The 72,089-nt window shown below is 36.9% G+C and overlaps 1 protein-coding gene across 1 annotated transcript; it reads right to left on the reverse strand.

Annotated features, from left to right (window-relative positions):
* Window positions 1-21,320: 21,320 nt before the first annotated feature.
* On the reverse strand, window positions 21,321-39,931 carry SPESP1 (sperm equatorial segment protein 1). Its single transcript, XM_014848194.3, has 2 exons — window positions 39,545-39,931; window positions 21,321-23,145 (listed from the first exon to the last, which is right to left on the reverse strand). Exons 1-2 carry the CDS (start codon window positions 39,612-39,614, stop codon window positions 22,118-22,120), a joined length of 1,098 nt encoding a protein of 365 aa, XP_014703680.1. The 5' UTR covers window positions 39,615-39,931; the 3' UTR covers window positions 21,321-22,117.
* Window positions 39,932-72,089: the final 32,158 nt, after the last annotated feature.

Here is a 72,089-nt window from a genome sequence, read left to right on the forward strand (position 1 = left end):
TTGGGTGAGCATAGCAGCATCCCATTACAAAATGGAGATCGTTTACATGAGATCCAGCCCACGCAGGTCTAAAACGCATTAGTAAACTGAGTGAGCAGGTGCTCAGGCCTCCCTATGGAACCTGCTTCTGCCTTTGATGGGAAATTCCCTAAGGTCAATTAACAAAGGAAGAAAAACATGGGCCTGTTTTATAACCCTGTGTGCTGGCACCAGCCAGAAGTAGAGAGCCACTGCCCTGCTATGGGTTGAATTGTGTCCTCAAAAAAGATACACTGGAGTCCTAACCCTCAGCACCTCAGAATGTGTCCTTGTTTGGAGATAGGGTCTTTACAGGTAACCAAGTTAAAATGAGGTCATTAGGGTGGGCCCTAACCCAATACGACTGGTGTCCTTATAAAAAGGGGAAATTTGGACACAGACCCATACACAGGGAGAGCATCATGTGAAAATGAAGACACAGATTGGGGTGATGCTTCTATAAGCCAAGGAAGGCCAAAGATTGCCAGCAAACTATCAGAAGCTAGGAGACAGGAATGGAACAGACTCTCCCTCACAGCCCTCGGAAGGAACCAGCCCAGCTGACACCTTAGTTTCAGATTTCTAGCCTCCAGATCTGAGAGACAAATTTCTGTTGTTGAAGCCACCCAGTTTGTGGTACTTTGTTACGACAGCCCTAGCAGAATAATACAAATCCCCTTCAGCATGGTCTTGAAAAGTAGTGGTGAGGGGAAATCCTCTCAGTGGGCAGAACAGTGAGCGGTACACATGCTAATCCACTTTGTGCAGAACAAGAGTGGCCTGAGGTTTGGACCTACAACTAATCATGGGCAGTGACCAGATAGGGATGATTTTTCAAAAAGTGTTTTAATAAGACACGACCAAACATAGAATCCTTTTGCTTTTATTTTCATACATAATTCTAACTCACTCTGTTATCTGGGTTTCCTAGACCAGCCCAGCCAACAGAGGGGTGGTTGGAGATATGCAGTGCATGATGTGGAGGGAGAAAATAAACAAAAAAAATATTAACAAGGACTCTCAAAAAGTAAAGCACACAGGAGCCACTTAGCATGGTGATAAACAGCCTTTATACCTTATTAGCTCCAGATACTATTAGCTCTATAAGCCGACCTAATACATTGTTCAAAATAATGACTGAGTTCTGAGCCAGGAAAAGATCAACATCATCTCAGCATACTTTCTTTTTGAGGAAGATTAGCCCTGGGCTAACATCTGCCACCAATCTTCCTCTTTTTGCTGAGGAAGACTGGCCCTGAGCTAAGATACTAGCCCAACTTCCTCTACTTTATATGTGGGATGCCTGCCACAGCATGGCTTAACAAGCAATACGTAGGTCAGCACCCGGGATCCAAACCGGCAAACCTCAGGCCACCGAAGCGGAACATGTGAACTTAACTGCTGTGCCACCGGGCCAGCCCCTCAGCATAGTTTTTTTTTAAGGCAGAGGAGTGTTTAATATACTTTGCTCAAGAGAAAAATGCCTTTAAAATGGTCAAAATAAAAGAAAAATAATACGTGCTTAAGGTATAAATTTCAGTTATCTGGAAAATTAAATTTTGATGAGACAGTCCAAAAAGCTTAACAAATAAGGCATAACTTCGTATAGTTTTGTCACAAATCTCTAAATAAATTTAGCTATTAAATTACAGGATAAGTTGAGAGATAGGTGAATTAACATTTCATCTTAATTACATGTTCTTTTAAATTCTCTTACTATTCCAATCTTGAAATTGCTATCTTAACCAAGAAATTTTAAATTTAAAACAGAGTACTATGAGTGTTTTAACGATATTCTTTTAACTCTATTTGGGATAGCTTTTTCTATTATACACACTAATATGTTTATGAAACCAACTACAGTTATCCATCTAAAAGAATTACTCAGGCTGGCCCGGTGGTGCAGCAGTTAAGTTCACACTCTCTGCTCCAGCAGCCCGGAGTTCGCCAGTTTGGATCCTGGGGGCAGACCTATGCACCACTTATCAAGCCATGCTGTGGCAGGTGTCCCACATATAAAGTAGGGGAAGGTGGGCACAGATGTTAGCTCAGGGCTAATCTTCCTCAAAAAAAAAAAAAAAAAAAGAATTACTCACATGTGAAGAAACATACCTTGCCTTTCACTTGTCAAAATTCTTGCTCTTCATTGAATTAAGAAAAATTCTAGATTGCTTTCTTCTCCAAGCAACTTCACTAAGTTTTAAATAATGCATAATAAAGCCCATTTGCTTCAGTTAGCTAGTTCTATCTTACATAGATTTTGTTTTCTGAACAAAAAGAGAACCACAGCAGAACACCAGTTCCTGACATTTTAACAATGGTCTATGATCTATGTATCTATCTATATTCCTTCCTTTCTTTTTAAAATATGACACATGTGCATGTTTCCAGGAAGTGTAAATTTACTTTGCTTTACATGTTATCCATGAACGAAAGTTTGAAAAGGGTTATCATAGTAAACAGATCAACAGTGAAAATGTAAAAATTAAATGGGTTATTTTCCCTGTATTTAAAAAATATTTTGTACTCTCCTATATTGTTGTTGTTATAAAAAAGGAAAATATGATTAGGAGATCTTAAACCTTATTATGGGCAGAGATGGTAGATTTTTGCTAGTGGAAATGTTATTATATAATCTAAGTGGAAAATAACTTGGAAAAGCATATTAAAAGTCATGATTTAATCCTTCTCCAGAGATCTGATCATAAGAAATTATTTGTAAAAATTAAGAACTCAAACTATTAAAATTACTCAATATAGCTCTATCCATTTTTTTAAATTATAAAAAACCTAAATTTTTAATAATTAGGGATTTGTTAAGTATATAATGTATAAACCCAATGGAGTATATGCAAACATTAAAAATGATTATGAATGTCTAGGTAGCAACATAAAAATTTGTACTTGATAGAAAAAACAGCATTGCAATAACATAAACAATGTAATTTGGTTTTGCAATAATGTACACATATAAGCAAGGACTAGAAGAAACTAAAAAAAAATTGTATTGAGGTGGCAGGATTATTGTGAATCTTTCCTTATTAAATTAATTTTAATGTTATCTTTATACTATCAATAGAAATTGAGGAATAGGAAACCTATTTTAGGAAAATAAGGGACTTTAAAGGATTTTAAATCTAGATAGCAGAAAGAATGCTAGGCTGGAAGTCAGGACCTTCAGATCATCATCTTATCTCTACCATCACTTAGATTTGTGCCTTTGGACAAGTCATTTTAACTCCTTGAACCTAAGTTTTCCCTAACTACAAAATAAGGAGTTGGATTAGATCATTTCTCAACTCCTTTTCTGTTTTCATATTCTCTGAACTTTTTATTTTAATCTATCTAAAGAGTATTGATCATTAACATTTACAAAATCTTTAAAAATCCTTAAGTGCATGTAATTCCAGAAAGATAAATACCTTGATCTTCTTAACATTAAAAATGAACATGTTTGGGGCCAGTCCTGTGGCCAAGTGGTTAAGGTCACGTGCTCTGCTTTGGCGGCCCAGGGTTTCACGAGTTCGGATCCTGAGCATGGACCTAGCACTGCTCATCAGGCCATGCTGAGGCAGCGTCCCACATAGCAGAATCAGAAGGACCTACAACTAGAACATACAACTATGTACTGGGAGGCTTTGGGGAGAAGAAGAAGAAGAAGAAGAAGAAAAAAAAAAGATTGGCAACACATGTTTATCTCAGGTGCCAATCTTTAAAAAAAAAAGTTCTTAGTCAATATTAACTTAAAAAAAAAAGAATATGTTCAATGTCAGCAAAATGGTGGAGTAGGCACGTCCAAACTCCCATCACTTCATAAAAATATCAAAAAACAAGCAAAATGAACTTTTTCAGAACTCTGGAAAATAGTCAAAGATTTACAGCAATGAAGCAAGTGTTGAAGCCAAAAAAAGGCAACTTTAAAATGGTAGGAAAGCTTTATGATGTTTTTATTTGATCCTGCCCCACCCCTTCCCCAGCTCAGCCATGGTCTTGAAGACAGCAGCCCACATTCCCAGTGAGGGACCCCCGTCCCCGATTCCAGAGGGAACAGAACAGATCTCATTTGCAAATTATTGTGTTTGTTCTAATCTGTTTGGGGACTACCTGAAGGACTGCTCTGCTCTACCTGAAGAAAGCTCTTCTCTGCTTTGTTTAACTTAAAACTCATTCAGGGAAGAAAAGTGGTAAGCACTGCTCAAAAACATTATAAGATCAATTAAAAATCTGAAACCACCTGGGTCAAACAACATAAAATAGGTCATCTAAAGCCTAAGAGGAAAAGATGAGAAGACTTTCTTTGGGAAATTAGGATATTCAAAAGTTTCTGCGTGTGTTTGGGAATTTAGAAAACCACACACATGCTCAGAAAAGACCTGAGAAGATCCTAAGCCTTCATTTCTGGCTGATCTCTGGGCTTGGTACAAGCAAGAATTGAAGGCTAAGGCAGAGCTGTAAACTGCTTGGCTAAGTGTTGAAGGAATGCCCCAGAACAGAGCTAATCTGCAAAGACTAGGAGAGGTGGTTTTTGCTTGTTTTTAGCTCCTGACATTCAAGGAAATCTCTGTCAAAACACTAGTTGAACATAAGCTAAAGGAACACAGACTTCAATGAGCAAAGATAACAAGGAATACAATCATCGTAAAATAATTTGGAGAAGTCACCAAACAACAGATGACTGAAGCCTCCAACAATCAAAAATGGCAAATCCTGGGGAAGGGGAGATCTTATGTCCAGAGTTACCATGTTATAACATTCAAGTGTCCAGTTTCCAACAAAAATCAGAAAATGTATAAAGAAATAGTAAATCCAGGCATTGGACATAAAGACAGACTTTATATCAATCATCTTAAATATGCTCAAAAAGCTAAAGGAAAACATGGACAAACAACTAGGAAAATAAAGTAAGAACAAAATGAGAATACCAATGAAGAGAGACAAATTATGAAAAGGAACCAAATAGTAAGTTCTGTAGCTGGAAAGTACAATAACGTAAATGAAAATTAATTAGAGGAGTTCAACAGCAGATCTGAGCAAACAGAAGAAAGAATTAGTGAACTTGAAAACAGGATTATTAAAATTATGAAAGTCTGAGAATAAAGAAAAAGAATGAAGGAAAGTGAACAGATTCAAAGGGACATTGTCAAGTGTACCAACATATGCATTTTGGGAGCTCTAGCAGGAGATGAGAGAGAGAAAGGAGTAGAATGAATATTTGAAGAAATAATGGCTGAACACACTCCAAATTTGATTAAAGACATGAATCTTCATATCCAAGAAGCTAAATGACCTCCAAGTAGGATAAACTGAAAGAGTGCTATAGACAGAATATTTGTGTCTCCCCAAATTCATATGTTGAAATCCTAACCTCCAATGTGATGGTATTAGGAGGCAGGGCCTGTGGTGGGTGATTAGGTCATGAGGGCAGAGCCCTCATGAATGAGATAAATGCCCTTGTAAAAGAGACTCCTGAGAGCTCCCTTACCTCTTCCACCACGTGAGGACACAGTTAGATGATGGCTATCTATGAAACACGAAGCAGGCCCTCATCAGACACCAAATCTGCCAGTACCTTGATCTTGGACTTCCCAGCCTCCAGAACTGTGAGAATAAATTTCTGTTGTTTATAAGCCATGCAATCTATGGTATTCAGCTACAGCAGCCCAAACAGACTAAGACACTGAGATACATTATAATGAAACTGTTCAAAGATTAAGACAAAGAGAGAATCTTAAGAGCAGCAAGAGAGAAGTGACTTGTTATGTACAAGGGATCCTTGATAAGATTAGCACCCTATTTCTCATAAGAAACCATGGAGCCAAAGGCAGTGGGATGACATTTAAATGTCGAAAGAAAAAACTGTCAACCAAGAATTCTAAATGTGGCAAAACTATTCTTCAAAAATGAGGGAGAAATTAAGAAATTCACAGATAAATAAAAGCTGAGGGAGTTCATTATCAGTAGATGTGGGCAACAAGAAATGCTAAAGAGAGTTTTTCAGGGTGAAACAAAAGGATACTAGGTAGTTACATAAAGCTGTATGAAAAAATATGTCTCCAGTAAAGGTAACTACATAGATAAACATAAAAGCCAATGTTATTTTTAGTTTCTAGCTCCACTTTTTATTCTTACATGATTAAAAGATAATGCATTAAAAAAATTCTAAATCTGTTACTGGGCATACAACATATAAAGGTGCAATGTGTAACAGCAACAACATAAAGGGGTGGGGACAGAGCTATATACAGGCAGAGGTTTTTTGCATGTTATTGAAGTTAAGTTGGTATCAATTCAAATTAGATCATTATAAATTTAAGATGTTATATGTAATCCCAGTTGTAACTACTAAGAAAATATCTTAGAAGTGTACACAAAGGGAAATAAGAAATCAAAATGGTTCACTACAAAAAATCAACTAAACACAAAAGGAGAAAGCAAGAGAGGAAATGAGAGACAAAAAAGGTATTAGACATACAGAAAACAGCAAAATGGCAGAAGTCAGTCTTCCCTAATCAGTAATTACTTTAAATGTAAGATTAAATTCTCCAACCAAAAGGTAGAGATTGGTAAAATGAATAAAAATGCACAAACAAACATGATCCAATTATATCCTGTCAAAAAGATTCATTTTAGATCTAAAGACACAAATAGGTCAAAGTAAAGAATATAAAAAGATATTCCATGCAAAGAGTAACAAAAAGAGAGCTGAGTGACTGTACTAATATCAGACAAAATAGACTTTAAGTCAAAAAACTGTTACAAGAGAAAAATAAGAACATTATATATTCATAAAAGAGCCAATTAGTCAAGAAGATATAACAATTATAAATACATACATTCAAAATATCAGAGCCCAAAAATATATGAAGCAAATGTTGACAGAATAGAAGGGATAAATAGACAGTTCTATAATAACAGAGACTTCAATACTCCACCTGCAATAGTGGATTAAGCATCTAAATAGAAGACCAATAAAGAAATAGAACAAAAAGGAAATTGAATCGCACTATAAACAAACTAGACCTAACAGACATATACAAGACATTCCACCAAAAAACAGCAAAATACATATTCTTCTCAAGTGCACATAGAACATTCACCAAAATAGACTATATGTTAGGCCACAAAAAAGTCTCAGTAAATCTTAAAAGATAGAAATCATTCAAAGTATCCTCTCCAAACACAATGGAAAAAACCAGAAATCAGTAACAGAAAGAAAACTGGAAAATTCACAAATATGTAGAAATTAAACAACATGCTCTCAAACAGCCAATGGGTCAAAGAAGAAATCACAAGGGAAATTAGAAAATACTTAGAGACAAGTGAAAATGAAAACACAACATACCAAAATGTATTGGATGCAATGAAAGCAGTGCTCAGAGGGAAATTTATAGCAGTAAATGCCTACATTAAAGAAAGAGGAAATATCTTAAATAAATCACCTAACTTTACATCCTAAGGAACTAGAAAAAAGAAGAGCAAACTAAACACAAAGCTAGAAGAAGAAAGGAAATAACGAAGATTATAATGGAGGTAAATGAATTAGAGAATAGAAAGACAACAGAGAGAGTCAATGAAAACAAAATTTGGTTCTTTGAAAAGATTAACAAAATTGACAAATCTTCAGCTAGAATGAAAATGAAAAAAATGAGAAGATTCAAAGAACTAAAATCAGAAAAGAAAATGAGAACATTACTATCTACTTTACAGAAATAAGGATAAGAGAATACTATGAACCATAGTATGCCAACAAATTAGTCCTAGATGAAATAGACAAGTTCCTAGAAACATAGATACTAACACTGACTGAAGAAGAAATAAAAAATCTCCACAGACCCATAACAAAGACGTTGAATCAGTAATCAAAAACTTCCCAAGAAAGAAAAGTTTAGGACCAGAAGGCCTTACTGGTGAATTCTATGAAACATTTAAAGAAAAATTAACAACAACCCTTCATAAACCCTTCCAAAAAATAGAAGAGGAGGGAATACTTCCTAACTCATTCTATGAAGCCAGTGTTACCTTATAGCAAAGCCAGATAAGTACATTACAAGAAAAGAAAATTATAGTTCAATATCCCTTGTGAATACAGATGCAAAAATCCTCAACGAAATACTAGCAAACAAAATCCAGCAGCATATTAAAAGAATAATACACCATGACCATGTAGGATTTATCCCAGGAATGCAAGGGTGGATCAACTTAAGAAAATCAATCAGTGTAATACACAACATTAGTAGAATGAAGGGAAAAAACACAATCATCTCAACTGACACAGGAAAAGCATTTGACAAAATTCAACACGCTTTCATGACAAAACACTCAGAAAACTAGAAGCAGAAGGGAACTTTCTCAGTATGATAAAGGGAATTTATGAAAAACCCACAAGCAGCATCATTTTCAATGGTGAAAGACAGAAAGCTTTCCCCCTAAGATCAGGAACTAGATAAAGACGCTCACTTTCACCATTGCTATTAAACATTGTATTGGAAGTTCCAGCCAGAGCAAATAGGCAAGAAAAAGAAATTAAATGCATCCAAATGAAAGGAAGAAGTAAACCTATCTCTGCTTGCAGACGACACGATTCTGTACATAGAAATTCCAAATAACCCACAAAAAACCCACTAGAACTAATCAACAAATTCAGGAAAATCGCACAGTACAAGATCAATACAAAAAAATCAGTTGTGTTTCTATACAAACCAGCAATGAACAAGCTGAAAACATTTACATTTACACAATTTGCATTTACAAAAGCATCCAAAAGAATAAAGTACCTAGGGATAAATTTAACCAAGGAGGTGAAAGGCCTTTACACTGAAAAATATAAAACATTGTTGTAAGACATTAAAGACGACCTAAATAAACAGAAAAAATCCTGTGTTCATGGAATATTGCTATTTTAAGATAACAATACTAACCAAAGAAATCTACAGAGTCAGTGCAATCTCTATCAAAATTCAAACAGCCTTTTCTTTTTCAGGAATAAAAAAGCCAATTCTCAAATTGATATGGAATTACAATGGGGCATTGGATAGCAAAAAGAATCTTGAAATAGAAGAAGAAAGTTGGGAGACTCATACCTTCCTGATTTCAAAACTTACTACAAAGCTACAGTAACCCAAACAGTGTGGTAATAGCATAAGGATAAGCACATAGACCAATAGAATAGAACTGAGAGTCCAGAAATAAACCAATTTATCTATTGCCAGTTGATTTTCAACACTGGTGCAAGACCAGTCATTGGGGAGAAACAGTCTCTTCAACTAATGGTGCTGGGATAACTGGATATCCGCAAGTAAAAGAATAAAGTTGGACTCCTAACCCTACACCATCGACAAACATTAACTCAAAAAGGATCAATTACCTAAATATAAGAGCTAATCCTATAAAACTCAATAAAATATACAGTATCATATGTATCTTGGAAAGCAAGGGCTAAAGAAAGAATTTTAAAATGAACAAACAAAAAGAATGAACACTATAAAATTCTTAGAAGAAAACATAGGGGTTTTTAATGGCCTTGGATTAGGCAATGGATTTTTAGATATGACATCAAAAGCACAAGCAACTCAAGAAAAAATATATAAATTGGAGTACATCAAAATTTAAAACCTCTATGCATTAAAGGTCATTATCAAGAAAGCAAAAAGATAACTCACAAATTCAGAGAAAATATTTGCAAATCACATATCTGATAAGGGTCTAGTATCAGGAATATATAAAGAACTCAACAACCAAAAGACAGCTCAATCAAAAGATAGGCAAAGAACTTGAATAGATGTTTTTCCAAAGAAGATATATAAATGGCCAATGAGCACAGAAAAAGATGATCAACATCATTAGTCATTAGGGAAACGGAAATCAAAATCATAATGAGGTGCCACTTCACATCCATTAAGATGGGTACAATCAAAAAAATGGGAAATAACTGTTGGTGAGGATGTGGAAAGACTGGAACCCTCACACATTGCTGGTGGAAATGGTCCGGCCGTCTCCAGCCACTATGGAAAACAGTTGGACATTCCTCAAAAATTTAAACACAGGAGCTGGCCCCATGGCCAAGTGGTTAAGTTTGTGCACTCCACTTCAGCGGCCTGGAAGTGGACCTAGCACTGCTCATCAAGCCATGCTGTGGTGGCATCCCACATAGAAGAACTAGAGGGACTTACAATTAGGATATACAACTATGTACTGGAGCCTTAGGAGAAAAAAAAAGGGAAGATCAGCAACAGAATTTAGCTCAGGGCCAATCTTCCTCACCAAAAAAAGAATTTTAAACACATAACTACCATGTGATCCCACAATTCCACTCCTAAGTCTATACCCCAAACAATTGGAAACAGGTAATCAAACAAGTATGTGTACACACATGTTCATAGCAGTTATTCATAACAGCCAAAAAGTAGAAACAGCCCAAATGTCCATCAACAGATGAATCAATAAACAAATTGTTGTATATACATGCAATGGTATATTATTCAGTCATCAAAAGAAAGCTTGAAAACATTATGCTAAATAAAAGAAGGTAAACACAAACGTCATATAATGTATGATTCCTATTATACGAAATATTCAGAGCAGATAAATCCACAGAGACAGAGCACAGACTGGTGGTTGCCAGGGGTTGAGGGGAGTAGGGAATGGGGAGAAACTGCGTAATGGGTGAGGAGTTTTACTCTGGAGTGATGGAAATGTTTTGGAACTAGACAGAGGTTGTGGTTGCACAACATTGTGAATGCACTAAATGCTATTGAATTCTTCACTTTAAAACAGTTAATTCTATGTTATGTGAATCTCACCTCAATAAATAATATAATCAAAAGGACACATTTTATTAAATATTGTTTCAATTTACCCTTGTTTCAAATGCATGTGTTGATATTTTTTCTTTCCAACAAATCTGACTGTAAATATTACCACTGCTGCAGAATTTAAAAATTGACAAATAAAAAAACAATTTCAATAATTGTTTAAAAATTCAACCTATAGCCCTGATGTTCGACTTATCCATAATCATTGCCAATATATGAATTATATATTACTAGGTACTGGAAATTATGTGACTATCAGTATAATAACATTTTTATAGGCCAAAATGTTCATAGGTCAGTTAAGTGAGATGTGTCCAGTTCATTAGAGTTCTCTGATAGATATCATTCAATGATATTAGTATGGTAAGGGTGGGGTTGCAAGAGGTTTTGTAAGTTATTTTTTCCCAAATTTTAAAATTTATATTTACTTCAACTATTTTATTTGCTCAATAGAAATAAGAATATCAAAAATATATACTATCTATAAGAAATATGTATTACTATGCATGTTAATAATTCAAAACAATCCTGCTGGTTTTTATTTTTTTCACTTATTTACAGTTTAAGTTTCCAATAATTAGTATGTATTTTTCATGTAATAAGAAAACAAAGTCAAAGTTATTTTAAACCCCACAATTTTTATTGAAAAGATGCTAATAAAGAAGCTTCTTTTAATACTTTGCTTGAGAAAGTTATTTTGAATAACATTTCTGCCTTTATCTACATTAAAATATCTGATTAGTAAAATTTCAATTATTTGGTCTTACTCTGTGTATTTTGGAACACTTTCTTTTAAAGACAGTCTAAGAGAGAAGTTATAGCAATAAACACCTCCATTAAGAATTAAGCACAATCTAAAATAAATAACTCTAACTTTACACCTCAAGGAGCTAGAAAAAGAACAAACTGATTCCAAAGATAGTAGAAGGAAGGAAATAACAAAGATCAGAATGGAAATAAATGAAACAGAGATTAGAAAGACAATAGAAAAGATCAACAAAACTAAGAACTGTTTTTTTGAAAAAATAACCTCAACATGATAAAGGCCATATATGACAAGACAACAGCTAATATCATACTCAATGGTGAAAAGCTGAAAGCTTTATCTTGAAGATCAGGAACAAGACAGGGGTTCCCATTCTCACCACTTATATTCAACATAGTGCTGGAAGTCCTAGCCAGAGTAATCAGGCAAGAAAAAGAAATAAAAGGCATCCACATCAGAAAGGAAGAAGCAAAATTATCTCTGTTTGCAGATGACATGATCTTTATATAGAAAACCCTAAAGACTCCACTAATAAAAAACTATTAGAACTAATAAACAAATTCAGTAAAGTTGAAGAATACAAAATCAATACACAAAAATCTTTTGTCTTTCTATACAATAATAACTAACAGGAAAATAAATTAAGAAAACAATCCTGTTCTCAATGGCATCAAAAAGAATAAAATACTAGGAATAAATATAGGCAAAGAGGTGAAAGAAATGTATACTGTAATTTATAAAACACTGATGAAAGAAATTGGAGAAGACACAAATAAATGGAAAGATATCCCATGTTCATGGATTAGAAGAATTAATATTGTTAAAATGTCCATACTCCCCAAAACAATCTCCAGATTCAATGCAATCCCTATCAAAATTCCAATGGCATTTTTCACAGAAATAGAAAAAACAATTCTAAAATTCATGTGGAACCACAAAAAGACCCTGAAAAGGTAAAGCAATCTTGAGCAAGAAGAGCAAAGCTGAAAGCATCACACTTCCTGATTTCAAACTATATCACAAAGCTAGAGTAATCAAAACAGTGTGGTATTGACATAAAAACACATAGATCAATGGAACAGAATAGAGAGCCCAGAAATAAACTCATGTATATATGGTCAATTAATTTTTTACAAAGTCACCAAAAATACACAATGGGGAAAGGACAGGGCCTTCAACAAATGGTGTTGGGAAAACTGGACAGTCACATGCAAAAGAATGAAGTTTGAACCTTATCTTACACCATACATGAAAATCAACTCAAAATGATTAAAGACTTGTGGGGCCAACCTGGTGGTGTAGTGGTTAAGTTTGCATGCTCCGCTTTGGTGGCCCAGGGTTGCAGGTTTGGATCCCAGGTGCAGACCTAGAATTGGTTGTGCAGCCATGCTGTGGCAGCATCCCACATAAAATGGAGGAGGATTGGCACAGATGTTAGCTCAGGGCCAATATTCCTCACACACACACACACACACACACACACACACACACACACAAAATGATTAAAGACTTGATCCTAAGAACCAAAACTGTAAAACTCCTAAAAGAAAATATAGAGGATAAGTTCCTCAACATTGGTCTTGGCAATGATTTTTGATTTGACACCAAAAGCAAACACAACAAAAGCAAAAATAAATAAACAGGACTATGTCAAACTAAAAAGCTTCTGTACAGCACCGGAAACCATCAACAAACTGAAAAGGCAATCTATGGAATGGGTGAAAATATTTGCAAGCCACATATCTGATAAGTGGTTAATATCCAAAATATATGAAGAACTCATATAACTCAATAGAAAACAAAAATAACCCAATTTAAAAATGGTCAAAGGGGGCCAGCTGGGCAGCATAGTGGTTAAGTTCTCACACTCCACTTCGGCAGCCCAGGGTTCAGATCCCAAACACGGACCTACACACCACTCATCAAGCCATGCTGTGGCAGCGTCCTGCACACAAAATAGAAGAAGATTGGCACAGATGTTAGGTGAGCAACAATCTTCTTCGTCAAAAAAAAAGGGGGGGGAGTAAAGGACTTGACTAGACATTTTTCCAAAGAAGACATACAAATGGACAATAGGTATATAAAAAGGTACTCAACACCACTAAGCATCAGGGAAATGCAAATCAAAACCACAATGAAATATCACCTCACACCTGTTAGGATGTCTATTAACAAGAGGAAAAGAGATAACATACGCTAGCAAGGATGTGGAGAAAACGGAATCCTTGTACACTGTTGGTGGGAATGTAAACTGGTACAGCCATTATGGAAAACAGTATGGAGGTTCCTCAAAAAATTAAAAGTAGAACCACCATATGATTCTACAATCCTACTTCTGGATATCTATCCAAAGGAAACAAAATCATGATCTTGAAGAGATTCTGTACTTGCATGTTCACTATAGCATTATTCACTATAGCCAAAATATGGAAACAACTTGTGTCTGTCAATGGATGAATGGATAAAGAAAATGTGATGTATATATATACAATGGAGTATGATTCAGCCTTTAAAAAGAAGGAAATCCTGCCATTTGCAAAACATGAATGAATCTAGGGGTATTATGCTATGCTATGTGTATTTCACAAGGACAAATACAGCATGGTACAGCTTATAGGTGGAATTTAAAAGAAGTCAAACTCATAGAAACAGAGAGGGTTGGTTGCCAGGGGATGGAGGAGATGGGAAGAGGTTGGTTAAAGTGTACAAACTTTCTGTTATCAGATGTACAAGCTGTGAGGATCTAATATATAGCATGGTTACTACAACTGATAATACTGCATTGTATAATTGAAATTTGTGAAGAAAGTAGATCTTAAGTGTTCTTACCAAAAAAAAAAGGGTAACATGTGAGGTGATGGATGTGTTAATTAACTTGACTTGGGAATCCTATCACAATGTATATGTATCTCAAATCATCATGTTGTATACTTTAAATATCTTACAATTTTATTTGTCAACTATACCTTAACAAAGCTGGAAAAAAATTAAAAACAAGGAATATGACAACATAAATAATATGAAACATAATTTATAGAAAACAAACTTCCATTTTGTAAAAGAAATGCTAGCAAATTCTCACAGAAAATGTTACCAAAGTCATTAGTGTATTTTTTCTACAGAACATATTTCATTGTTTTTATATCATTTGAATCAGAAACTATCATTTTTATTGCAAGTGTCCATGACAATGCAAAATACTAAGTACTATTGGATGCATTTCTTTAAAAAACAATTAACATGTTGGATTATTAATATAATGGGATTTACATATGCTAATCTGTGACTTTATTCTCTGAGTAGAATTAAGACATAGGTAGATTTTTGTCTATCAAACCTCTGACTACATTTCCTAATTCTACATGAGAGCAAATAGGATTGAGTAGGCTGGGAGGAACAAATACTAGACTCAATTCACAGAGATGTGGTGGGCAGTGAGGGTCAGATGCAACTATCCACACTGAAAATGTAGTCTATCAGGAAGAGCATGTGGAAAATAGAAAATAGATGTGCTGTCAGTGATTCAGCCTAGTCTAATTGGATGCCCTAGAAAGAAGCAGGTGGTTGTGGTGTAGCGATTCGCAGACAAGCATGCATCAGAATCACCTGGAGGGCTCATTATAACACACATTGCTGGGCTCCACTTCCAGAACCACTGAAACAGAAACTCTGCGTTTAGGGCCCAATAATGTGAATTTCTAACAACTTCCTAGGTGATGTTCATCCTGCTGGTTTGAGGAGCACAGTTTGAGAACCAGTAACGTAGAAGAAGAGAATTTCATGGAGGCTCAGGTAAACTTGTTAGGTAGTGCCAACCCTCTGGGCTAGGACACAGAAGAGTTCTACTCCCCTAGCAGGGATTGATCTAGAGCAGGACAAAGGGAACGACAGATTACTAAATCATGGATTCAGGCACAAGGTCCTTGTTATTAAAACAGAAGCATGAGGTGGGTATGAAGTCTAAGGAATAACGAAGAAATATGGATCTCAGAACTAGTGCACAAGATCAAGGCTAGTCTAGTAGTCAAGGTGACTTGATGCTAAGTCTCAAAGTGTTGAGTTGGTGCATCTTATATTCTTCCTGCTTAAAGTCAGAGGTGGTCTAGGGTCAAGGCCCAGTCTACAAGATGCATCAAAGGAGATTTAAGTAGGAATTAATAACAGTTTGAAATCAAGTAGAAGTCGGCTTTAATTTAAGATAATGTATCCCACCAAAACATGCACATAAAAAAGTTAAAGCAGTATCTTAAAATGCTTTAATCCAATGTAAACATTTTCTCAAAGTATAGTTTCCAGTACTATAGAAGAGATACTTTGAATGTTCTCAAATCACATTATATTACACTGGTCTTACATAATTATACAAACCTCTCTAAAGCTAACGAAGTAACACAAAGCCACCATTTATTAAGCACCTCCTATGTACTAGGCCCTTCACATGTGCTATCCCTTTTAAACCTTTTGACTCACTCAGTCTCAACAGATAACCTCAATTTCTACATCACTGAAAAAAAAATAGAAGCTACAATCTGGAATCCCCTTAATTTTTGCTACCAAACCTACAAGTTTACCTTTATCTGAGTCCCTTCTTTCTCCTTCTCTACTGTTGCAATAAAGGAGATGACAATCTTTTTATCTAAAAATCTTCTACCAGTGCTCTGGATCTCATTTGCTCCACTGACTATTCCACCCTCCCACCCCATCTTCAGCCTCTCCTTTTCTACTGGTTCCTTCTCATCAGCTGCTAAGCATAGTCTAGTCTCACCTACCTGAAAATAACAAACAGACTAATATTTTCCCTGGGCTTTACTTTCCCTTCCAGATACCATCTTTTTCTCTCATTCTAGTCAGTTAAATATTTCAAGAATTGTCTATATTTTCTGTTTCCATTTTCCATCTCAACTTATTCTTTCAATAAGCCTTCCTCACCAAAACCTCTACCAAAATCCTTTTTGCACTAACTTCAGTGGATGATTTTCAGTTTTTATCTTGTTTGATTTCTAAGTTACAAGAGTGTTAACTCTCCCTCTTTCTTTAAACACTTTTCCTTTGGTTTCTATTTAACTACACTTTTCCTGGTATACCTCCTACTTCTCTGACTAGTCTTACCCAGTTGCTTTAGGAGCTCCTTTTCCTTACTTATCTCTTTAAATTGAAGTTCCTTAAGTCTTAGTTCTAGGCCTTTTTCTCTTGTCTATATACTCTACCTCAATGGCGTAAACTTCCATTTATACGCAGATGGCTCTCGAATCTCTACTTACAGCTATCTCTCAAGCTCTAGACCAACTGTCTAATTGGAACAAGTCTCCTAGACACCTTAAATTTAATATATTCAAAAGTAACATTTCCAAAATCATCTTCCCAACAAACATGCTTCCTCTTTTAAACATACTGTAAGGTATCAATATTTACTGAGTATACAATTACAGGGCACACATTGTGTGAGGTGCTAGGATTACAGCAGTGAACAAAACTCTCAAGGCCCCTGCTCTCCAACACTTAGTCTGGTAATGGGAGACAAATATTAAACAAATAATTATACAAATAACTATAAAATTATAATTGTGATAAATACTATCAGAAAACAAGGTACACTACCACCCACCCAGTGGCTCAAGTCAGAAACATAGATGTCATTCCTGACTCCTTTCCTTGTCTTGGACATCAAACAATCACCAAGTTATATGATTTTTAATTCCTAAATCTCTCTCAAATTCAACTACTTATTTCCACTTCCTCTGTTACCAACCAAGTCCAGGACATCATCTTTCACCAGATTCCTATAAGTCTTCTAACTGGCCTCTGTCTCCATTCCTGCTCCCTCCTATCCTTCATTTACACTGCAGTAAACCAGAATGACTTATAAAAAGTACTTAACATCTTTCAAAATATTCTCACTGTCTTTAGGATAAAGTACAAACTCCTAAATGCAAATAAAACCCCTGGACATTATTTATAGAACAAACATAAGCAGACTATAAAAGGTGGAAAAAAAGAAGGCATAGATCTCTGGACCTGGCTAGAGATCTCTAGACCCAAGAAACGACATAGTGGTGCATTCTCCAGATGTTTTTTGCCACATATATGCCACACTTAGAGCTAAAGAAGCTGAAAACCCAGAAACATGAGCATGCATGAACATGAAACCCCCCAAAAAAGCCATTTTCTCTAGCCAAAGGATCTGGAAAAGGGTAGCCTAACAACACAGAAAACTTTTAGACAGTAACCACTCTATTCCAGCCAAATATTACAGAAAGACTGTGACCTCCAACCCAATCCCCATCCTCCCCAGTAGAAGCCAAGTAGGGACCCTCTCCTCACTAGGATGGTGTCAGAGAAGGCTGAGTAGGGGACCCAGATTTTTATCCGTGATGGGTATATTGAATTCCCCCTTCATATTAGTGAAGACCATGTGGACAGCCTGGACTTCCACCCCTATCCAGCAGTAATGAGTCATCCCTCCTCCTCACCACTAGCATGGTGTCAGAGGAGGCCTAGTGGGGAGTCAGGACTTACACCACTACTCAACAGAAATGATAATCAAGAGATGTCAACACCAAGATAACAGAGATGTTAGAATTATATGACAAAGATATTAAAGCAGATATCATTAAAATGCTTCAATGAACATTACAACCATGCTCAATACAAATGAAAAAGTATAATCTCCTCCAAAAGAAATAGTCTTAGCAAAATACTACTGGAATACTACTCAGCTGCAAAACAGAACAAAATCATTCCATTTGCAATAACATGGATGGACCTTGAGAGAATTATGTTAAGTGAAATAAGCCAGCAAGAGAAAGATAATCTGTGTATGACTCCACTCATATGAGGAATTTAAAACTATGGACCAAGAACAGTTTAGTGGATACCAGGGGAAAGGTGGGGTGGGGGGTGGGCACAAAGGGTGAAGTGGTGCACCTACAACATGACTGACAAACATTAATGTACAATTGAAATTTCACAAGATTGTAACCTATCAATAACTCAATAAAAAAAAATGGGAAAAAAATGGGCAGAGGATATGAACAGACATTTTTCCAAAGAAGATATACAGATGGCTGATAGGCACATGAAAGGATGTTCAACATCACTAATCATCAGGGAAAAGCAAATCAAAACTACACGAAGATACCACCTTACACCCGTTAGAATGGCTATAATCATCAAGACAAAAAACAAGAAATGTTGGAGAGGATGTGGAGAAAAGGGAACCTTCATATACTACTAGTGGAAATGCAAACTGGTGCAGCCACTAAGGAAAATAGTATGGAGATTTCTCAAAAAATTAAAAACAGAAATATCATACAACCCAGCTATCCCACTACTGGGTATTTATCCAAAGAACTTGAAATGAAGAATTCAAAGAAACTTATGCACCCCTATGTTCACTGCAGCATTATTCACTATAGCCAAGAAGTGGAAGCAAGCCAAGTGCCCATCGACTGACGACCGGATAAAGAAGATGTGGTATATATTTAATACTACTCAGCCATAAAAAAAGACAAAATCGTCCCATTTGCAAGAACATGGATGGACCTTGAGGGTATTATGTTAAGTGAAACAAGCCAGACAGAGAAAGATAAACACCGTAGGATTTCACTCATACGTGGAAGATAAACTAACAAATGAATCAAGAGAACAGTTTAATGGTTACCAGAGGGGAAGGGGGTTGGAGGGTGGGCACAAGGGGTGAAGGGGCACATATATATGGTGACTGACTAAAAATAATGTACAACTGAAATTTCACAATGTTATAAACTATTAGGACCTCAATAAAATGAAATAAAATTTAAAAAATAGGTCACCATTGGTGGATTCTATGAACAAATTATTTTGAAAATTGTTAAACAAAGATTCATGCATTTGATGTCTTTTCAACACATACCAGACCTCTGGGGAATCAAATAATAGATGAGAGGAAGTTTCTCTTTATACACACATTCCAGCTAATGAAGGAAGAAATAATATCTTCATTTTGCAAGACTGATCAATTAATCTATCCAGGTAATGATCATCAAAGGCTGCTAAAAACACAAAAGGAGACACAACCAGATAGAAGAATACAACACCATTTTGACAAAAAAACCCAAAAAACAAAACCTGAGTCTGATAAAGCCTCTCTAGATCCAATTTCAATTTACAGAAAATACAGAGGACAGGAAAACACACTAAATGGCATTATGGGGATATGATCAACAAAACCCATATTGTGTAAAACCACAGGTCAAATGACTTTTTTTTTGATAAATAAATTTCCAATGAGGAAAAAATGGTGGAAAAAAATCTTTAGATTAAAAGAGACTTACAGGGCCGGACTGGTGGCACAGCAGTTAAGTTTGCTCTGTTTCAGTGGCCTGGAGTTTGCCAGCTGGGATCCAGGGCACAGACCTCCGCACTGCTTATCAAGCCATGCTGTGGCATGCATCCCACACATAACATAGAGGAAGATGGGCCCAGATGCTAGCGCACGGCCAATCTTTCTCAGCAAAAAGAGGAGGATTGGCAGCGGATGTCAGCTCAGGGCTACTCTTCCTCAAAAAAGAAAAAAAGACAAGTCAAATCAACCAATCTCAGTATGTGTACTTTATTTGGATCTTGATCCATTCAAACAAACTCTAAATTTAAAAAATTATTAGACAATTGGAAATGTGAACATTGGATATTTGATGATATTAAAGAATTATTAAATTTTTATGTGTGATGATATTGTGGTAGCGGTTTTTCAAAAAGCTTATAGAGCTTCACACTGTCATATTTGCAGATGAAATGAAAAAGTACCTGGGATTTAATTCAATATAAGACAGGAAAAAGGGAATGGGGTGGGGGTTTAGGTGAAGACTAGTAGATAATTGTTGAAACTGGATGACACGTACCTGGGTTTATTATATTAATCTGTTTAGTTTTGCACGTGTTTGAAATTTTCCATAGTAAAATTATTTGTAAAAATAAACAACAGTAAACAGTAAAGAGTGTTATTATGAAATAAAACCTATGTAGTCCTTTTTATAATATAGCTAATTGTGTGGGAATTTTTTTTGATCCCTGAAAATTCCTCAGTTCCTATATACACTCAATCATCAACTTGTGTTGTTTCTAAGTCTTCATTGCCACTGCTTTCCGCCTAGTCCAAGCTAAATTTGGCCTGTGCGCAGTGCACTTCTACTTTAGCTTATGTCCAAAACTGTAGCCAAAGTGGTTTTTTTTAAATACAAATTTGATCTTACCCATCCTTTGCTTAAAATCCACTAACGGCTCTTTGTTGATCGCAGGATAAAGGCTAAAATCTTCAATATGCACTTTAAGGCCTTGCAGGATCTATTCCAACCCTGTGTACCTCAGCAGCTCCATCTTGAGATGCTCTTCCTTGTCTTTCTAGACTCCAGCTGCTTCTTGACCTTGCCATATTCATTTTCAACTCAGAGCATTCATACATGCTGTTCTCTCTGCCTGGAATGCCCCATGCCCCCTTACACATGCCCTCATCTTTCAGATCTCATCTTAAATCCTACTTTCTCAGGGTAGCTTTCCCATTATTCTTGGTCTAGGTGAGGTCAAATTTCTTACACCTTCATAACAACTTGTCACAACTGAAATTTAAAAATTGTTGAAGTTATTTGTTTAATGTTTGTCTTTCCTGCTAAAATATAATCTTAAAGAAAGAAGGAGCTAGGTCTTATTATTGTATCCCCAAAGCCTAGCATTTTGTCCTGCACCTAGTAAAAGGTCAATAAATCTTTATTAAACTATAAATGACTGACTTGATAAATGAACAAATAAATAAATTTAAATATAATACTGGTCAAATCATGAAAGAGAATTACCTAAACCATAATTACAATAGTACACAGTTAATCTTAAAGGTGTTAGTCATACTCCCAAATAAAAGATTTGCAAAGCTTCAATGTATACGTGAATAAACAAACAGAGGAGATAAGTGAGAATGACATCATTACAAATCCAGGTTACAGCCCCCTGCTGATACTTCAAAAGTACTTAACAACAAAGGAACAGAGATATATCTTAATATATCATCCACCTTTCAAATGAGGCACATATATCTCCAAATAAAAGTTGTTCTGATACAAGCTCCAACTATGCTATTCAAACAGAAAACTCAGATTCTCTGAAAGATTACAAAGACCATATATCCTAAAATTTACATTTATATGCAATTATTTAAAACCAGCTACATATATAGACTGTACAGTCTCTTAGCTCTTATAAAATAGGTGGATTTAACTAATCTATTCAAGTAAAATCAAAGCTTAAACATTTTAAAGATTAGATCTTCGTAACTTTTTTAATTAATTAAAGAGAAAAAACTACAAACTCCTGAACCAAAATTTTATTTTAAATTATTAGGCCCTTAGTGCATATCAAAATTTTCCATAACACATGACATGTAAAGATGTTAGCATATTGAACTATAATAGAGAATATTTTTATACAACTTTTGAATCATTAAAATGGTTATTTCTCCTGTGAATAAATGCACAGTTTGCTTAAATTAACTTTGTCATGGAATATCAAGTAAATTTAAAATTTTTATATTATTGTTTAATAACTTCCTAATAAGGTTTTGAGTTTCTGCTCGACTTACACATAATATTTTTTTCAATGTATTGAATACTGTAGTAGCTCTTCTTCTCATCTCTGGTGGAACATATTTAATATCTAAATATTCAGGTAATTTAGATCTAGAATTATACAGCATGTTAATAACAGTTTCAATGTCATCAATTTCACTACTGCTTCGTCCTACTGGTGACATCTGGGATTTATACATATTTTTTAATTTATGTTCTGCTGCTGCTGCCAGAGCAAGGCTTCGTTTTAGGTGATCTCTAGAGGCTTGAATGTCCTCCCTATATTCCGGCTTGAGGCTCTCAGCAAGAGGCACCTGTTGCACCTCTGAGTTAATATCTGAAATTTTTTTCAAAATGTCATCATTATTCAAATGTTTGTCAAATGTTAGCGCTTCAGGTTTGTCCATTTCATATTCACCTGAGAGCTGAGGAACATCCTCTGTTTCTGCGCCGGTATCCCAGTCAGTGCTCCTACCTGAAGAGGTGAGAAACGGTTTGCCTGAGGTGACATCTGGACTTGGAGATAATTGAGTAACATCTGGGAATGGCTTTGGTGCCTCCTTTTCTTTTAAAACTGGCTCTGGCTCTGGCTCTTCTTTTTCAATATAAGGTTCTTCTGCATGTAAAACAACAGAAACATTGTTTGGTTTAATCGACCAGAACGCTGTACTTTCGGTATCTTTTTTCTTCCCTATTCCCAGTGTGAAGCCGCTAGTAGGGAAAGTTGTAGGTTCTTCACTGATAGGATTGATTAAAACATCATTCTCAGTTGAAGCTCCTCCATGTGTAACTGTCTCCTCAACTTGTGATACCTTCGATCCTCTAGAATAAATATCATTTGGGGACTTTGATTTTCTCCCACGAATTGGCTCCCTAGTAGGAACACTGAGTATTAGGTTCTGTAAAACTTGTACATAATGATTCAAGTTCTGTTCTTCGTCAGGTGTCACAGTCATGCCTTAAGGGAAAAAAATAATTCAAACAATAAGTAACCTTTATTATTATATACAACATTGATGGAATCTACTGACCTAAATTTACTTCATATGCTATCACTTAAAAGTTGAGACAAAGAACCAAAAAATAAAGCACATTAGACACAATTAACTCAGTTAAGTGTACAAAATTATTTTTTCAGGTGCTTGTTAAAACAGATAAGCAAGATTCGTGCAAAAGCTGCATATTAACACAATTCTGTATGCCTTTTTGCTTTTACTCTCCCATATAACTTATGATTCAGTAGGCAACTTATTAAAACAAAATTCTTGATTATGTCCTCCAACACAGTGGTGTGCTAGAGGAAGTTCATACTGGCTCACCAGAGCCAATTACTAAATTTAGAGGAATATTGTGAGCCAGATGTTAAACATAGACATCATTAAAAATTATCTGAATTTTCAGTTAAATAAATTATATTCAAAACAAAGGTAATAAATATTCATCCTAATAAACTCATCACTTTCTTATTATTTCATTTACTATTATCTATGCTCTTGAGGTTATTTACTTCTGGTGTATCTGTACAATAGAAATGCTATGTTAGTGTGCTATTGTATATCTCTTTCTACCTCCCTGTTCAGTGATGTCAAGTGGACAGCTTGAAATCAACCATGGTGGGAGTATTTACACCATGTAAATGGACAAATGCTATAAATCAGGGCTTACCCGTTTCTCCCAAAAGCCAGCTGTTAAACATTTACCAGTATACCACTGCCTTCAACCCAGCAAATCCTGTGGTTTTATTACAGCCTATGGGTCATATTCACCCAACTGTTTTTGTGGATAAAGTTTTATTGGAACCCAGTCTTGCCCATTTGTTTATGTATTGTCTATGGCTGCTTTTGCCTGTAACAACAGAGTTGAGTAGCTGCAACAGAAACCACACGGCCTACAAAGGTGAAAATACTCACTCTCTGGCCCTTTACCGAAAAAGTTTGCCGATTCCTGGTCTAGACCATAAACATTTCACTCCAACAACAAATGGTAGTTCTATTATACTGGTATTTTGCAGCATCTACATGGTGAAGCCTCTCATTTCCAATGTGGAAAATAGAAAAGATTACTGTACAAGACATTCTGAAATTCTGCTCAACTCCCCTACTCCTGAATTAGGAGTTTTTAATTTTAAGTGTGGCAATTTTGAATTACATATAATTTTGAATTGATTTTGCCATTATCATGGATACAAATTGATTTAATTCAACGAAGTAAGTCACTTTTTACTAAACTCTAATGCGTAACTCCTATCTGAACCCACCCTTGGCAGGCAGAATGAAATAAGAAACTTTCTTTTCAGGAGGCACTTTTATTCAGCTCTTTGGCAAGCACAAAATAGTAAAAAATGCTTTATATTTACATGTTTCTCCTCTCTTCCTTAACTGTTCTGTTGCACCTTAGAAAGACCAGATGGAAGTTTAATCAAAATTGAAAGCATATTTCTAAATTTTAAAAAATTCTTAGTAAGAACAGTTTATTGACACAATATGATAGTAGAAAGACACTAGACTTGTCTGGAGATCTAGATTCTAAAAGTAGATTCTGAATTTTATGTCATTCTTAGAAGAGCCTTGCATTCTCCAAGATCCATATAATGATGACCAGGGACAAAAGGAAGATACAGAACATAAGGTAGATTTTGATATTATCCTCATAATAATTTAAAAAAAAAATCACTGACACCGTATCAGACATTTTGTCTGTGAACTTTGGATTTTTTAATGGACTAGAAGGATAACATATTAAACTCATGTGGGTAGTTGCCTCTGACGAGAGGGAATGGGACTAAGCCAATTAAAGGGGACTTTAGACTTACCTATAATGTTTTACTTCCTAAAAACACATACAAACACACGAACCCCCAATCACTTAATATACTAAACCATTAAAAGTCACATTTTAAAAAGGTAAATAACTTATTTATGTATTCTCATATAGATAAAATGCAGTGTCCTGAATCTAGAGTTTTACTGAAGGAAGATATTAAGTGAAATGAATATGTAGCCTACTGTAGTGAAAGAAATCTTTGATTCTGGTCCTGGCTCTTCCACTTTCTAGCATCATGACCTTAGATAATTACTTAATTTCTCTGAACATCTACTTAACTATAAAATTAAGAGACTATATCTGTCCTTTTATCTCTTAGAACCAAATAAATCAGGTATTTGAAAACACTTTAAAAGCTACAGAGCAGTACATAAGATAACCTTATTCTCTATAAAGGTAATTGCTTACATTTCTCATTTTAAAATATAAATTTAAAACCCTAAAAAGAACATTAAAATATGCTTTGGATCCTATTTAGCAAAAAACACTAGAAGCTTTCCCACTAAAGACAGGAACAAGATCAGGATACTAATATCTCCATTACTATTTAACACTATGTTGGAGGTATTAGTCAATGTAAATAAAGAAGAGAAAATAATTGGAAGTATGTGAATTGGGAAGAAAAAGATAAAACTATCTTTATATACAGATAATATAATTATATATCTAGACAATCCAAAAGAATCAATTGAAAAGCTACTACAGAGATTAATAGAATTTAGTAAACTAGCAAGTTATAAAATCAACATACAAAAATTAATGTACAAACATAAACTAGTTAGAAGATAAAATGAGAAAGCAGCAGCTATTTTGATAAAAAATGAAAGAAAATAGCTAATCATAAATTTAAGAAGACATGTCCAAAATCTATATGAGGAATTATACTAGGCTGAATACAGACGTCCAGAGACCAGGTCCGAATGCCTGGAACCTGTCAATGTTACCTTCTAAGAGAAAAGGATTTTCGCAGACGTGATTAAATTAAGGATCTTGAGGAAGGGGATTATCAGGGATTATCTGAGTAGGGTCTAAATCCAGTCACAAATGTTTTTATAACAGAGAAAAAGAGAGAGATTTGATACACACACAGAAGAGGAGGAGATAATATGGAGGCAGAGATTAGAGTGAAGTGTCCACAAGACCAGGAATGCTGGCAGCCACCAGAAGCTGGAAGAGGCAAAGAAAATATTGACTCCTTGAGCTTCCAGAGAGAGCACAGCTCTGCTCTACACCTGGATTTTGGCTCAGGGAAACTGATTTTAGACTTCTGGCTTCTAGAACTGTGAGAGAATAAATTTCTGTTGGTTTGAGATACAAAGTTTATGGTAATTCGTTATAGTAGTCACAGAAAACTGACACAGTAATATAATAAATTCTTCTGAAAGACATAATGGAAACTTCAACAAATGGAAAGATATACCATGTTCTCAGACAAGAAGATTCAACATCATAAAGATGCTTAGATGTCAAATTCTCTGTTCATTTATATCTTTAACATGCTCCTAATAAAATATCATTAATTGTTTTCTGGAGTTAGAAAAATGGATTATAAAGTTCATTTTAAGAGAAAATGAGTAAGAATAGCCAGAAAAACAGAGGATAGCCCTACTAGATATTAAAAAATATTATAAAGCCTCTATTATAAAAATACTATAGCATTGCACATACATATACGGATGCGTGGAACAGAACAGAAAAGACAGAAATAGACCCAATTGCGTATGGAAAAATAGCCCAAGGTGAGGAAAGGTTTCATTTTATAAACTATTCCAGCTAATAAATGAAGAAGCCACTTAGACTATGATCATTTCACAATGATTATCAACATGAATGATTATTTATATCACAAAAAGATACACAACTAGACATTACGTGCTTCCTGATGAAAGAACACAATACCACCTATGAAGCAGTCTTGCAAAAAACGTCTAACTTGAATCTAACAGGTTTCTCTAGATCTAACTAACAATATACAGAAAATACATGGGACAGCAAAGGAAGATATAAACGACACCATGGGGAAGTAATAGCAAAATCTAGACTGTGGGAAACTACAGGGCATATGCTCCAATTTCTTCAACATTACATTGCAAGGGGGAAAACAGAGATGAAGGAGGAACTATAGATTAAAAGAGAATTAACAAACATATCAACAAATTACATATATGAATCTTATTTGAACTCCACTTTAATCAAATAAACTGGAAAAGAGAAAGAGAATCAGGAAAGTTTGAACACCACCAGATATTTGATAATATTAAGGAATTACTATCTTTGTTAAATTGGTAACATTGTTATTGTTTAAGTACTTACATTTTAGTGCTTCATATTTGAAATATTTACTGATAAAATTATATAATGTCTGGAATTTGCCTCTAAATAATCCAAGCCTGAGAAGTTGGGAAAACAGACCAGGGAGGTGAGGGGGACAATAATGTGGGTAGAGATATCGATGAAACAAGATTAGTTATGGCTTAATAATAGTTGGAGCTAGTTATAGATGTTTGGAGATATATTATACCATTCTTTCTACTTGTGTACATATTTAAATTTTTCCATAATAAAATGTTTTTTAAAATATGTTTTGGAAAAATTTCAATTCTGGGCAACTATTCATAAGCAAATCTAAAATCTATAACCAAGAGGGGCTTAGATGCTTTTAAAAAGACATTGCCATTAGATTATAGTCTGCTAAACATTAAATATTTAATCATTTAACTTGTCTCTTCTCGAAGTAGTAAATAGGGTACCCAGGTTGCTATTAGGTGAATTATACTGTTAAAGGACAGGAAAAGGAGATACTGCTAGTTGATTCCTAAAAAAACAGCAGTACTCATTCTCTTTATACTGTTCCTTAGGCAACACTAAAGAACCCGTTCGTCGCTGCCTAACAACAGAGCACCCTACATTCTACCTTGCTTTTCCTCTCGTTTTCATTTACCCTTTGTTTCCACATTGTTATATTGTTAAATCTATTCTCTCCCCACACACTTCCCACCTCCTGTTTTTGTCCCCACTAAAACACCTACATATTTCGTGTTGACCTCCTCAGTTCTGTTAAGCAGGACAGCTCTTGCAAATCAATTTCATCTTTATAAAAATGTTTGCAGGCAAGCTAGTAAAAGATCGTCAAGCCTCAAATATCCCTATAAACGGCAGTGGCCACAGCGAAAACCTGCTTCTCCGCATTCTTCAGGAGATGCTAGAAAGATGAACAAAATTCAAATTCTTACAAAGATCGGATTACTCTGCTAGAAATTGGGTTACTATACTTTGGATATTTGTAGTCTACACTGTTGTACTTTATCACTTCCCTTCTATTTTCACCAGGTAGTAATCCAACCAAACATAGCAATATCTTAGGATGTGGCTAACATAAGAATCTCTTCCACCTTGGGAAACCATAATGCCGCTTTCCAGTTCACCTCTGGTAAGCAGGATGGCCACCTGCTAAGCAGGCTTGAGGTTTAGCAGGAATCACCCATACGGAGGTTAGAGCCGAGTTTGAGGCTGTCTGCATTTCTCTTCTTAAAATAATACAGGGAGAATCAGTCACATGATAGAAATAATATGAAAGTAAACAAAACGGTAAAACAACTGTAGGAACAAAAGTGGAATGAAATCTGAAGAGGAAATTGGAAAATAGTGATTGAGAAAACCATAACAGCTCTGACTGATTGAGTGATTACTATGTGCCAGGCACTATACTAAGGGCTTTGAATGTAAGGACTGTTTTTAAAAAGAGGAAAAGGAGGATACTTAGAAAGGGTAAGTAATTTGCTTAAGACTATATTCAACTTGTAAGTGGTAAGAATGAGATTTGAACATAGGCTACCTTACTTCAAAGCAGGTGCACATAACAACTACACAATGTATAAAAAGATGACACAAGGATGCTGCAAAACAGGAGGAGTATGATGATAAAATTGTCCTGGAGGAATATAACTCTATTTTAAAATACATATGAATATTAAAATACAATAAGTAAATAAATAAGTAAAATATACAAAATTTTGCTCTACCGTCAACTGGACCAAAATGCATCTCTTTCATATATTAAGATGTATTTGCCAATATTAAAAATAACTGATCCAAATTTAATACATTTTATTACTACAAAGTATGGGTAGGAGCTGACAGTCAATAACTTACAAAACAATAAATTCACTTCACACAGAGGTAAAAGGCAAGTTAATTAGTTTTGAGTTTATGCTGAGGAAAATAATAAAACGATTTAAAATGAGCAATGAAATATAAAACTTCAATCAACAAACAATACATTCAAAACACATATTTCCTTCTCATAGAATGGTCAATTAAAGAAGGAAGAAGAGGATAAAAGGAATAACATAAAAGCCACTTAGCACGAAAACTTGCTAAAATTCATTGTTCATAAAAGAAATGCAAGTTAAAAACAATTTTTATTTTGCCAGTCAAGTAGGCAACTTTTCTTTTAATAATAAAACCTAGGATTGTCATGCGTATATGTTACTTCCTTAGTAAAAGAAGTAAATTCCTTATACAGCCCTTATGGTCCCCAGATCCTTCACTAGTCTCTCTCGAGCATGCTGATCTTAGGATAATTTTAACTATACATATTTGTTTAATGTTTGTTAACTGTACATATTGTGAGCTCTTTGAGAGCTGCGACCACATCTCTTTTGTTCTCTATACACTCTGTTCTAACCAGTGCCTGGAGCCATAGCAGATAGTCAAAAAGTATTTGTTAAATGAATAAGCGAATAAATGAGCCAAGCGCTGGCAAGTGTGTAAATTAATAGTACTTCCAGTAACTTATCTTCAGGAACTAATCACAGGTTAAAAAGTTTCCAGGGGCCGGCCCCATGGCTGAGTGGCTAAGTTCGCGTGCTCTGCTTCGGTGGCCCAGGGTTTTCTAATCCTGGGCACAAACATGGCACTGCTCATCAAGCCATGCTGAGGCAGCATCCCACATGCCACAACTAGAAGGACCCACAACTAAAAATACACAACTATGTACCGGGGGGCTTTGGGAGAAAAAGGAAAAAAAAAATTTCCGTAGAAGAATGTTTTAGAGGAAAACTAAACTTCACGTGACGTTTAAAATAAATCTGCTGATCTAAAGACTATTTTTGTTTGTTTTGTTTTATTTTGGGGTTCTTTTTGGCTAATAGTCCAATAATTATTAGGGACAAAATCTGGGCAATAAAAAATTCTTTTATTTTAAGCAAAATAGGCAGTTTTTTTAGAATAATAAAAGATACAGCTTTAACCATATTTTTCTCAATTTCTAAATTTGAAGTTTATCTAAAACATCATCACAAACATAGTAGTTAAACAGCTCCAATTTTCAGAAAGCCCCTGCACTTCTAACTGGCCCTTACTAAATGGCCTAATATAAGTTTAGATCACACAAATTTAACTAAATTTAAGTTCCATTAATTTTCTTTTATTGGATTTTATCAATCTCTAAAGTAATATTGCACTAACATAATTTTAAGTGAATTACAATCTTAAGCAATGTGAAAATAGCTTCCTGGTTTATCTAGCACATATCTTAAAGTATACAATTAAGTAGTTTTTAGTATGGTCACAGCTGTGCAATCATCACCACAAGCTATGTTTAAAACCATTTCATCACCCCCAAAAGAAACCCATTTCCCATAGCCCCTACCCCTCAGCCCTAGGCAAGCACTAGTCTACTTTCTGTCTCTATGGATTTGCCTATTCTAGACGTTTCACATAAATGAAATCATACAATGTGTTCTTTTGTGAGTGGCTTCTTTCACTTAGCATAATGTTTTCAAGGTTCATCCACGCTGTAACATGTATCAATATTTCATTCCTATTATGGTCAAATAATATTCCATTGTACGGATATACCACATTTTGTTTATGCATTCATCAGTTGATGGACATCTGGCTTGTTTCCACCTTTTAGTGATTATGAGTAATGCCACTATGAACATTCATGTACAAGTTTTTGTGTGGATGTATGTTTTCATTTCTGTTCAGGATTTGCCTAGGAGTGGAATTGTTAGGTCATATGGTAATAGTATGCTTAACCCTTTGAGGAACTGCCAAAGCTGCTGCATTCCCACCAGCAGTATATGAGGGTCCAATTTCTCCATCATCCCAATACTTATTATTGTCTGTCCTTTTTTTTGCTTTTTGCTGAGTAAGATTCACCTGAGCTAACATCAGTTGCCAATCTTCCTCTTTTTTGTATGTGAGCTGCCGCCACAGCATGGCCACTGATAGACAAGTGGTGTAGATCTGCACCTGGGAACCACACCCGGGTCCTTATAATTTTACAATATTGTGTAGGTTTTATAATAACCAGTTTTTAAGACATCAAGTATTTGGTTTGTAACACATTTCCAGTGAAATCCTTAATTATGGACCTATAAACTAAAACAATTTAAATTAATAATGTGTATTTATCTAAAGACTTTTAAAAGCAAAAATTTGTGGTTCAGCACCAAACAGCTTGTAAAATAAAAAAATGTTGCTAGTAAAGTAATGTATACTGGTTAATTGCCTATAAAATGAAATTTAAAGGAGAATTTTACACAAGGTCTCAAAATATTTAATTTATTTACATTCTCTCTTACTAAATTATTTAGGGTGAATTTTGAATCACTACTCGGATAAAATTCTACGTAAATAATTTAGATAGATGTCTAATAGTGAATAAAGACTTCTCTCTCCTTTCCAATAACTAGTACTTTATACACAAACTGGAAAATAATATAGACAAAAGCTAATTCCAATATATGTTGACCAAAATTAAGACTAAAAACAGGTCATTACGTAATTCCCATGTATGCTCTACCTAAGTATTGTAAAAAGTTTGCTTGTAAAACACTGTCTCTTCCATAAGCCCCAAATAACTTGTTTTAAAACAATATTATCTGGACTTCCACTGCCAAAAAGATAGAGAACATGTACTTTTTCCCTAGTCTTCCTACTAAGCAGTTAAAAACCCTGAACATTATATATAACACAAGTATGGGAAGACTCTAAAAGGTGGAGAGAAGAAGGAAGGCCAACTATGGGCTTCAGGGCCTGAGGAATGACACTGCAGTGAGTTCCCTGGATTTTCTTTTTGCCACATATACCCCAGACTGGGGGCTGGAGAAGCTGGCAACCCAGAAACACCAATGGACACAGACAAAAAAAGCTCCAAGGAAAGACTGCTCTCTTCATAGCCAAAGGACTAGGAAAGGGGTAGCCTAGCAAAACAGAAAAATTTTAGTCAATAACTGCTCTATTCCAGCCAACACCACAGAACACACTGCAGCACTACCCTTACCAGAAAAAGCTGAGTGCAGAACCAAGACTTCCACCCTCATAAGGCTTCAGTGAGGTGCCCAACCTCTCCGCCCTTATCCCACAGACGTGCTTGTCTTCCAGCAGAGAAGACTGAATGAGGAGTGGACTTTCATCTCCACCCTGTGGTAATAAGACAACATTACTCTTCCACCGCTGAAGCAGTGTCAGAGGCCTATTTAAATCTGTAATAGAAGATTTAAATAAGATCCAGACTTACAACATCATACCCTAAATGCCCAGGTTTTAATCAAAAGCCACTGGTCAAAACAAGAACTAGGAAAATCTCAATTTAAATAAGAAAAAAACAGTCGACAGATGCTAACCCTGAGATGATATAGATGTTAGAATTATCTGAGAGAGATTTAAAAGTAGCCATCATGAAAATGCTTCAACAAGCAACAATGGGTATGCTTGAAATAAATGAAAAATAGAAAGTCTCAGCAAAGAAATAGAATATCTAAAGAAGAACTGAATTGAAATTTTAGAACTGAAAAACACTAACTGAAATGAAAAAACTCACTGGTTGGTTCAACAGCAGAATGGAGGGGACAGAGAAAAGAATCAGTGAACTAGAAGACAGAACAATAGCAATCACCAATCTGAACAAGAGAAAGAAAATGGACTGGCAAAAACAATGAACGGAGCTTCAAGGACTTGTGAGAATATAACACATAAACTCTAACATTCATGTCATCTGAGTCTTAGAAGGAAAAAAGAAAGAGGATGAGTCTGAAAAAGTATTCAAAGACATAACAATGGCTGAAAATTTCCTAAATTTGGTGAAAGACATAACTTAGAAGCTGAGTGAACCTCAAGAGAATAAACCCAAAGATACCAATGCCAAGATATATCGTGACCAAACTTCAGAAAACTGAAGACAAAGAAAAAAATCTTGAAAGAAACGAGAGAAACAACATCTTATCTATAGTGGAAAAACAATCTGAATTCTCATGAGAAACCATGAGGTCCGAAGGAAATGGCATAATATTTTTCAAGTGTGGGGGAAAAAAAGAGTGTCAACTCAGAATTCTCTATCAAGGGAAAATATCCTTCAGGAATGAAAGGATAATCAAGACCTCGCAGATGAAGAAAAATTAAGAGAAGTTGTTGCTAGTAGACCTACCCTAAAAGAACGGATAAATGAAATTCATTAAACAGAAAGGAAACGATAAAAGAAGGAATCCTGGAACACTGGGGAGGGAGGAAGAATAATGGAAAGAGCAAAAATAAGAGTAAATGAAACAGACCTTCCTTCTCCTCTTGAGGTTTCCAAATTATGTTTAACAGTTGAAGCAAAAATTATAATACTGTCTGATGTCGTTCTCAATGTATATAAAGGAAATATTTAAGACAATTATATTATGAATGGGAGAGGGTAAAAGGACATAAAGGGAGGCAAGCTTTCTACATTTCACTCAAACTGGTAAAATGTTGCTATCACTAGACTGTGGTAAGTTATGAATACATAATGTAATACCTAGGTTATACAAAGAGATTCACTCAAAAAGTCTGTGTCAAGATGTAATTCTAAAAAAACCCTCTCTGTCTCAATATAAGATGGGTGCGATCTGATCAGGTGCTTAAAATACAATTTATATTTTAAAAAACTAAGGCTTTGAAAACCAATAATATTGTTAATTTAAACATGCGGTTTGGTATAAGAATAAGTACTTGGTAAGTTAAAGACAGTAGCAAGATGTTCCACATAAACCTGAGAGCCCAGTAAAGAGGGAAGGATAAATTTTAAGACTGTCACATAAAAACAAAAAGTTAAAGGTCGATGGAATATATCTGGTCTTTGTGCTTTAACAACTTATACGTTTTTACTTTCCCCTTGGCCTGTAAACTTATGGAAACTGGTGATTGCACATAAAATTTAACCAAGAATCATGGATGCTCATTTTTCAAAAGATTCTAATACAACTAGGATTTTTATTACCACAAGAGTGAAAAACAGAATGCCTGTAATCAATACAGAACTCATGTATATAAAGCTTAACATACACCCAAGTATTTAATCATTTATAGGTGGACCAGACTCTGGCTCAATGTCCTTAACTTTGGAGAACAAATTGTACTTTCCATCTATGTCATGAAGTAGGCTCAGAAAGAACAGGCTTCCCTTACTCTACAGAAGTTAAGTGATGCAAGCAAAAATTGATACCTGAAAGCTGCCATCATGTAAGAACTGCCAGCTAAAGCACCAACACCTTCAAATCAAAATGAACTTAAAAAATGAGCTGAAGTACTTTCAATTCAAATCAAAGTTGTGACAAGTGTGCTTCATTAGTGGGGTGTGCTCAAAGAATGGTCACAAAAGGAAACATTGTATCTTGTTATTCATCCAGCAGTTTCCCTATAATTTGTTAATTCAAATTTTAATTTTTGAAAACAGGTAAAACAAACAAGTAATTATGTTCATATTAATTAAATGTTCCAGTTAAAGAAATGTAACTTTAGGGTTAGGGGATGGGGGAAACAGGGAGAGAAGCTGGTAAAAGGGTACAAACTTTGTGTTTTTTTCCTAAAGATTTTCTTTTTTCTTTTTCTTCCCAAAGCCCCCTGGCACACAGTTCTATATTTTAGTTGCGGGTCCTTCTAGTTGTGGCATGTGGGATGCCATCTCAGCATGGCCTGACGAGCAGTGCCATGTCCTGGCCCAGGATTCGAACTGGCGAAACCCTGGGCCACAGAAGCAGAGCGCATGAACTTAACCACTTGGCCATGGGACCAGCCCAAAACTTTCAGTTTTAAGATGAATAAGGCCTGAGGATCTAATGCAATGGTGACTATAGTTGGTGATACACACAAAAAGGTAAATATGTGAGGTGATATGCATTAATTAACTCAATGGTGGGAATCTGTTCATAATGTATACATATATTAAATCATCACACTGTACATTTTATATATATTAGAATTTTATTTGTCAATAATATGTCAATAAAGTTGAAAAAAAAGAAATTTAACTTTATGGCTTTGCACTTCTTAGTATTTATGTTCTTGAGCAGTGATTCCCCACACTGAATATGAGCTTGCCCTATGTGATTGCCTTGGTCTATGGCACATTAGCAAGTCTGACACAGCATAGGCTTGATAAGAGCTTGCATACTGGGAGTTTGTACAGCTCTCGCTGGGAAGCAAGCTGCCACGGTATAGACACTTGAGCTAGACTACCGAAAAACGAGAAGTCATGTAGAGAAAGAACCTGGAAGATGAGAGTCCATGTTGGATGTTCTCACCCAAGTTGAGCTTCCAGTTAAATACGGCTGTATGAGTGACCCTTCAGCTCCACCATATGAAGGAGAAGAACTGCCCAGCTGAGGCTAGTCAACCCATAGAATCATGAGAAATAATAAATTTCGGGGGTGGCTTTTTATGGTGCAACAGATAACCAAAACAGCTTCATAAAATTCTATTTTCAAAAAGGAATACAAATTTAGTTTGGGTGAAGAGTTAAAAATCAAGAAGTTATCGTACGAGTAATGTTCAAATTTAACTGGAACAAAAATAACCTCATGACTTTGATATATATCTCTTCTAGTTCTGTTCAGTAAAATGATCCAAATAACAATATCACCCCAGCACATAAGTCTGATAGGTATCCCAGTTACTTTAGTCTCTAATACCATGTTCTACTATGTCTCCTTGTAAAAAGACAGTGGAGTCCATTCAGAGCAGGGAAGACACAAAGAGGTCTTGGGACAACCAGTTAATTCAGAAAACAAGAAGCCTTTAAAAACGTGGGATCCTATAAAGAAGATATGGTGTGTATATATATATATATATATATATATATATACAATGGAATACTACTCAGCCATAAAAAAGGATAAAATCATCCCATTCACAACAACATGGAGGGACCTTGAGGGTACTATTTAAGTGAAATAAGCCACATAGAGAAAGACGAACTCTGTATGACTCCCCTCATAGGTGGAAGTTAACCTATAGACAAAGAGAACTGATTGGTGGTTACCAGGGGAAAGGCGGGGTTGGGGGAGGGCACAAAGGGTGAAGTGGACCCACCTACAACATGACTAACAATAATGTACAACTGAAATTTCACAAGGTTGTAAACTATCATAATCTTAATAAAAAGCTTAAAAAAAAAAAAGGAAAAAAAACCCCAAACAAACATGAGATCCTATCAAAAGAATATAGAAGGCAGCTCAACAAAGAGAAAGATAGGACTTTCTTTCCCCCATAAAACATTAATGGACAGGCTAATAAAACTACTCCTCCTCCCCCAAAGGCCATCCTCTGGACATTCACATATTAGATGACATGCTCCTCATCCTCTGAAAGATTAATGAAGTGTGTCATGACATTCCATTCACAGGTTTGAGAGACCCTCCCAAGCGCCAATAGCCTTGGGCCTTGAAATAGTGTAAAGTGAGCTTGCAGCACCAGAACTTTACCTTTTGAATGTACTTGAAATAAAAGGAATCTGCTTTTCCTTTGAATTTATTTGCCAATAGATTTGAACAATTATTGCTGTTTGCTGCCTTACTACTTCCCTTGCCTTCTGTGGTCCATTAGGACAAAGGCCTTCCTAAGGACAAAGATGCCAAAGACTTAGATATTTAACCTTCTATTAACACCACTCTAGAGAAGCAAGTTAAGAGGTTTTGTTATTCTAGCTTAAAATAATCCTGTATCATTAACCCTGCTGTTGCTGATCTATCCAAAGAGATGACTAGGAAAAACAATTTATTCATGAAATATTTTTTTAAAAGCCCAAAAACTAATACCTCACATTCTTGCATTTGTAGCTTCAGGCCCATGAATATTTAGTGACTTAAAATTATAAAAGTCAAATTATATAATTTATTTTAATAGTATTTAAACATATAACTATTATGTTAATGTTACTTTAGAAATTATACATTTTTTTAAAAGCAAAAAGAAGTCTCATTAAGAAGAAAAGCAAGTCGTACAGTGCAAATACATTAAAGAGGCGTGATTTTAAAAGTTTGAAAATATTTAAAACTAAAACTATGGAAAAACCAGATATAAGGAAATTAAATGAATATACATAAATTTAAGTATATAGTAAAAAGGTGTTTATCCGGCACCATCAGGATGCATGTGTATGTAGAGGAGTATAGATTAAACTGGCACCAGCTAAACTTGGGTAGGGCCTATTTGAAAGGTAGAGGCAGTTACAAGAAGTGCTGAGGTTTTTAACAAATGTAATGACTTAATACAATACCCACGATGTTTATATAAGATAACCTCAAAACTGTCTTAGTATTCTAGAAAAAAATTGTCAAAGCTGCACTTTCCTTATGAAAACCTATGTGTCTTTTCTTCAGCATGAGAGAGCATTTTTTACATGACCCTCTCTCCAACAATTGTTGGAACAGCAGCCATATCAAATAAAGAATACATAGCTGATTTAAATCAAACACAATAAGCCTGGTTTCTTTTGGTATACTTATTTCAAAATAAATAAGTAAATGAACAAAATTAAAATTACTTAAACAAAAAGAATGAAAGAGACAGAGAAATCAGCCATGTTAACATCGCTCTACATATCTCTTAATCCATTTCTGTGGAAAAGAGGTAAATTACATTTTCCAAGATATCTTCTATGACCCATGACCTGCATATATTTTCCTTATGTCTTATATCATCTATGTATCTTCAACACAAAATCATTCCTTTTTCTGACAGGTATCTTTTCATTTCGTACAAGCCTTAAGAAAGCTTAGGGAAGACGGTACAAAGAAAACGAGCAGGCTATGAAATTATGGAGTTAGGCAGGAGACTGCACTGAGTTAACTGAGTATCCAGCAACTCTCTAGCAGTCTCAGAGTGTACTGTGTGACAGTATTACTGTCATGTCAACTGAAGCCTCCATGTTAGTCACTTGTGACCTACTGATCCACAACTACCAAAATGCAGGAACTGGTGTTGGTTAATAGTGACCATCAGACATGAAGAGAAGATATCATCTTCAGTACGTTCTGTTCCTTTGCAGCAAAGGAGAAAAATTTTACAAAGATTTTTGTTTAAAATAGCTAACAATCATAAGTGCTAATATTTAAAGGGCTAACTTTAGTTATCTAGGACACTTTATCCAGAACTTTTCCCACTACTATTCACGATTTAGGTTGTGTTGTATTTTCATTTTTAACCAAGACCTTTTAACAATTCTGAAATATAGCTCCACATAACTAGCGTGCACTCTAGTACTTTTTTCACACCTGTTAAATTTTATTTATTTATTTGGTTAAACCAAACCCCAACATTACTAAATGCTACAGTGAACTACAGTTAGACTAGATGGACAAGCCTCGCAGTCATATCTGGAGTATCAGATTATCAGACATTTAACTACTTAAATACTTCAAGGTGTCCACATGATGTTAATATAGCAGTCAGCCCCCCCAATTGGAACTTACTAGTTTTCATCTATTGGGGAGGCACAAGTGGTGAGTTCTAACTCTGCATAACTAAGGGTTCGACTCTGTGCACCAGAGGATGCTCTGGGGGAGCGTCAGGGGTCAGTGAGCGCCCTAGACAGCTGCCCACAATCCACACGCTCTCCCTGTCTTACCACAGGGGCAAAGTTTCTGTAAAGGGCCAGAGAGGAAATATTTTAGGCTTTGCAGGCCACACAGCCTCTGTGGCAGCTACTCAACTCTGCTGTTATAACGCGGGAAAACAGCCCTGGACAATACATACAGGAAAGAGCAGGGCTGTGACCCTGCAAAACATTATTTACGATCAATGAAATTAGAATTTCAGACTTTCCCACCTATCACGAAAGATACTTCACATTCACATCTACAAAGGTAAAAACCACTCCTAGCCAGCCAGCCGTACAAAAGCAGGCCGCCGTGGCGCTGGCCGCAGTCTGCGGACCCCACTCCATCACGCACGGTCCAGGCGGACGAGGTCAACCCCGAGGACCATCGGCCCGGGATGAGGAGGTCACGCCGCGAGCCCAGCGCGCCCAGCGCTGCGCATCCGGGTCCCGTCGGGGACCCACTGCCCGGATAAGCGCCCAGCGGCGGGAAGCGCCGGGCGGAAGAGGTCGCAGGAGGCAGGAGAGGGACACGCCTCCGCTGCGGAGGCCAGCCCCTGGACAGCGGAGTCTGAGAGATTAGGACCAGGGAAAAGGAAGAGCTGGGTCTCGGGCGGGCCCCGGAAGCCAGGAGGTTCCCCCAGGAGAGCCCCGGCGTCGCCGCCTCCTCAGGCCGGTCACTCACTCGGATACGCCGGCACGGACGAAGGCCATAGCAACAGCCCAACTAGAAGGACTAAGGACTTCATAGGCATCGTCCGTAGCACTCCGCCATGCGACGGGAACGTCCTGGGGCCACCAGGCCAGGTACCTCAGGGCCGCAAGGGGAGGGCGTCAGCGACCGACCGTCCTACCTCAGGGCCTTGGGAGCCCTGCAACGGTTGTCCCCAGCGCGCAAGCGCAGCGCGGGGGCGGGGGCGGGGGCGCGAGCGAGGCGCATGCTCGCTCGGCCTGGGAAGGTCTGAGCTCCGCGCGCCTCGGACCCTCTGGACGCCTAGGCAACGGCTGGGGCTGTGCGGGCTGCGCGGGCTGCGCGGGCTGCGCGGGCGGCGGGGCGGCGGGGCGGCGGGGCGGGCGGGGCGGCCGGGGCGGGCCGGGCGGGCGGGGCGGCCGGGTACGCTGGGCGTGGAGCCGGGCCTAGAACGCGGCCCTGGCGCTGAAGGAACTGTCTGAGGGAAGAGACGGGCAAACGCCCGACAACGACAGCGGCGTGGAGGTGCCGTGATACAGGAAGCGCTAGGCACCCGGAGTGCAGAGGGGCCCCCTATCCGGGAGGGCGGGCAGGAGGTTGCCTGGGTGGAGGAACGCTTGGAGCGCCCGAGAACTGAAAACAGCTCTGTCTGACTGAGGGGGAGGGGAGAGTGGGTGGAGGAGAGGCAGGCAGCGGCATCAAAGCCACTTTAAGGGGTTTGGGTTTGTTTTGTTTTTTCAAAGGGTTATATTCCCTTTTTTTCCCCCCGGAAAAACAAACTATAGCTATGGAGAATAGGTCGGTGGTGGTTTGGGGTTAGGACTGGGGGAAAGCTTGGCTATATGAAGGGGTAGCTTGAGGGCGTGTTTCAGAGTGATGGCTAGTTGTGGTGGCCTCAAAATCTGTACACGTGTTAAAATGCATAGAACTACACACCGCATAGAATCCGTTTTACCGTATGGTACTTTAAAAAATTTGACATACACCCATGTCTCTACCTCAGGGGGCTTGGATTTTGTTCTGACGCAATGGGGAGAGACTGCAAGGTTTTGAGCTGGGAAGGGTGTAATTAGATTTGTGTTTCAGAAAGCTTGCTCTCCTTGAAGAGTCGAGAATGGGTTGGAGGAAGGAAGCAAGACTAGAGGCAGGGAGTCAAGTTAGGAGGCTGTTCCAGTAATCCAGGCACAATCCATAGGGACTTGGACTCATAGTCGCAGAGGACATGGGACGTGTGGACAGATTTGAGAGACGTTTAGAGTTAGAATCAATAAGACTGGGAAGTTGAATGTGAGGAATGAGGGAGAAGGAGATGGCGCTCATATTTCTGGCTTGGGCATCTCGGCATGTGGTGTGAGATGGGGAATACGGGATAGAGGCGGTGGAGGAAGATAAGTTCAGTTTCAGCATTGTTCTGTTGAGATGGGCTTGGGATCTCCTACCGGAGAGGCCTGTCCAGGAGCAGATGGATGGCCCTGGAGAGAGCTGAGATGGAGATGGAGGTTTAGGGAGGCATCAGCATCTAGCAGTGGGGATGTATGAGATTGCCTGAGGAGAGTTTTTAGAGTGAGAAGGTCACTGAGCTTTGGACAGATCCCTGGGACACATGGGCAGGCTAGAAAGGGCAGGAGGGACTTGCAAAGGAGACTGAAGATGGGGTGAGGTAAACCAGGAGAACGTAGAAGTTTCACGGAAGAGGAGGAGTCCAAGACTGTCCAATGCTTCTGAGAAGTCAAACAAGAGAGGGACTCAGATTTAGCAACGAGATCCTTGGCAGAAACAGTTTCGGTGGAGTGGTTTGGGCAGAAGCCAGACCACAGTGAGTTGACGAATGTGTAGGAGGTGAGGAAGTGGTGACAGCTAGTACAGTAGCTAGTACAGACAACTTTTTCAAGGTTGGTGCAAGAGTTTAATGTGCTTTACCACTGCTTAATTCAAATATAGCAGCCTTGTAGAATCAAACCGTTAGAACTATTTGGAAAGCAATCTGGAATGTGTAACAAAAGCCTTAACATAATTAAATACTATGATATAAGTTATATAAATTCGGGGGGTAGGGGAATATGTCCTAAGATAACCATAATGGATCATCTACAATATAATAAAAAACAAAGAAAAACACAAAATAAGAGAATGGTAAATTATATTTGTTGGTTAGAATACTGGGCAACTATGAAATTGATGCTCATAAGCTATATCTAATTTGGGGAAATGTTCACCTTGTAGTGGATCACATTTGAGGTTTTAATTGAGGTCCTACCCTCCCTGAGCTTCCTGGTTCCATTACCTTTCATTTCACCATTGAGATATCAATGATCACCTTAATGCACTAATTCATGGTGGGGTTGAAAGTCAAAGCACTTTTATAGGAGCTGCTGCTTAGGTGAAAAGTTTTGTTTGCTTTGTTAATTCTTTTGTTGATGTTTTCAGTGGACGCACTTGACTTTGAATATCAAAAGCTAAGTAAACTGGAAAACAGGAGAGCATAAACCATAGATTGGGGGGGTATTCAGAAGATGTAAGGTCCGTTTGCCAGACGGAGGTTAAAGTTTCTGGAGGCAGAGGAAGCGGATTGCAGCTTGCAGACAGAACCCCCGAAAGGTTTTGGGGAATGCAAAGATGGCTTGTGTCTCCCTTTCCAGGGTAGAGTTCAAGGAAATTGAGGGGTTGTAAGTGAGAGGTTCAATTAAGATGTCTGTTAGGCCCAGAGCTGGGGTTGTTTCTTGCTTGGCTGTTTATATAAATGAGATAAGACCTTAATGGCTCTCATCTTACAGACGTTCAAAATGGACATGGCGAAATAGCCAAGATACATCCTTACTGTGGAATTCTACTTAAGAATGGGTTTTAACACTATGTACTTTACGATCTATTTACTGACATAGAAAAATCTCCAAAATATGGTATTCAGTTTTAAAAAAAAGAGTGCAGAAAAACACATCCATTTATGTAAAATCACAGCACAGTTTTATGTATAGTTCCATGAATACACTAGAAGTCATTCTGAAAGGAAACACAGCAAGCTGAAAGCAGTGCTCGCTTCTAGGAAGAGAAGAGGGAGATGGGGGAATGGGAGATTTTGAAGGGAGAGTTTTACTTTTTACTCTAAATATTTTTCTTATCCTTTGAAATTTTCCAAACATGCATTGCTCATGCAATTAAAAATAAAAATGGTAACTTTCCACAAAATCTAGAAACTTGGAGAAGGGGGCAGCAGTAGAAATATGTATTTTATGCCTCATGCTTTCTGCTACTGACTTCACTGAAGTATTTTTAAAGTGGCTAATTCACTGCCCACCCCCGCAAAAAAAAGTATTTAGCCTGCATCTCTACTTCACCTCTGGATTCTGTACAATGTTTGATACCTAATCACACAGCATCATTTAATGTTATATGGCTTTTTTCTCAGGGGTGTATTTCATCTATATTTTAACTGGTGTAAAGTAGTTCTTCTGCTTCTCTCTTTCACACAGCACCTTGTGGGCGCTCAGTGAAGACTTAATGAATAAGCACCGGCTCATGTTCTTCCACCCTAAAGGAAGAAAGCTTCTTCCCCTCCTGGTCCTGTCAAAATCCTCCCTCCTCCCTCCCATTAGAATGTCTTTCCTATCCCATGTTTCCATAATGCTATGTTATAGCCATTATTTCACTGAATTACTCTATTCTATGTTTTTCAAGTCAGTCTTCTCTAGGCCAAGGCTTTGAGATCAAGGAACCAGATCTAAGTTATCCCTCCCTGCATTGTATCCTCCCAACCCAGCCAAAGTCTTGCATTCACCAGATGTTCCATAAATGCATGTTTGAGTTCAATTGAAATTATATAAAATTATATAGGCTTTTACAGAATCCTAAAAAGAGCTAAGAATAGTAACCCAACTACAGAGGCAACTTCCAGCAACAATTTTCAGTCTTAAGAAGGAAATCCTCAGCTCTAAGTAACTGCATTATTCAAGTCCAAGTGAAACAAATGGCATGCAGTCTCTTCACTGGTTCTTTTCTCCATATACCCCTGCAAGTAATTCTGGACAATAAATTCCTAATTGTGGAATTGCTTTGTCCAATAGAATGCACCGATTTGCATACTCATCAGTAGAATATAGTAGTGACTTACTAATACTAGGTGTCATCTTTGAGGACCAGTCATGTTAAATATGGTATCTTGTTTTAATCTGTTTCACTTTGTTTTTCAGTGAAGCAAAGAGTTCTGCCTACTCTCTCTCCCTGTGCCCACCTCAGGCTTTCCCTATATTCCTTCTAGTGTAAATCTAAAGCTCACATTTGCCTGCTGGGTGTTCTTTCTCCTTCTAACCCCATGAATTTGAATTAATAGGCTATGGTTTGCCAGAAATATGTTTTTCCCCCTAGGGGAAGAGGCATATTTGGGAAGTCCTGCCCCCATCATCCCAGGTCACTTCCCCTTTCTTTGCCACTGCCTCAACTATTCTCCTGGATCCACTACACAGGTAGCTCTGGCTATAGCCCTTGCTTTCTAAATGCCAATCCAGATTTCATATCTCAGGTCTCAGATGTCACTTCCTAACAGTACTGGGCACAGTGCCTGGCAAAATAATTGAAATTTGGTATCTATTAAATGAGTAAATAAATGAATGAATCCACCCATCTGCCTCTCCACCCATCCACTCCACCATTCTAAAAATCACTATAGCGCTTATCAGCTGGAGAGCACCAGTAGTTTGTCAGAGAAGGGCTTCAGCCAGCTGGGGGCGGCAGAACCCCACCAATGGCTGGGATGGTACTTGTAATTACTTAAGAGTATCTCTCCAGCTGTGAGTCTGGGAACTGGATTCTGATTTTGTTCCACTGGAGCATGTTTTTCTGTTGTGTGCTTTGTTTTACTCTTATGTCTTGCATTCTAAATGCACAAAATAGCATGTAGTAATATTTAAAATGATTCAATAACAATAACTTTTGTTGTCCAAGTGAGATTTTCTTCAGTGCAGGCTGCCTAGAGTAATGTTGCACATCCAAACCTCCTCTGACTTATAAAGCTACTCCATATGCAGCTACATTGCAGATATACCTGGGCTGAAATCACTTTGTAAAATGAGACCTGGGAGCACACAGAAGAGGCAGGCTGACCCTTGGGAGTGCCCTCTTTCTACAGGTTCTGCCCCACTGGAGGTAGGCAAAATGCGGTTTTTTGTTCACAACTCAGGACTCTGAATTGGCTCTAAAGGATGTTTTTGTTTTGTTTTAATAAATGGATGGCAAAGAAATCCTGGAATGGGGATGGGAATAGCTGAGAAGCATGTGAGCCTTGGAGTGTTTTCAGTTTGTCCAGGAAAACCCTCCCTGTTTCCTTTTGGCTCCACCAAAGTCATTGTGCAGCCCTGTGAAAGTCTGAGAATGTAGTTGGTGACTTATAAACACATCAGAACAATGATTTATTGCCCCAAGGATCCACCTACCTAGGAGGGTCCTGGAATTCTAAAGGAGTCCTCAATACAAATTTAATTTGAATTCACTTAACTTTTGAAAATGGGATATGTTCCCACTAAATAGGAAGATTCTTAAGAACAGGGACTAGGTCTTTTTGTGTTTGTATCCTAGGGACGTTTCATAGTGCCTGGCAGAATGTGGGCTCCATATTTGTTGAATAACATATGAAACTTTCTATTTGATGCCACTGAATCAAATAGAAGGTGACCTTGGGGAAGAAGGACCTCAATGTCTCGGGATCTCATTTTCCCTATCCCTCAAATAATAACCCTTTATATTTGAATATTGGCGTTAGTCTAAACCTTATGGACTCTATATTTCCTTTTATACTCACAGCATCCTGGAAGGGTAGGCTAAACAGGTGTTAGTGTCCTAGTTCCATAGATGAGAAAACTGAGGCTCAGGCTAAAATATTAGGCCAGGTCACCCAGCCACATCCTGATGCACTAAGACTGCAAACTCAGGTCTTTTGCCTCTAAGTATATCATGCTTTTCACTGTACCTCTCTGGATTATAAGAGATAATTGTACTAGTCAGTCTCTTGGAACCTTTTTTCTAGGTCCTGCAGTGGTTCCAAATCCTCTCTGCACATTAGAATTTGTGCAGAGTTTTAAAAAAAATAACCAGTGATCAAGACTGTGTGGTACTGACAGAGAGATAGACACATAGACCAATGGAACAGAATATAAAATCCAGAAATAGACCCAGACATATATGCCCAACTGATTTTCTATAAAATGCAAAAGCAATTCAATGGAGAAAGAATAACCTTTTCAAAAAATGGTGCTGAAGCAATTGGACATCTACAAGTTTAAAAAAATGAAACTCCACCTAAACCTCACACCTTATACAAAAATTAAAATGAATCACAGATGTAAATCTATAAAACTTGAAGGAAAAAAAAAACAGGAAAAAACCTTCAGGACCTAAGACTAGGCAGGAAATTCTTAGTCTCAACACCAAAAACATCATCTATATGAGAAAAAAAATTGATAAATTGGACTTCATCAGAATTAATAACATTTGCTCCAAGAAAGCCTCTGTTAGGATGAAGAGCAAGCTACAGACTTAGAGAAAATATCTGCAAACCACAAATCTGACAAAGGACTAGTACCTAGAATATATAGTGTTCTCAAAACTCAACAGTAAAAGAAAAAATTCAATTAGAAAATGGGCAAAAGACACAAACGGACACTTCACTGAAGAAGATATACAGATGGCAAGTAATGCACATTAAAAGCTGTTCAACATCATTAGCCATTAGGGAATTGCAGAGTAAAATCACCATGAAATACCACTACACACATATCAGAATGACTAAAATTAAAATAGTGACAACGCCAAATGCTGCTGAGGATGCAGAGAAACAGTATCACTCATAAACTGCTGGTGGGATGTAAAATGGTGTAGCCATTATGGAAGAAGACAGTTTGGCATTTTCCTATAAAACTAAACATGAAACAATTATATGACCCAGCAATTGAAATCTCGGGCACTTATCCAAGAGAATTGAAAACTTGTCTTTACACAAAACCTGGACTTGGATTTTCAGTGGCTTTATTCATAATAACGAAAAAAGTTGGAAGCAGCTCAGCTGCCATTCAATAAGTAAATGGTTAAACAAACTGTGGTACATCCATACCATAGAATACTACTCAGCACTAAAAAGGAATGAGCTATTGATACCTGCAACAACTTGCATGAATCTCCAAAGAATTATGCTGAGTGAAAAAAGCCAATCCCTACTTTCTCATAAGCCTTTTCAATATGCTCTTGAGGGGCTGGCCCCGTGGCCGAGTGGTTAAGTTTGTGCGCTCCGCTGCAGGCGGCCCAGTGTTTCGTTGGTTCGAATCCTGGGCGCGGACATGGCACTGCTCATCAAACCATGCTGAGGCAGCGTCCCACATGCCACAACTAGAAGGATCCACAACAAAAAATATACAACTATGTACTGGGGGACTTTGGGGAGAAAAAGGAAGAAATAAAATCTTTAAAAAAAAGAATATGCTCTTGAATTGTTTGCTATTATTTTGCTGAGGATTTTTATAAATATATAAATATATTGGTCTGTAGTTTTCTTTCTTGAGGTGTCATTGTCTGGATTTGGTATCAAGGTAATACTGGCTTTATAGAATGAGTGAAGAAGTGTTCCCTCCTCTTCTTTTTGGAAGCGTTTGAGAAGAATGGGTATTAATTCTTCTTTAGTGTTTCATAAAATTCATCAGTAAAACTGTCTTGTTCTGGACTTTTCTTTATTGGGAGATTTTTTTTTGTTACTGATTCAATCTCTTTTACTTGTTAATAATTTGTGAGATTTTGTATTTCTTCTTGAGTCAGTTTTGGTAATTTGTATATGTCTCAGAGTTTATCCATTTCATCTAGGTTATCCTATTTGTTGGCATACAGTTGTTCATAGTATTCTCTTAGGATCTCCTTTATTTATGTGAGGTCAGTATTAATGTCCCCAGTTCCATTTCTGATTTTAGTGATATATGTCTTCTCTCTTTTTTTCTTAGTAATTCTAGCTAAAGGTTAATTTTTGTTGATCACTTTAAAGAACCAACTTTTGGTTTCAATGATAATCTCAATTGCTCTCTCTTCTCTATTTTGCTTGTCTCTGCTCTAATCTTTATTACTTCATTCTGCTTGCTTTGGGTTTAATTTTCCAGACTTTATGTTGTTCTTAAGTTGTAAATTTAGTTTGTTGATTTGAGGTCTGTCTTTTTTTTTTGATGTAAACATGTGTGACTATAGATTTTCCTCTTAGCACTGTTCTCACTGCATCTTGTAAGGGTTGGTATGTTGTGTTTTCATTTTATTTATCTCTAAGTATTTTGTAATATCCCTTGTTATTTCTTCTTTGACCCATTGGTTGTTTAATAGTATGTTGTTTAATTTCCACAAATCTTTTTAGTTTTCCAGTTTTTATTCAGTTACTTGATTCTAGCTTCATTTCATTTTGGTTGAAGATACTTTGTATGATTTCAATCTTTTAAAATTTATTAAGATTTTCCTGTGGCCTAATATAGGGTCTACTCTGGAGAATATTCCATGTGCACTTGAGTAGAATGTGTGTTCTGCTGTTTTTGGGTGGAAGTCCTATATATGTGTGTTAGGTCTGGTTGGTTTATAGTGTTGTTCTATTTCCTTACTGTTCTTCTGTTTAGATGTTCTATTCGTTATTAAAAGTGGGGTACTGAAGTCTCCAACTGTTATTGTAGAAATGTCTATTTTCCTCTTCTATTGTGTCACTGTTTGCTTCATATGTTTTGGGGCTCTGTTGTTAGGTGTGTATGGTTTGTAATTGTTATAACTTCTTGATGAATTGACCTTCTACCAATATATAATGTTCTTATACCAATATATAATGTCCTTCTTTGTCTCTTATGATAATTTTTGACTTAAAGTCTATTTTTTTCTGATTTTAGTATAGTCACTACAATTCCCTTTTGGTTACTATTTGCATGAAATGTCTTTTTACATCTTTTCACTTTCAACTTGTTCATGTCCTTAGATCCAAAGTGACTCTCTTGTAGACAACATATATTTGGATCGTGTTTTGTTAAATACATTCTGCCAATCTCTGCCCTTTTTGGGAGAATTTAATCCATTTGCATTTAAAGTGATTACTGATAAAGACTTACTTCTTCCATTTGCTATGTGTTTTCTGTATGTCTTGTACCTTTTTTCTTCCTTATTTTCTCCAATACTGCCTTCTTTTGTGCTTAATTAATTTTTTTTGTATTTTGATTTCCTTTTGTGTGTAATTCTTAGATATTTTCTTAGTGGTTACCATGGGGATTACAATTAATATCCTAAATTTATAGCAGTCTAGTTTGAATTGATTCCAACTTAACTTCAATAGCATAGAAAACTGCTCCTATACAGCTCCATTTCCTCTTTTAGGTTGTTGTTTTCACAAATTACATCTTTATATGTTGTGCACTCATTGACATAGATTCATAATGATTGTTTTATGCATTTGTCTTTTAGTCATGTAGGATATAAAAAGTGGAGTTAAAAACCAAAAATAAAATAATGCTAGCTTTTATATTTATCTGCGTAATTACTTTAACTGGAGATCTATATGTTTTCATATGACTTAGTTACTGCTCAGTGTCCTTTCATTCCAACCTAAAGAACACCCTTACCACTTCTTGTACGGCAGTTCTACTAGCAACAAATTGCCTCAGCTTTTGTCTTTCTAGGAGTGTCCTAATTTCTCCTTCATTTTTGAAGGATAATCTTGCCATATACACAATTCTCAGCTGCCAGTGTTTTCTTCCAGAACATTAAAAAATATTTCATCCCACTCCCTTCTGACCTCCATGTGTCTGATGAGAAATCTGCTGTTAATCTTATGGAAGATCCCTTTTTCATACTTAGTTACTTATCTCTTGCTGCTTTCAAGATTCTCTGTCCTTGGCTGTTGACAGTTTGATTATGTGTCTCAGTGTGAATCTCTTTGTGTTTATCCTTCTTGGAATTTGTTAAGCTGCTTGAATGTGTAGATTTATGTCTTTTATCAAATTTGGGGAGTTTTTGGCCAGTATTTCTTCAGACATTCTTTGTGCACCTTTCTCTCTCTTCTCTCCTTCTTGGATCCCCATTGTACATGTGTTGGTGTGATGGATGGTGTCCTACACATCTCTTAGGCTCTGTTGAGTTTTCTTCGTTCTTTTTCTTTCTATTACTCAAACTGGATATTTTCAGTTGATCTATTTTCAAGTTCAGTTTTTTCTTCTTCCTGCTCAAATCTGTTATTAAAACCTTCTAGTGAGTTTTTCATTCAATTATATTTTCACCTTCAGAATTTCTGTTTCATTCTTTTTTATCATTTATATCTCTATATTAATATTTCCTATTTCTTCACATTGTTCTCCAGTTTTCCCTTATCTGTTTTTTTCATGGATTCCTTTTTAGCTCTTTGAGAATAGTAAAGACAATTGATTTAAAGTCTTTTTCTAGTAAATTCAATGTCTTCCTCAGGGACAGTTTCTGTTAATATCATCTGTTAATGGGCCATACTTTCTTGTTTCTTTTCATACTTGATAATGTTTTTGAAAACTGAACATTTTGAATATTATAATGTAGCAACTCTGAAAATCAGATTGTTTCCTCCTTCAGTAGTTGTTTTTTTTGCTTTCTGTAGGCTTTAGCTATTTGTTTGCCTAATTAGTTTTCTAAACTATTTTTGTAAAATTTTTAATCTTTGTTATAAGTAGTCTCTGAAGTCTCTCTTTCTTTAGCTTGTGTTCAGGTAGTGTTTTGACAGGTTTCCTTGAATGCTAGGAACTTAATGGGAGAGAGAGAGAGAGAGAAAGAGAGAGAGAGAGAAACCTCTCCATGTCTGTGTGCATTGGCTCAGTCCTAGGGCATTCCTTCAGTACTCCTTCAACTCACTTCAACTCCTAATTTCTCTGGCTAGAACTTCCAGTATGATGTTGAATAGCAGTGATGAAAGAGGGCATTCTTGTCTTGATTCTAATCTTAAGGGGAAACCTTTCAGTCTATCACTATTGAATATGAGGTTAGCTGTGGGTTTTTCATAAATGCCCTTCTTGGGTTTTTGTTGTTTTGTTTTGTTTTTTGTTAGTTTGTTTGTTTTCTTGTCAAGCCTGTACAGAATCACTGGTCTGGTTACAGAATAGAAACACTGAATGTTGGAAGTGGAAAGAACTTCAAAGTTTATAGTCCAAATCTCTCATTGTACAGATAGAGAAGCTGAAGCCTAGAGAGGCCAAATATCTTATCCAAGTTCACTAGGTTCTTAAAGGCAGAGCTTGGACCAATGATAATATCTATGTTTTATTACCTGCCTACTGAATGTCAGTTACTATACCAAATAACACTATCTCATTTACTCTTCATATTAATCTTATGAGGTAGATACTGTTATCTCTATCTTACAAATGAGGAAGCTGAAGCTTGGAGACTTTAAGAAATTTGTTCAAGGTCACACAGCTGGTAGGTTGATGAGCTGTTGAATCTGGGTAATCTTACATGAGGAAGTAAGGAAATTTTCAAAGGCTTATAAAAGCTTGTCAAAGGAATAGACCAACTTGAAAGGATTCTACTGGCCAAATGTATAACAATGTCAGCATCAAAAAACACAGTGTAATTGTTTGAAATACATAGAATTCATAATGATATTATATTATAAATTCATAATGTTACTTAAGAATAAAACAACAAGTTCATTTGTTACCACTGGTGGCGGCTAGAACATTAACTTTGGAAATTAGTAATTACTTTTTTACTTTGAAAATAGGTTATTAAAGGAAAATAAGTAAGCATTTATCCCATGTTTTAATTAGGAACTGTTACAGGATAATCAAATAAACCTTGTTGATGAGGAGTCTTATTTATAGAAGAATATCAAATAATAAATGGAGAAGGAATGATAAAGTTATAAAATCAATTTACAGCTCCTTAATGAAATAGTTCATTAGTGCAAAGATCAACAAAAGATGTTAAAAGCATTAAGTGAAAGATTGATGGGGAACATGTTTTACATGTTTGCAGAATTTCATCTCACAGGTTGCTTGTTAAGCACAAGCCAGGAAAATGTAATTTTACAATTCTATGATCAGGCTATTATCATCTTAACCTGAGGATCAATCTTAGCATTGCAAATATTGGGAGAACTAGATTCATACGCCTTCTAATATGATGAAATATAAAGCATACAGCACCACCTATGAAGTATTTTTTGCAAAAAAATAACTTGTAATTGAAAGGAAGGAGGATGGATGGAGAAACAGCTCATACTGCTCTATGAGGAAACAAGCAACAAATCCAGAAGGCGGGGCTTCAACAAGTGAATTATAAGACAGTTCAAGATTGAAGAGACATACAATAAGATAACAAATGAATAAGCCAGTTAAAAGATACTTTGGGGACAGTTGGAAAATCCTGAATAATTTCTGGATATTAGATTATATGAGGAAATTATGGTTAATATTGTTAGAGATGATAATGTTATCATGGTCATGTAGGGAAATGTCCTTGCTTTTTAGAGATGCCTGCTGAAATACTTGTGATGAATTATGATGATGTCTGTATTTACTTTACAACACCTTGCCAGCAAGATCAGTGTGGCAAATATGGTATTTTAGTTGATTGGTATATAGATATGAACTATTCCATTTTTTCTATTTTTCTTTATGTTGAAAAATTTTATCATAGAAGTTGGAGGAAGCATTCCAGGTGAAGAAGGTATCCCTGTTTGCCCTTAAGACACACCAGCATGAAAAACAAACTTCAAGGACAGTTCCAGGATGGTAGGTCAAGTCCACAAGGAAGCCAGCAGTACCACTCTATAGTGGCCAGCAAGGAAGGATGCTGGACCAAGAGCCCTGCACCTAAGGTGGAAGGCCATAGCTTTGCTGTGGGTCATACTGGAAATTCTTAGCAGAGGATCTGAAGAAAAAGTGGCACGAGATGATGAAGGATGTCCCGTGGAGGGAGGAAGACCAAACACCTGCAGTGATTGGGATGGTAAAATGGGAGTAGTGGCTAGAAAACTGGAGGCTCCACATGGCAACTTTACTCAGTGCATGAAGCCAAGGAGCACATCCACATCCTTCCTGGGGAATATGGTGAAGCAGGACATCACCCTGCAGGGACTCTCAGAAGCCCGAAAGAAGTTGATGAACTTAGTCACTTACTGATTTTCCTGCATTTCTCAGATTGGCTATTGAATCATAAAGCTACCCTTTGTAAGAGATAGACCATGTTCATAGATTGGAGAACTCAATATTGTGACAATGTTGCTCCTTCCCAAGAGGGTCCAGAAACAGGCACATATACTGCCACACATATACTGTCACCTGACACTTAAAAAAAATGGGATTCCTGGGGTATTGATAATGTACTATTTCTTAATCTGGATGTTGGTTACATGGGAGTGCTGAGTTTGTGAAAGAAGCTGTGCATTTATTATTTGTGTACTTTTATGTTTATATAGTATACTTTAATTAAAAGTTAATCCCAGGCCAGCCCAGTGGTGCAGCGGTTGAGTTTGCACAATCCGCTTTGGTGGCCCAGGGTTCACAGGTTCAGATCCCAGGTGCAGACCTATGCAGCACTTATCAAGCCATGCTGTGGCAGGTGTCCCACATATAAAGTAGAGGAAGACAGGCACAGATGTTAGCTCAGGGCTAATCTTCCAAAAAAAAAAAAAGTTAATCCCTATATAAGAGTTCAAATGATGTTTTCCAAGATTAAACTGCTATTGTTCAAAAAGTTCTCCTCAATTCTCTGCATTTTTAATACTCTCCATTAGTTCTTTGGTGGCTTTCACAGAGTACTAAGTTGATTGACAGGCATTGTTAATGGGAAGGAACAGAAGTGTCATCTTGATGAGTTACCCATGTCATCTTGATGAGTTACCCGTGGTCTTTGGATAGTTGCTCTTCAGTCTCCTAATAATTGTTGAGTCACTTGTTGGATCCCACAAATACATCCTGACCCACTCCATTCCCCCAGCCCATTTGGAACCTTTCAGAAATAACACTTCTTTTAGAGCCACTCACAGACAGCTTCTGCTTTCTGTTTTAAAATATCTTAAAATTTACTTTCATTGAATGGTATCTAGAGAGAGACAGATATAGAGTTAGGAAGACCAAGGGAAGTAAGAAATAACTTAGGGAAGAAGGAAAAGCATTCTTTATCCTCCAGATTTAAAATAGAGCAATATGTATAGGTATAAATATATAACTTTAATTCTTTAAATAATATATTATCTTTATTTGTAAATGACTTTCATGTGTTACCTAATTGAAACCTTTTGCCAAAAATATAGTAGGCTAGAGCAGCTCTTTTTTTTTCATCCCTGTGCCTGGGATGGTGTGGAGAGGCCTGATTTTACTTACAGGGTCCATGGTGTCTTTTTGTATACAGTAACCACTGCCTTATGTCTCTGATGTGATCAGTGCAGGGGAGAAATACAATAATTTGTCAGAGTTAGGACCTGACTGACAACATGCTCCTCAGTTCTTAAAAGAAACAAACAAACAAAAAATTCTGCTTTAAAAAACAAAAAGTAATGTTAAGTACATCCTAAAAAATTTCAAATGAAACACTCCCACTCCTAAGCATTAAACACTCTTAAGAGTTTGCTATGAATATGGTATTTCCAGAATTATTTATGTGCACATATATGAATGTGTATTATTTATGTGCAAACATATGAATGTATATTCAGATTGGTTTAAATTTATTTGACAAAATAAAATCATACTACGCATACTGCTCTGCAACTTGCTATCTTCTCCCCAGTAGATCCCAGCCTTATTTCCAAATCAATGCATATAAATCCACCTCCTTCTTTCTGATCACTTCAGTATGGATCTACAGTGAAGTTTTTAACTCTACTATTAAACATCTAGGTTGTCAACTTTTCACTATTACTAATATTATAAATATTCAGAAATATCTGCCCTTGTTCACGTATTTTTGCAAATCTGTGCCAATATTTCTGTGCACCAAATTCTTAGCAATGGCTTTGCTCAGAGGACATTGTATTTAAAATTTTGTATATAGAGCCAAATTGCCCTCTGAAAAGTTTGTAGCAATTTACCTTCCCACAGACACAGATGTGAATGTGCAAACCACATCCTTGTGATGGGACCTTCTTATTTGGCTCTCCACTTTCATAAAGCTGATCCATTTTCAATCATTCATAAACTACAGTTGCCTTTGTTCTGACTGACCTTGCAGTTTAAATCTTACTGATGCTGTGAAAGGCCAAGTTTTGAGTGGTCAGTTAGTAAAGTTTCTGTAATCTATTTATTCTTTTAACATGTTGATGATTATCTTTCAGGTCTTGAAGTCTTTTATTTTATTGTTTTTTAAGTATCAACAGGCAAAGATGTTCATCAAACTTGATCACAAATGACTATTTCAAGGCTTGAGTCTTGCTGTAAATCATTATTTATGGTTTCCCCAGGTCATGCCATTGGTTGGAGGGCAACATATGATGCATGGAAAACACCATCATTCTCTTTTACTACTCTCTGTTTCATCACAAAACCTCCACAATACAATAGCTCGGTTGTCAGTAACATTGTGTATTGATTTTTCAGTTATGTAACGCAGACAGGTTACAGTTTTAGCTGAACCGTATACTCTCCAAAGCTTTTATTTCATTACATATTCAAAAGTCTATTCCCTCAGTTGTCTTGGATATTCCAAATTTCAGCCCTGGAACTTTGGAAGTTTCTGAATTGACATCACATAGGTGTGGCAGCAGCCTCCAGGTGATTTTGAGAAAGCTAAATTTCTGCCAGGTCCTAAGAAAAATTGTAAAATTTCTACATTCATCTTGTTTTTAGTTTATAAAACACTCCTGTGACTTATATAAAGCACATTACGTAATGGCATTGGTTGTCGTTGTCAAATGTTCTATTTGAGTTAGAGAGAGGTTGACTTGGGAAGGAGTGGGCAGCAGTGTATGGAGGCGTCTGTGCTTCCAGGCTGATTGCTCCTAGTGTGAGTGCTGTTTCAGTAGGATGGGGAGATGGCTTCTAGACTCAGCCAGTGAGAAACCAGCCATCCTGTAAGATCAGAGTGTGATACACTCTGAAGGGCTTAAGTAGGGTGACCAACCATCCTGGTTTGCCTGGACAGGACTGTCCCTGTGTTAGCACTGAAAATCCTACATGCCAGAAAACCTGTGGCATTGGTCACCCTAGCATTGTGAACAGGCTCAGCTACATTTATTACTTTCTCATTTTGCAGAAATGGCAAAATGGTTATAAAAATTGTAGCACGTTTAATAAAATAATCCATTTAAAACACCCCAAATGTACAATTCATTGTACCTGTGCTATTCACAAGATAATTTCAGAATTTTTAACAATAATAATTTACACACAAGTGGCCAGCCCCATGGCCTAGTCATTAAGTTGTGTGCATTCTGCTTTGACGGCCCGGGGTTTGTGGGTTTGGATCCTGGGCAGAGACCTACAGCACTCCATCAGCCATGCTGAGGCAGCAGCCCACATACAAAATAGAGGAAGATTGGCACAGATGTTAGCACAGGGCTAATCTTCCTCAAGCAAAAAAGAAAAAAAAAATACACATGGCAGTCCAGTGATGGCACAAGTTGAAAATTGTAAGGTGAACACCTTCTTTCATTCTTTTTTTTTTTAAAGAAAACATGATTTTAAATATTCATATCTTATTTATTTCTTAATGTCAGAGTTCTCAGTCAGACTTGAAAACACTTCAAAACAAGTCCCTAGCAATCTCCAAATTATTCTTGGTGACCTTGCTATCCGTCTAGACATAATCTTGGGACCAGAAGGGCATATAAAAAGTCACCTTCCTTCATTCTTGTTGGTCTATCTCTGTGACTACAGGAATCGCCTCATGTAGAAGAAACACCTAAATTGTCAATGTAAGGCCCTCTGTGAATGCCAGGTCTGGGCCATGGTAGGCTCTGATGGGGACTTGAGGGTAGTCAGTGGTCTCACCATTAAAGTGGCAAAATGCAAGAGACTTGGGAGGGTGGGTTACCATGGGCAAGAAAAGCCTGCCCATGGTGCAGACGATAGGAGAACGTTGAAGAGAATTTAAAAACAACAATAAGCCCGCCTGAAAGTTGACCTGTTTTTTATTGTCACTGTGTGCTGACAATTCTAAAAATTGTCACTGATAAAATACTTCTTGGAAAAAATATTTTGTTGGTCTGCGTTCTAACCAATAGCAGTGATTCCTGTTGAGTTTTAGGAATTTACATGTAAGCTTTGAATTAGCACATCTGTGTATCACTTAGGCTTTGGTGATATCACGCTCTATGTGGAGGCTAAGTTAGAGAACTCCCAGTTAGACAGTTAGCCCCGAAATACTCAGCCATGCACTTTTGTTTTGAGATTAAGTTCAAACCGTTCAGCATGTTTGAGCTCTCTTTGGCACAGTGTGTGTCTCCAGCGCTTGTGATATAACATATCCCTGCACTTGGATGGTAGATGCGACATAAGCAAAGATGGCACACAGTTGTAATGATGAAGAAGCAGAGCCCAAGTTACTTCAGTTCCTTCGTTCTTTGCGACCTCTTGGAGTTTTTACTTGTATATAAAATTGAAAACAGTGAAACAGCATGCCAATTGTGAGATATAATGTTTTTGTTGTAAGTGCAAGTTTTAGTTCACACATGCAGTATCTTTAAAATTTATATCAGTTCTTTTTAAATAGTTTTAAAACTAAAGAACAAATCAAGATAATTATTACTGATTATTAATTTTATCATTAGAGGATAATGGTGTTAAATATGTTAATATTTGCACATACCTGCTTTAACATTAACTTTTTTAAATTTTGTCTTTTGTTTATAGGTCAAGTGACTTGCCCAAGATCACACAGAAACTAACTCAGCAGAAACTTAAACTGGTCTTCTGACTCTGACATCGTACTTTCCACAACTGCACAATCGTCTTTCATCATCTGTTCTTGCTCATTTTTCAAGTGTAATTTAAGGTCTTAAAGATTTGGGTCTAGAAGTTCAGCTGCAAAAGAATTTATTGTTTAAAAGGCAAAATGTTTTTTATGTGCAAAAATTTATTTTGCCCAAAAGTTACTGTGGTTCTCCCAAATGTTTTCTTTTTCTTTCTTTCCAAGTATAATTTAATGTCTTTGAGACATTCCAGACAGCTCCTCCATAAACTGTGGGCCCCTCTGGAATGCTCTTCAATGAGTGCGTAGGTGAGCTTGTTGGGAGCTATATCGGAAGCAGGAATATTCAGGCTCACAGACAAGGTGAGACCAACACAGAAAATAATCCCAAGAGTTAATTAACTGCAGTGGTTGGGGAGAGACCCATAGCCTGAAGATTTTGTACTCATATTGCACATCTACATGGCCGATTCCATCTTGGCCCAATATTTAGATAGACCCTAGGCATTGTCACAGAATGGTCCATTTTGCTGCTAATGACAATTGGCAGGTGGAGGTGTTTTTCATGTCCAGTGAAGGCATGGGTTGCTAAAAACCTTTCTATTTTCTTCCCAGGCTAGGTCTACCATTTAGTGTTGAAGCATACTGATGTCATAAGCCTGTGAACATCATAGACGTGTTACTACTCTCTGCTTTCAAGGACAGACATTTATGAGGTTTTTTCTCCCCCATGGGGAGGGAAGATAAAACCATGTCAGTACAAACACTTTATATTTATTACTAAACATGGTAAACTAAGGTGCATGTTTAACTTTCGTTTTAGTTTAACACATTCTGGTCCTAGGTAGCAGTGGGTTTTCAATGAACAGTTTCGGAACGTTTTCTGCTCTTACCATCGAAAAAGTTGTACAGCTTAGCTTGAACAATTTTGCTTGTTTGTTTACTAATTTGTAGAAGAATGAACTCAAAATGTCAGACATGTAAAAAGTGAAATATTTTAATAATAATTCAATTGATACACAATTCTGCAGTCTTACTCCAGATTATTTTTCTACTCAATCCTAGCACCTGTGGCCTCCTGGCTACTTGCTCAATTCTGACATGCAGGAATGGCTATGGAAGGCTCAGATAAATTTGGCATATAGTCCTTCTTTGGCATCATCTAACATATTTACACCTAGCGGTGTACCTATGGGCAGACAATCTTTTCACCACTGGGTTTTAAATATGTTAAAAGACATATTGCAGCAAGATATCAGAATCCAGACTTGTTGGGTTCTCACTGGGTTTCATGACTTCTCTGAAAGGTCTGGCCAGCCCACTCTGGTGCTGTCCTTGGATGGGCAGCCCTCTTCTCCTACTCCTCCCACGACAAAATTCACCTTCTCTTGGTTTCTTCATGGTCCATTAGTTCAAAAGATATGTTGGCTGTTTTTTATTTTCTCTGTGAATTGATTTTTTAAAAAAAATTTTGAACTTCCTTTTAGGAGTACATTTTAAAACTAGAATCACTGAGGATTTCGTTTATAGTAATTTAAGAAATTAACTTTCCTATTTTTAGAATAGTGCATGCAAACAAATCAAGATTTATTGTTATTAGTAAAAATTAAATGATAGCTTACAAAATATGAATAGGTGAAATATTCACTAATATCAAATGCAAATGAATCAATCCCTTGTTTGTTATTCATAAGGGAGGAGAAGGCTAACCTCCATTTTTACCTCAAAAAAAACAATAAAATTGAGCAAAATATATCAAGACCAAAGCAATTCACATTTTGGCAAAATTGGTCTTTCTACATCAGCAATAAAGAAGGAACATGAGGTCTTGATGACATTATAACTTCACTTACTATTGATTACATGAAAACAGGAATTATTCAATGTAGTATGCAAGCTGTCGGTTTGTTATTTGCAGAAAGAATGAGATTTTCTATTTTCATACCTTATACTAAAAAATGTCCAGGTAGATCAAAGAGTTAAATACATAAACATCAAGCCATAAACAGAAAAAAATGGAGTTGCATATCCATCAGGTTCTATTCATCAAGCAGAATAGCTCCTTGAATAACCTCCAAAGTTTAAGAGCGATGTTAGAGACTCAAAGAAAAGTAGCAGCAGATTTAACAACATTAAAGTTTTAAAATCTATGTGAGACTACAAACAAAATTAAAAGACCAACTTGAAGCTGGAAAAAAATTGCAACAAATATGATAAATGGTAAATATCTTTACCAAATAAAGGCCTCATATATAGAAGCAAGGAAACCATCAAGCATCAAACAGAACAATGGGCAAGAAATATAAATAGACAAATTCTAAAAGAAAAAAAGAAAAAGTGGCTAATCAACAGGCAAAAAATACGTTTAACCTCAATTGTATGCAGATTAATGCAATAACAAATACTATTTTGCCCAATTCAAATAGTACATTTTTAAAAACTGATTATTATAGGCAATTCTGGTCAAAGTTCAGTAAGATGTTCACTAGGGTGAGTGGGTAAATGTTTACCTTTCTGGAACTAGTTCAACCATGCATACTAATAATCTGAAAGGTGGCACTGTTCCTTGCTATAGGCTACCTTAGGCCGATTGTGTCCTTGTGCTCTTGTTTAACATGTCGGGTTTACTGGTTGATTAGAGTCAGGTTCAATGTCTTTCCTCTTTAGACAAGGGTACTGCATATCTGGTGCTGTGTACTTCCTTTTGCATTACCTCCGGAGGCACAACATATCTGGTTGTCCCATCCTTAGTAATGATAAGTAACACAAGAGTGAACCACTCAGCCTTTGCATCTAGGATGTAACTCTGTTTCTTTTTGATATAAGTAAAATAATGAAAATCAGATACAAATTACCTTAGGAGGGAAACTACAAACATAAGTTCTATTTGTAAAATAGGGAAAGGAGTGTTGTTTCTAATGTATGTTGTAAGAAATTTTTTAATGTTAAGCATGTGGTTGAATACTTCAACTTACAAAGTAGTTGATTCAAATTGGGTACAATTAGAATGCCATCCAGAGAAGACTTCTTTCAATTTTTTATACCACATGGAAGAACCATTATCAAAATGAGTGAAGCCAGGATGCTTCTAAAAACAGAACTATAATGCATTGAATTTTGATCTGATGATCAGTCCAGGAATTTTCCAATACCAAACTCTACCGCTCAGTCTAAGGAAGGACTCTGTCCATATTTTCAGTTTATCCTCAGTTACTCTATGTAAAGGGAGTTTGGGTTCCTAGGTCACCCTCTGATCTTTGTACTACATGAAATAAGCTGTTTGCTTCTGCTGAGAAGAGCTGAATGGGACACATCCATACATGAACTGGCAGGGTTTTAATGGTTTCCTCTTCTGGGAAATGGGCACTGGCCTATCACACTATAACCTGAATGGTCTTAAATGTGATTTTAAAAGTGTTCTTGAAGATGTATATTTACCATCAAAGAGAGTACAATTATCAGACAATAACTTTAGATTCCACATACCATATTGAATTATGGCATTTGTGATGGTCAACCAAAGCTTCCTCTCTGGTTAGCTGGCATATGATGGATGAAATCTGGGGAGAGTCCAATCATTTTATGGTACAAGATGGCTAAAACATAGTTAGGAATATTAGGTTGTCTGATATAAACCTATTTTGAAATTTTGAGGTTGTAACCTCAGTGTTTTTTTTTTATTTTAAGATTGGCACCTGAGCTAACAACTGTTGCCAATCTTCTTTTTTTTCTGCTTTTTTCTCCTCAAATTCCCCTAGTACATAGTTGTATATTTAGTTGTGGGTCCTTCTAGTTGTGGCATGTGGGATGCTGCCTCAGCCTCGCCTGACGAGTGGTGCCATGTCTGTGCCCAGGATCCAAACCAGCGAAACCCTGGGCTGCCGAAGCCAGGTGCACGAACTTAACCACTCAGCTACAGGGCCGGCCCCCATAACCTCAGTGTTTTGAGTCTGCCCCCAACGCCCTCCATGGCCCTGTCCTTCCCCTACTAACTGTGTGTTGGAGGTGCACAAAATCCCATGCGCCTGTTCATTCATATTTCACAGGAAGAGTCTTATCCTTCTGTGTGAGTACAATGAAAACATCTTCAGACTATACTTACAGTTAAACAAAATTTTTTCTCACGTGAATAAAATTAACCTGAGTATAGTACTATTTATTTGAAAAGAAAAGAAACTCTTCATTTGGAGTCATTAGAGTCTCATGATTTTTTATAATATACTTAACTTGCTTTAATAAATTATCATTTTTTCTGAAGCTTAAACGGTCACACCTTTACTATGGCCATTCAGTTTAATATCAAAAATCCCACCTGAATTTTTTATGAAACTTGATAAGCTACCTCAAAAACTCAACTGGAAAATCAAATGTACAAGAGTGTCCAGGAAATTTTTGTAAAAAGCAATGAGGAAAGACTTTCTAGAAAGCAAAAGATACTATAAAGATATCACAATTAAAATCAGGGGCGACTCGGGGCCGGCTCTGTGGCCGAGTGGTTAAGTTCGCGCGTTCTGCTGCAGCGGCCCAGGGTTCGGATCCTGGGCGCGGACATGGCCCCGCTGGTCAGGCCACGTTGAGGTGGCGTCCCACATCCCACAACCAGAAGGACCTGAAACTAAGATATACAGCTATGTATGGGGGGGGGGGGGGGGTCGGGGGGGTGCGGTTTGAGGAGATAAAGCAGAAAAAAAAAGAAAACTGATTGGCAACAGTTGTTACCTCAGGTGCCAATCTTAAAAACAACAACAACAAAAAATCATGGGAGACTTTAGAGCAAATTCCTACAGACAAAAAGTAGAATGGTGATTGCCAGGGGCTGGGTGGAAGGAGGAATGGGGAGCTGTCTTTTAATGGGTATGGAGTTTCGGTTTTGCAAGATAAAAAAAGTTCTGGAGATGACTGGTGGTGATGGTTGCACAACAATGGGAGTGTGCTTAATGACACTGAACTGTAGACTTAAAAATGGTTAAAATGGTAAATTTTATGTTATTTATATTTCACATAGTTAAAAGTTTTTAAAAATATTAACAACAAAAATCATGTGGTACTATCACAAGGAAATGACAGTAATGGAAACATGTCTATCAGGCCATGTGTATAGTAGCCTTCATACTGCCTTTTATGGTGGGGCTTGCCCTGGACTCCATGCAGCCCAATCTGCCACAGATACTTTGAACACCATTGGACGTACTGAGTTAAACAGGCTAGGGGCAGATCGCTTTCACTGCAGCCTGGTATAGCTTAAGAAGTGTTCTGTTTTTCTGGGCCTCATCTGAAGCTGGCAAGCTTTTGCTTCTCCAGAGATGTCCTATAAAGACTGTATCTCTGTCAAGACTCTAGAGGGACACAAGCTGAAGAGACTTGTCTTTCATTCTGGAGCAAGTATCCAACATAACTCAAAAGACTGGACCCCCGGAAACTGTACTGATGTGGTAGTTCCCTGATTTTTCTTGGGATTTATTTCTCATCTTCAACATGCGGTATCTTAGCAATTCAGCCAGGATACCTGCCCCTTTCTGCTGCTTCCTGCTTGTCAGGCCCTCTTAGCATGACATGTCTCTGGTTATTGGGATTGAGAAAGAAGCACTTGCCAAATTGATAATGACATATCATGGGCTGTGAAAGAGACATCTGTAAAAGCAGACGCAATTAAAGTCATTGTCATCCCATTTTCCAAGTTCTTCTAAACTGTGCTTCAGCCACATTGTCAAGTAAATTGCAGATATGATAGAAATCATCATTCCTGCATCTTTCAGGTTTTTGAGGGTGACACTAATTGCTGCAATTCTCCCAAGGATGCAGTCTTACTTTTTGATTTAGTAAAAAGGGGGAGGTTTGGGTTTTCCAACCATAATTGCTCTCACTCCATGGATTAGGGATCCAGTGTGAAGATTCTGCCAGTTTCTAAGTCCCTCACTTTCACCTACACAACCAGGGAAATAATTACCAGATATGTTCAAAATACCTTACCCAGAGTTTGTTAAATTCCATGATTTAAGTAAAACAGAAGTTTATTGGCTTCTCTCATTCTCTGCTTTCTCTCTACGTATCTGTGAGAGTAATTCTATGGGATAATTCCTAAAAGTGGAATTGCTGGGTCAAAGGGAAAGATGGAAAACACTGATTTCCATCCCTTAACCAATGTCTTGACTTACCATTCAGCTTGGTAAAATGAGTATCTTGCTTTAATTTTCATTTCTTTCACTTTTAGTGATGCAAAGAGCTCTATCTAGTCTTCCCTTCCCCACCGCAAACATCTTTGAATGTCCTTAAAGTCTGTGTCCCAATGAGCCTACTATGAGATAGATTCAAATCTAAGCACTGTTTATTCCCCTACCCACTAGGAGCTCCCACCCTCACTGATGGACCACAGTGGCTGTCAAGCTCTTATATGTCCCTTTTCTCTTAAGTGTATAGTTACTTAGTCAAAGACCACCAGACTCTTTGGGGAAGGCTTGGAGTAAGATTCTCTGTTCACTCTTGTAGTGCTCATTGCTGTGTTCTTCTTCAAGGGTCCTCAGCTTCCCCTTCATTCTGGATCTGTGAATTGATTCAGACCTTGGGATCAGCAGTGGGGCCATGACTCTAGAGTGGTGGCTCAAGACAGGGCTCCATTTACTAAACCCAGACAGGGTTGTACTATTCTTGTTGTTGTACAAATCAAGGAGAACCTTAATAGGTTTCCCATTTTACGGTTGATCACATGGAAATAGTTAAGTAAATAAGATGCACCATACCATGGAATACTAGTTAAAAATAGCGAGGTTTATTTAAATGGACTGACTTGTAAAGTTCCCTAAATATATTGATGTGAAAAAAAAAAGTTGAAGAAAATGCTTAGAATGTTCCATTTACATAAAATACACAGAGACCAAAAAACCATATATTTGTGTACATATTTGTATGTAAATGCATAGATAAAATTCTGAGAGGATCCACACCAAGCTGGCAATAGTAATTATATCTGAGGAGAGATGTGGGATTGGAGGGGAGTTGAGAGCGGGAAAGGGAAGCTTTGATTTTTTTTTTTTTTTTTTACCCTTTATGCTTGAATTTTTTGCCAGTGTTTCAGGTATGGTTCATATAACTTTAAGAAATAATAATACTTTTTAATCCAGAAGCCTGAGGAAAAGCAATGGTAAGAATGTACCTCTCATTTCTCCCTTTGCCCTCAGCAGGCTTCTTTCCACTAAGCTTCAGATATTTTGGGCAATGCCTCTGCTCCATCTCTTGATCCTGCTGACAATATTAACACCTAATACACAGTGTAATTTAACATCTTACCTTTCTCTTGTGTGTTTTGTCTCCTTTTCATGGTGGAAAGTTCTCACACTTCTGTATTCCGCACAGCATCTAGTAACATACTCAGTATATGCTCAGTAAAGAGTTATCAAAAAAATAAAACCTCATGCAGTTCTTTCCTTAAAGCAGGAGGGTCTTCCCCTACCACTGCCCCTGTGACAAATCTATTAAAATCCAATTAATTCTTCAAAACTGGTTCAAATGTCACATCTTCTGGGAATCTTCCTCACCCACATTTCAATTAGAATTTATTGTGCTTTTCCTTTCTCCTTGTAATGCATTTAAACACACATTCTTATACCTCTAATATTTATTTCCTTATAATTACTGTATTTGAATTTGTCTTGTGTCAACTTCCCCTGCCAGACTACATTCCTGGAGGACAGGAAGCCAGACATTACCCATTCTCATTATAATGCAGTTCTTCATCCCTCCAAAGCTCTGTATCAGCAGGTACTCAATAAGTGTGTTGAATTCAACTGAATCTAAAAGGATGAGAGAGATTGTTATATAGAATTTTTTCTACACATGAATCTGCTTTTACATAATCCTACAAGGAGCGATCACTGGTAATTCAGCCACTGAATTACTCACACAATACTTACTCTTTCTCTCTCACAGAGAAACCTCTCCTCCAGAAGGGGTCCTGTAATTTAATGATCCCCATTATTTAAGCTCAGCCATACTTCCTTTCTCTGCTAGACTCTCCACATATCTATACCCGTAATTCTCTAGGGTGACTTCCTAACTGTGAATTTGCTGAGTCAGAGAGATAAGAATTTCCATTCTCACCAGCACTGTGTATTATCCACCTTTGCCAACTGGTTTGATAAAATATGGCATCTTTTTATTTTAAGTTGCATTTCTTTGATTTTCAATGTTCCATCTTGTCTCCTTCCCCTGTCTTCCTCACCCACACACCTTTGTTCCTAGAATCAACACTTTCCTACTTTTAATGTTTTCTCATATTAATCCAATGAAATGAATAGGTAATTGTCTGTGGTCATCCAGGGATAAGCTTGTCCATGTAGGGAGGAGACCAGAGTGACATCAAGGAAGACCTGCCTCCAACTCCATGGGCCATTTGCCCAACAAGGACAGGGATACCTGGGGCAGTTAGTTGGGCAATTCAGTACATCATGACCTAGTTAACTCCAACTCACTCCTCAGATCTCACTTCCAAGGTCAGTTCTTGAACAAAAAATCCTAAAATTTTTCTGGAACTACAAAAGGCCCCAAATAGCCAAAGCAATCTTGAGAAAGAACAAAGCTGGAGGCATCATGTTCCCTGATTTCAAACTATCTTACAAAGCTATAGTCATCAAAGCAGTATGGTACTGGCAGAAAACCAGGCACAGATCAATGAAACTAAATAGAAAGCCCAGAAATATACCCAGACATATATGGTCAATTAATTTACAACAAAGCAGCTGAGAATATACAATGGGGAAAAAACAGTTTCTTCAACAAATGATGTTGGGAAACCTGGACAGCCACATGCAAAAGAATGAAACTGGACCACTGTCTTACACTGTACACAAAAATTAACTCAAAATGGATTAAAGACTTGGATGTAAGACCTGAAATCATAAAACTCCTAGAAGAAAACATAGGCAGTAAGCTCCCTGACATCAGTCTTGGCGATGAGTTTTTGGCTCTGACTCCAAAAGTAAAGGCAACAAAAGCAAAAATAAAGAAGTGGGATTACATCAAACTAAAAAGCTTCTGTGCAGCAAGGAAACCATCAACAAAATGAAAAGGCAACCTACAGAATGGGAGAAAATATTTGCAAATCATATATCTGATAAGGGGTTAATATCCAAGATATATAAAGAATTCATATAACTCAGCAAAAAACAAATGATCCGATTTAAAAATGGGCAGAATGTCTGAACAGACATTTTCCCAAAGAAGACGTACAGCTGGCCAATAAGTTCGTGAAAATATGCTCAACATCACTAATCATCAGGGAAATGCAAATAAAAACCACAATGAGATATCACCTCACACCTGTTAGAATGGCTACTATCAAAAAGACAACAAGTGCTGGTGAGGATGTGGAGGAAAGGGAACCCTTGTGCACTGTTTATGGGAGTGTAAGTTGGTGCAGACACTTTGGAAAACAGTATGGAGTTTCCTCAAAAACTTAAAAATAGAAGGACCATGTGATCCAGCAATTCTGCTTCTGTGTATTTATCCAAAGAAAATGAAAATACTAAACTTGAAAAGATATATGCACCCCCATGTTCACTGCAGCATTTTATTTACAATAGCCAAGATATTGGAAGTGTCCATTGATGGATGAATGGATAAAGAAAATGTGGTATATATACACAATGAAATATTATTCAGCCATAAAAAAAGAATGAAATCTTGCCATTTGCAACAATATGGATAAAACTTAAGGGCATTATGCTAAATGAAATAAGTCAGACAGAGAAAGACAAACACTGTGTGATCTCACTTATATGTGGAATCTTAAAAAAGCTCATGGATACAGAGAACAGATTGGTGGGTGCCAGAGGTGGGGGGTAGGAGGGACAAGCAGGTGAAAAAATCAGATTCTAGCTTCTTACTGGGAAAGGAAAGCGTTTGACCATATGACAACATAAGCAAAACACAAGTGGAATTATATCAAAATGAAATGATTCTGCATGCAAAGGTAAGAATTACAGAGAGAAAAAGGCAACCTACAGAATGGGAGAAAATATTTGAAAATCATATGTCTGTCAAGGGGTTAATATCCAAAATATATAAGGAATTCCTACAACTCGATAGCAAAAAAAGCATGTCTCAACTTAAAAATGGGCAAAGGACTCAAATAGACATTTCTCCAAAAAAGACATACATATGGCAGTCAGGTATATGCAAAGGTGCTCAACACCGCTAATTATCAGGGAAACGCAAATCAAAACCACACTGAGCTATCACCTCAACTGTCAAGATGGCTATTTTCAAAACAGCAACAACAAATGTTGGCAAGGATGTGAAGAAACTGGAAACTAGCACGTGGTAGGCAGGAAGGCAAAATGGTGCAGCTCTTGCAGAAAACAGTGTGGAGCTTCCTCAAAAAATTAAAAATTGATCTGTCATATGATCCAGTAATCCCACTTCTAGGTTTTTATCTTAAAAGAATTGAAATTAGTACAATGAAGAGATATCTGCACTCCCATATTCGCTGTGGCATTATTCACAATAGCCAAGACATGGAAGCAATCTAAATGTCTGTCCATCAGCAGATGACTGGATAAAGAAAATGTGGTATATACAGACAATGGGATATTATTCAGCCTTTAAAGAGAAGGAAATCCTTCCAGATGTGACAATGTGAATGAATCTGGAGGACGTTATGCTAATTTGTCAGTCACAGAAGGACAAATGCATGATTCCACTTACGTGAGATATCTAAAATCATCAAACTCATTGAAGCAAATAATAGAATGGTGATTCCATGGATTGAGGGGAGGAGGAAATGAGGAGTTACTATTCAAGGGATATAAAGCTTCAGTTACACATAATAAGTTTTAGAGTTCTGCTGTACAGAGTTGTGCCTATAGATAACAGTGCTGTATTGTACATTTATAATTTGTTAAAGTGGTAGATCTCATGTTACATATTCTTACTACAATAAAAAAAGTAATCATTGGGGCCGGCCCCGTGGCTGAGTGGTTAAGTTTACGTCCTCCGCTTCAGCGGCCCAGGGTTTCGGCGGTTCGGATCCTGGGCATGGACATGGCACCACTCATCAGGCCACGCTGAGGCAGGGTCCCACGTGACACAACTAGAAGGACCCACAACTAAAAATACACAACTATGTACCGGGGGGCTTTGGGGAGAAAAAGGAAACATTTTTAAAAAATAAAATCTTAAAAAAAAAGTAATCATTAAAAATGTAATTGTCAAAAATAAAAATAAGTCTGTGGTTGAAATAAATAATGAGTAATCACAACTGAAGATGTAATTAGTGATAAACTCTCAAGTTTAATATCACTTCTAAACCCAGTGCGAAAGACTGAACCCAGTGCAAAAGTGAGGAAAAACATGGGAGAATCATTAAGGGACACAGAAGACAGATGCAGAAGTTCTAAGATACTTGAAAGAAAAATACTCAAAATTGTCATAATATATTTCTATGCAGCTGGAAGGATAAATATCAACATGTTAACGATGGTCACCTCTGAACAGTAAAAATAAAAGTAATTTTTTCCCTTTTTATAAAAAAAAAAGAAAAATACTCAAAATAGAGAACTGAGATTATGGAAGGGAGGAAATGATGAAAAATAATAAAAAATAAATGGATTGAAAAGACTATCTGGGGCTAAGTGTCTTAAAATTCACAATGAAAAAACATTTGAAAAGAATACCTAGACGTATTTGAGTATAATTTTAGGACCCGAAGATGAAAGTTTGAAGAGACAGAAAATGAGTTAGCTACAAAAGGATTTCTGTCTGTTCCTTCATCATATCAAGCTCTTTCCAGCTCCTCAGAGTTTTTGTGCTCACTGCTTCTTCTGCTTGAATTTATCTTACTTTATCTCCTCACATGACTGCTTCATTCTCATATTTTAGGTTTCAGAATATATTCTTTCTCAGAGGGGCCTTCCTCTCACCCCACTAATTAAATAGGTTGCCTACTATTCTCTGTTATAGGCACCCTATTTATTTCCTTCTAATACTTATGAATGAAAATTGTAATTGTTAAAAAAAAAAAACAGAACAAAACCACAAGATCATAGATACAGAGAACAGATTGGCAGTTGCCAGAGGTCGGGGGTTAGGAGGTGGGTGAAATGGGTGAAGGAGATCAAAAGGCACAAACTTCCAGTTACAAGATAAAGAAGTCATGGGAATGTAATGTACAGCATGGTGACTGTGGTTAATGACGCTGTATTGCATATTTGAAAGTTGCTAAGAAAGTAGGTCTTCAAGTTCTCATCACAAGAAAAAAAATTTGTGACTATGTATAGTCACAGATGTTATCTAGATTTATTGTGATTATTTTGCAACATATACAAACATTGAATTGTTGTACACCTAAATGTTGTACACCTAAAAATAATATAATGTTATATGTCAGTTACACCTCAATAAAAAAAGAAGAAGGAAATCTGGAAACAAAACAGGGAGAATGCCATATGATGATGGAGGCAGAGACTGGAGTGATGCAGCTGCAAGCCGAAAAACGCTAATTATCGCCAGCCACCGCTGGAAAGTAGGAGGGAGGAGGCATGGAACAGATTCCCCCTCAGAGCCTCCAAAAGGAACCAGCCTGCCCACACCTTGCTTTTGGACTTCCAGCCTCCAGAACTGTCACAGGATAATTTCAGTTGCAAAAAAAAAAGGTCAATTCCTCGAGTAAGCCTTTGCCAACCCCCAGATGAGCTCACGTTGCCCTGTTCTTAGCTCTGATAACTATTAAATAATTGTCTACTTATTTTATTAATATCTGTAATCTGCATGAGGACAGGGGGCTAGTCTTTTTTTGCTCATCATCTCTTAACACAGTGCTGACCACCCAGTAGGAACTCAATAGTATTTTGTGAAATGATTCAAATAAAACCATCAATCACCAATTCTAAATGAAATCCCCCTGGCACAGTACTTCTCAGCCCCAACTGCACATTCGAATCACCTGTGAAGGTTTTTTTTTTTTAACAATACCAATGTCCATCTCTACCATAAACCATTTTATTTTTTTAAAAAAGACTAATTTTTTAGAGCAGTTTTAGGTTCACAGCAAAATTAACGGGAAGGTATAGAGATTTCCCATATACTATTTCACTTACATATAAGGCATATGTAAATGTATATATAATATACATAAGCATCGTAATTGAATATACTGTTGCTATTGTTATTTTGAACAAACTATCTGTTAGGTCGATTAAGAATAGGAAAAATCACAGTATTTATTTTACTTTCAGTTAATTCTTCTTTGATGCTGTTCTTTTCTTAATGTAGATCAAAGTTTCTGACCTATATTGTTATCATTCTCATTAAAGAAGTTTTTTTACACATTTCTTGCAAGGCAGGTCTACTGGCAACAAATTCCCTCAGTTTTTGTTTGTCTGATAAAGACTTTATTTCTCCTTCACTTTCAAATTATACTTTTACAGAGTACGGAATTCTAGGTTGGTGGTTTTTCCTCTCAACACTTTATTAAATATTTCACTCCACTCTCTTCTTGCTTGCATGGTTTCTCAAGAGAAGTTGGATGTAATTCTTATCTTTGTTCCTCTATAGGTAAGAGGTTTTTTCCCTCTGCTTCTTTCAGGGTTTTTTCTTTATCTTTGATTTTCTGTAATTTGAAAATGATATGCTTAGGTGTAGTGGGGGTTTTTGTTTTGTTTTGTTTGGGGCATTTATCCTGCTTGGTTAAATCTGAGCTTCCTGGATCTGTGGTTTGGTGTCTGACATTAATTTGGGGAAATTCTCAGCCATTATTCTTTCAGATATTTCTTCTGCCCCTTTCTCTCTTTCTTTTCCTTCTGGTATCCCCATTACGTGTATGTTACACCTTTTGTAGTTGCCCCACAGTCCTTGGATATTCTGTTCTGTTTTTTTCAGTCTTTATTTTGTTTGCTTTTCAGTTTGGAAGGTTTCTATTGAGATATCCTCAAGTGCAAAGATTCTTTCCTCAGCCATGTCCAGTCTATTAGTAAGCCCATCAAAGGCATTCTTCATTTCTATTATAGTAGGTTTTTTTTTTATCTCTAGCATTCTTTTTAGTTCTTTCTTGGGATTTCCCTCTCTCTGCTTACATTGCCCATCTGTTCTTGCAGGCTGTCTACTTTATCCATTAGAGCCCTTAGCATATTAATCATAGTTGTTTTAAATTCCTGGTTTGATAATTCCAACATCCCTGCCATGTCTGGTTCTGATACTTGCTCTCTCTTCAAATTTTGCCTTTTGGTATACCTTGTAATTTTTTTCTTGGTAGCTGGATATGATGTACTGGATAAAAGGAACTGCTACAAATAGGCCTTTAGAAATGTGAACGGTGTGGGGAGAGCGGAAGCATGCTATAGCCCTGTGATTAGGTCTCAGTCTTTTACGGAGCCTATGCCTCTGGACTGTGAACTTAACAAGTATCTTTCATTTTTTTCCTCCCTCTTTACATGAGAGAGCATAGTTAGAGTGGGCCGGAGCTGGGTATTTCTGTTCTCCTACATGGATGGCTAAAGCTCACTAGAGTTGGATATTTCTCTTCTTCCAGGTCAGTTAGGCTCTGATAAGACGCTGGCACATTAGGCTCTGCTTACCTAGTTTTCCCTGAGGGAGGGTGTTAAGAAGAACACAGCACTCTGGCATATTTCAAATTGTTCCTCTTCCCCTCTCCTTGCAGGAAGCATGAGAGGATTTTTCTCCGATACTTACTGTG

Source organism: Equus asinus, chromosome 2, assembly GCF_041296235.1.
Source record: "Equus asinus isolate D_3611 breed Donkey chromosome 2, EquAss-T2T_v2, whole genome shotgun sequence".
Classification (NCBI taxonomy): domain Eukaryota; kingdom Metazoa; phylum Chordata; class Mammalia; order Perissodactyla; family Equidae; genus Equus; species Equus asinus.

Coding starts and splice junctions, on each gene's coding strand:
- SPESP1 (XM_014848194.3), bottom strand. CDS start 39,614: ATGCCTATGAAGTCCTTAGTCCTTCTAGTTGGGCTGTTGCTATGGCCT. Junction 23,146..39,544: donor GTCCGTGCCGGCGTATCCGA/GTGAGTGACCGG, acceptor TTTTCCCTTAAG/GCATGACTGTGACACCTGAC.